This window comes from Gossypium hirsutum, chromosome A10 (genome assembly GCF_007990345.1).
Source record: "Gossypium hirsutum isolate 1008001.06 chromosome A10, Gossypium_hirsutum_v2.1, whole genome shotgun sequence".
Taxonomy (NCBI): domain Eukaryota; kingdom Viridiplantae; phylum Streptophyta; class Magnoliopsida; order Malvales; family Malvaceae; genus Gossypium; species Gossypium hirsutum.
The window spans coordinates 98,394,750-98,466,838 of record NC_053433.1 but is presented as its reverse complement, the minus strand read 5'-3'; the positions used below and the strand labels follow the sequence as shown (position 1 = coordinate 98,466,838).

Here is a 72,089-nt window from a genome sequence, read left to right as displayed (position 1 = left end):
TAAAAGTTACGAAAGTGAGTTAGTAAGGAAAGTATAATAATGTTGTGAGTGGTACAGGTACGCATTTGGTATGCATGAGTAATGAGCTCAAATTAGAAAATGTGACTTGAGTAGACAGTAATGAGTAAGTCAAGCTTATGTCTATCTTTGTGCTATGAGTATGATGACTACATGTGAAATTGTTGTTGTATAATTGAGTAGACAGTAATGAGTAATTCAGAAAATAATAACAAGATTCGTCTTAGGTTTCATTCCCCTTAGGTATTTAGGGGATTTAGTTCATAACTAAAAAGGAAAACATCTCAGAAGAATAACGAATACAAAACATAAAGAAAACCCAAAACTCCTGAAGGGAAATTGAGGAGAGATCTTCAGTCTTGATGGTGAATCTGGCTTCTAAGATAGATCAATCGGCTTCCTTGGAGTAATTTCTTACTCCCTATTCTGTGCCTCTCTTTTCTTCCTCCTCTAGGGTGTATTTATAGGCTTTGGAATGCCTAAGAGCCCTCAAAATTAGCCTTTTACGAATTGGACTCAACTTGGGCTCAGCAGGGACACGCCCGTGTAACACACCCGTGTGCGATTACTTCAGGCCGTGCTTGAGCCTACCAAATTGACACGGCCGTGTGGTTTGCCCGTGTGAGGAGGTCCAGGCCGTGTTGATTTCGTACTTTGGCCCATTTTCTCTGGTTTTGGCCTATTTTTCATTCCTTTCACTCTCCTGTGCTCTGTTAAGTATAAAACATGAAATTAAAGCATTAGAAGCATCAAATTCACCAATTCTAATAGGAAATCATCCATAAAATGCATTAAACATGGGGTAAAAATATGTATAAATTACGGTTTATCAAATACCCCCACACTTAAGCATTTGCTTGTCCTCAAGCAAAATTCTCAACTCATAATCAAAATAAATTCTTCTCAACTTATAATTTCTATCGATAATATCTCAAAATAATCCATAGGTAATCATACATTGAGAATTCAGCTAAAAGAACATAAAATTCAAACATTCCAGGTTGAGTATTTAATCATGCAAACATAGGTGTCTCCCATCATCTAAGTAATTACCTTTGATTCAGAATATCACAGAGTTTCGCATCCTCACTAAAGATTCACTCAAATCACTAGAGGTGTTTAAGGACAATAAATGAAGCACTCAATAGTCAATAATGAAAAGTCATTACCATAATCTTGCATGAAAATCAAATCTCCACCACTATAATTTAAGATGATACATCAATCAAAAGGTCTTTAGAAGGTTGTAATGAGGCTTAGTTAAGGGGTGTGGTCACAAGCTGAAAGAAAGGGTTAGAATCGAGATTGAGTTAAAAATTTACTTAACTATAAAAATATCTAGTCATCAATTGCGTACAATAGAGCTTTTCTCAAAATATGGAATTTGACTTCTTTAGCTCAGAAGATTACTACTATTAAGATGTATACATTTTTTTAAGAACAAGTTAAATACAAATTAGAATAAAACTTAGCTAAGCAACTATTTCAATTCCAATCTCGACAAAAAATGAGGATCAAATTAATTTAAGGGATTTCAACTATAATGGGTTAAGGGTTAATATTAAAGGTAATACAAGAAATGGGTTGTTAGGCTCAAGGGGGTTTACTAGGGGTTAATCGTGGAGGTAGGCTTTTCATGGCATGAGTGGGTTAATCCTAAGTGCCTTAATCATTTTGACATATCAAATCAAATAGTGTGGTCTCGACATGCATAATCAAGCAAGTTCTAGAATAACAGTTCAATACTGACGCACTCAAAGCAATAATAAAAGTGAGCATGAAAGAATTAATAGATGCTCAAAAGGCTCAAAAATCTCACAAAAATTATGGCTTTTTGATGTTTAAAACTTGTGAATTCCAAATCAAAGTAATACCTAAACTTTGGGGAAACAACCTAATATTTTAAATTCTTAAAAATCAACTTATCATGCTTGATTCTCTAATGTCTTGAGGTTTAAACAATCAATGTATAAATGCCTATGTTTTAATTCAAGATATATCAAAAAAAATCATAAATCAATCAAAATTTATCCTAAATATGATATGAAAGCTTTTCAAGAGAACAAGGTAGTCATTCAGGGATTTTTCTGATAATGAAATAAATACCCCCCACACTTAAGATGTACATTGCCCTCAATGTACAAAGATAGATATTAGAGTATAAAAATAAGATAGGGAGAGAAGTGAAACTTTCTGTATAAAGAATGGATGATATTCTTGGATTGGCGAGATCGAGTATTGGAAATAAAGCTGGAGGGCAAGCATGATTCTGAATGATAAAAGGAGAGTTAAGGGAATAATCTGATAGTAGTGATAAAGATAAGCCGTGTTTAAAAAAATGAATCTTAAAAACTTAATAAAAGAAAAATAAAATAAAATAAGATAAATAATCAAATTTTTCAAGTGGTACGGCCGATGCACACGCCCGTGTGGATCGTGTCCCGTCCGTGTTCATCGCAAATTGAGATGTCATCACATGGCCTTCTGGCACGCCCGTGTGTCTAGGCCATGTGGCTACATGATCGTGTCGCACGGCCGTGTCTAGCGCGGTACGCTTCTCCCACGGTCGTGTACCTTTGCGCACGCTCGTGTTATTTTGATCATGTCGTCCACGGGTGCTAGACACAGGCGTGTCGTATGCCCATGCTATTTTAACAGGTTCGACCACAGCCATGTCGCACGACCGTGGCATTTTATCGTAGCCCGTGTTTGGGAAAAATTTTTGTCCTGTTTTCACATGGCCCTAAGCACGCCCGTGCTCTTGGTCGTGTCCCTGTGGAAAACCTATATTCAAGCGCTATGTTAGTAAGTTAGATGCTGAAGACTAAATTTTAAAGAAGTTAATACAGTTAGTGCTTGGGTTGCCTCCCGAGAAGCGATTATTTATAGTCTAAGCTCGACTTACCTATCCGTTGAATGATCATGGTGGTTTGAGGAGTTTATACTCCTCATTCCTGCTATTAATCTCATCAAAATAAGGTTTTAAACGAGTATTGTTTACCTTAAAAGTGCCAAGCTTGGGATGATTCACCTCGACCGTACCGAATGGGAAAATCTGAGTACCGTAACAGAGATTTCTTCATTCGATGTGGTAGCGACAATGTGGGGATCTGTGGCATCTAATAAGACTCTATCTCTAACCTTAAGTTGATTTGAAAAGGGATTGAGCTTATTCTATCGTAGATTCGGTTTGTCAGGTGTTCTCGGTTTATGCGTCCGCCATTCATCTAGCTCTTCGATTTGTAACCTTCGATCTACATGAATGGGTCCTCTACTATTGCTTGAGAATCACTCATGTGCTTCCTTCAGACTCATTTCCTGCAAAGTAGGTTGTACCAACAATTTCTGATATGTTTCCAGAATTGCAAGCTTGAAGAGTGATTGTTTCATATCCCACACGGAGTGTGAGTGCACCTGTGCCAACATCAATAATTGCTTTAGTATTTGCTAAAAAGGGCCTTCCTAGAATTAAAGGAGTGTTGCTATCCTCCTCTATGTATAGAACAATGAAGTCAACGGGAAATATAAATTTATCGATTTTAACTAGCACATCTTCAATAATACCCCTAGGAAATCTTATAGTTTTATCTGCTAATTGAATGCTCATCCTAGTCTGTTTGGGTTTCCCGAGACCTAATTGTTTGAACATTTTGTAAGGTATGACGTTAATACTAGCCCCCAAATCAGCTAATGCATTATTAACATCTAAACTACCAATTAAGCAAGGAATTGTAAAACACCCTGGATCTTTAAGTTTGTTGGGTAGTTTATTCTGGAGAATAGCTGAGCAAACTGCGTTTAGCTCCACATGTGATGCCTCGTCCATCTTCCACATATTTGCTAAAAGCTTCTTTAAAAATTTCATTGTGTTTGGCATCTGTGATAGAGCTTCAATAACTGGTAAGTTAATATGTAATTTTTTTAAGAGTTTAAGGAATTTACCAAATTGTTCATCTGAGCGGTTTTTCCTTTCTACGTTGGGGTATGGCACACGAGGTTTATATTCGACATTCACCGATTTGTTTTTATTGTGATCTACCTCACCTTGACCTTTTCTTACCACAGTTTCTTGCTCGGTTCTGGCTCAGGCTCAACAAATCCTTCTTCATCTTGAACATTAATCGCGTTAAGCTGTTTCCTTGGGTTAGGTTCAATATTGCTTGGCATGGTCCCTTATGGTCGTTTGGAGATTAGTTTGGAAATCTGGCCTATTTGAGTTTCGAGCCCTTGGATCGACGCTTGTTGATTTTTAAGTGCTATCTCGGTGTTCTGGAAACGAGTTTCTGACACCGATATAAACTTTGAGAGCATCTCTTCAAGGTTCGGCTTCTTTTTCTATTGGTAGGGTGGTTGTTGGTAGCTTGGAGGTGGTTGTGGTCTTTGATTTCCTTGACTGCCCCACAGAAATTGGGTGGTTCATCCAACCTATATTGTAAGTGTTATTATATGGATTGTTTTGAGGTCGATGATTATTACCCATGTAATTTAATTACTCGTTATCGATGTTATGGCCATAAGGTTGGTATTTCGAATGGCTTGTTCCACCTCCACTTGCTTCGCACTGCATTACTGGGTGAACCTCTGAAGAACTAAGAAAACCATCAATCTTTTTATTTAGAAGTTCTACCTGGTTTGATAGCATAGTAATCAAATCGACATTATAAACGCCTGCTGTTTTAGTTGGTTTTGTCCTCATGACTTGCCACTAATAGTTATACAGTGACATCTCCTCTATAAACTCATAAGCATCTTCAGGTGTTTTATTTTTGATGGTTCCGCCAGCAGCTGCGTCAACCATTTGTCGAGTCGAAGGATTCAAGCCATTATGGAATGTTTGAACCTGAAGCCAAAACAGTAACCCATGGTGAGGGCACCTTCTCAGTAAGTCCTTGTATCTCTCTCATGCATCGTAAACAGTTTCTAAGTCCATCTGCACAAACAAAGAGATATCATTATGTAATTTGGCCGTTTTAGCCTGCGGGAAATATTTTAATAGAAATTTTTCAGTTATTTATTCCCAAGTAGTGATTGACCCTCGTGGTAATGAGTTCAACCACTGTTTAGTTTTGTTCCTCAACGAAAAAGGGAATAACCGAAGACGAATGGCATCATCAGAAACACCATTAATTTTAAATGTATCGCATAGTTCTAAGAAGTTGGCTAAATGAGCGTTGGGATCCTTATCCTGCAAACCATCAAACTGAACAAATTGTTGTATCATTTGAATAGTGTTACGTTTTAGTTCAAAAGTATTTGCAGCTACAGCAGGTCTAAGTATGCTCGATTCAGTTCCTGTTAAAGAAGGTTTAGCATAATCATACATAGTACGTGGAGCAGGACTTTGATTAACTGCAATTGCAGGAGGTAGCTGATTGTCTTGGTTTTCAGCCATCTCTGTGGTTGGGGTTTGAGTATCGTTCTCTTGCTCGTTCTCTATGTATCTTAAGCTTCGCCTTATTTCTCTTTAGTTTTTGCAAACTGTGCGATCGATTTCTTCGTCAAAAAGTAGTGGTCCTGAGGGGTTTCTTCTAGTCATAAACTATAAAAACCTACCAAGAGAAGGAAAAAATAAGTAATAAAATAAATTTAAATTGAAATTAAAATAAATGGCTAAAGTAATAAAATTTGAGTGTTCCTAATATCTTAGTTTCCCGACAACGGCGCCAAAAACTTGATCGTGTGATTTCGTGATAGGTTTTAAATATTTATAATTAATTGTTCTTGAAACTAACTATTATCATGATGTAGGCAAGTGTACTTATCGAACAGTAGTATAGTTTTAGCAAGATCGGATTGTCAAACCCAAGGGAACTAAAAGTACTAGTAATGACTGTCTTTTTATTATCTAGCCTAATAATAAAGAGGTTTTTGTTTTAACTAACTAATTATCTAAATTAAGAATTCACAGAGAATGGAATTGGGAAATTGATTTTGGGAAAATCGATTGAATTAAGACAATACCTAAGGAAAAATCCACCTAGACTGTACTTGTTATTCTAGCTCCGAATCAGACGATTTATTCATTTAACTTGTTCCGTAGAGATCCTAAGTTATGTTATTATCCCTATTCAAGACTAATAACGTCTAATCCCTAGATGGAATAATTGACACTTTTCTCTAATTAACACCCTAGGATTGCATTAACTCGATCTATGGATCCCCTTATTAGGTTTCACCCTAATCCGGCAAAATCTTGTCACCCTATGTCTAGGCGCGCAAACAACTCCGCTTAATTATGACAAATGTACTCTTAGACAGGGTCTATTCCTCCTCTGAATAAGAGCTTATCTTGAATCAGTATCCTGAGATATCAAAACAAGAATTAAGAACACATAATTAAGAACAAGTTAAATATTTATCATACGATTCAGAAAATAATAACAAGATTCGTCTTAGGTTTCATTCCCCCTAGGTATTTAGGGGTTTAGTTCATAACTAAATAAGAAAACATCTCAGAAGAATATAGAATACACAACATAAAGAAAACCCAAAACTCCTGAAGGGAAATTGAGGAGAGATCTTCAGTCTTGATGATGAGGTTCATGGACCAGAAAAAGAAGGAATTTTTAGAGCTGAAATAGGGTAATAAGACTATGACAGAGTGTGAGTGTGAGCTTGTGAAACTCAACAAGTATGCGCGGGAATGCGTATCCACTGAAGCTATCATGTGTAAGAGGTTCGAGAATGGCCTCAATGAGGATATCTGAGTGTTTGTGGGCATCTTAGAAATAAGAGAATTTGTGGTACTCGTTGAGAGAGCGTACAAGGCAGAGGAGCTGATAAAAGAGAGGAGAAAAGTGGCCACTGAGTCACGGGATTTGAAGAAAAGACAGATGGGGAAAGCACATCAGTCCTCATCTAAGAGATTGAAATAATTTACTACCCGATCGAATGTTTCAATGGGGTATTCGAGAAGAAACAAGATTCAACAGAATATGGCATCTAAAGCCCAGGCTACTTCAGTCGTTAGTATTGGTAGTGCTTGGCCAAATCGGCAGGAGTGTCCACAATGTGGGAGATGTCACTTAGGCGAATGCCAAGTAAACGAGAGGGGCTGTTTCAAGTGTGGGTCACTTGACCACTTTATTCGTAATTGTCCTGAGATGGATGAGAGAGGAAGAAAGCAAGATATGAAAGCAAGTAGTGCTCCCTTGAGAAGTAGCCCACAAAAGAACCCCGGGAATGGGACTAGTAGTAGAGGCGCGCCAAGAGGTACCACGGCGAGGTCTGAAGGTAGAGCGCCAGTGAGGACCAATGCTATACGTACCCGAGAAGAGGCAGAGTCTCTCAACGTGATCAAGGGTACCCTTTCTATCTATGATATAACTATTGTTGCTTTAATTGACCCGGGATCTACTTACTTTTACATTTGTATGGAATTAATACCTCGTATGAATATGTTAGTAGAGTCCACTAAGTTTGTAATAAAAGTGTCTAACCCGTTAGGCAAGCATGTGTTAGTAGACCAAGTATGTAGAAATTGTTCTTTGATGATTAGAGGCTATTATTTTCCAGCCAACTTGATGTTGTTGCCTTTTAATGAATTCGATGTAATTCTTGGGATGGATTGGCTGACCTCCCATGGTGTTGTAGTAGACTGAGGAAGAAAAGTAATTGAGTTAAGATGTGAAAATGGGGCTGTTCTTCGATTTGGACTAGATGAGCCAGAAAGCCTGCCTATGGTAATATCATCATTGACTACTGAGAAAAATTTGAAAAAGAAGTATGAGGCTTATAGAACTTTTGTGTTGAATACTCAAGAGTCAAAGTTGAGGATCGAATTAGTACCGGTAGTTTACGAGTTCACGGATGTGTTTCTAGAGGAGTTACCTGGATTACCTCCAATGAGAGAGGTTGAGTTTGAAATTGAATTGATTCCTGGTACGACACCTGTCTCAATCACTCCGTATAGGATGGCTCCAACGAAGCTGAAAGAGTTGAAAGCACAGTTGCAAGATCTGACAGACAAGGGCTTTGCGAGACCGAGTTATTCTCCGTGGGGTGCTCCGGTACTCTTTGTGAAGAAGAAAGATGGGTCGATGAGATTATGCATCGACTACAGGCAACTCAACAAAGTAACAGTAAAGAACAAATACCCTTTACCAAGGATCGATGATTTTTTTCATCAGTTGAAGGGAGCTATCATGTTTTCTAATATCGATCTGAGGTCTGGTTATTATCAGTTAAGGGTTAAAGAGCAAGATGTGCCGAAGACTGCATTTCGGACAAGATATGGGCATTATGAGTTTCTTGTCATGCTATTTGGTTTGACTTATGGATTTGATGAACTGCATATTCAGACCGTATCTAGATAAGTTTGTTGTCGTCTTTATCGATGACATACTGATCTATTTGCGTGATGAGAGAGAGCACGCAGAGCATCTAAGGGTTGTGTTGCAAACCTTAATAGGCAAACGATTATACGCCAAGTTCAGTAAGAGTAAATTTTGGCTTAAAGAGGTCGGGTTTCTAGGACATATTGTGTCGGGTTCCGAGTTGATCCAAATAAGATCTCCGTTATTGTGGAATGAAAACTATCGAGGAATGTAACAGAGATTCGAAGCTTTTTGGGTTTAGCCGGATACTATAGACGGTTTGTAAATGGATTTTCTATTATAGCTACCCCGATACTAGGCTGCTGGAAAAAGACGTCAAGTTTGAATGAACAGAAAAGTGTAAGTAAAGTTTTGAGAGATTAAAGGCTTTGTTAACGGAAGCTCCAGTGTTAGTGCAACCAGAGTCGGGCAAGGAGTTTGTGATTTATAGCGACGCCTCCTTAAATGGTTTGGGGTGTGTGCTCATGCAAGAAGGTAAGGTTATAGCTATGCCTCGAAATAGTTAAAACCATACGAGAGAAATCATCTAACCCATGATTTGGAACTAGCAGCTGTAGTATTCGTGCTGAAGATTTGGAGACACCATTTGTATAGAGAGAAATGTCGGGTATTCACCGACCATAAGAGCTTAAAGTACTTAATGACCCAAAAGAAGTTGAATTTGAGGCAACACCGATGGTTAGAACTGTTAAAGGATTATGAATTGATTATCGACTACCATCTGGGAAAGGCGAATGTAGTCGCCGACGCCTTGAGTAGGAAGTCGTTGTTTGCCTTGAGACCCTTGAACACTCAGTTAACTTTACCTAAAGATGGTTTGATCCTAGAAGAGTTGAAAACCAAACCAGCTATTCTTCAAGAAATCTGAGAAGCTCAGACAAGTGATGAGGAATTGCAAGCTAAGAAAATTCAGTGTAAGTCAGACATTGAATCAGATTTCCGCATCAATACCGATGGATGTTTAATGTTTAGAAACAGAGTTTGTGTACCCAAGGACAATGAACTTATTCAAAAGATCCTGAGTAAGGCAAATGGTGGTTGTTTATCCGTTCACCCGGGTAGTGCAAAAATGTACAACGACCTTAAGAAAATGTATTGGTGGTCGGGTATGAAAGGAGACATTTCAGAGTTTGTTTCCAAGTGCTTAGTGTGTCAGCAAGTAAAGACTGAACATCAAGTACCTTCGGGTTTACTTCAGCCTATTATGGTCCCAGAGTGGAAATGGAATCGTATCACTATGGACTTCGTGACCAGTTTGCCTATAACCCCAAAAAAGAAAGATGCAATATAGGTTATTGTCGATAGACTAACTACGTCGGCACATTTCGTACCCGTGCGTACCACTACTCCCTTAAGAAATTAGCCGACTTATATATTTTCGAGATTGTGAGGCTTCATGGAGTGCCATGGTCGATTGTGTCAGAAAGAGATTCGAGGTTTACCTCAAGGTTTTGGAAAAAGTTACAAAAGGCTTTGGGAACCAAGTTAAGTTTCAGCATGGCATTTCATCCGCAAACTGATGAACAGTCGAAAAGAGTGATATAGATCTTAAAAGACATGTTGAGATTTTATGTTCTCGAATTTCAAGGAAGTTGGGAAAAAATACTTGCCATTGGTCGAATTAGCCTACAACAACAGCTATCAGTCGAGTCTAAAAATGGCGCCTTATGAGGCCTTGTATGGGCGAAAATTTCGGACGCCCTTATACTGGACTGAGTTGAGAGAGAATCAGATTCACGAGGTCGATTTGGTGAAAGAGGCGGAGGAGAAAGTTAAAGTGAATCGTGACTGCCGGAAAGCCTCCTCGGATAGAAAAAAATCCTACTCGAATTTGAGGCGAAAAGAAATTAAGTTTGAAGTCGATGATAAAGTATTTTTGAAAGTTTCTCCGTGGAGGGCAAGTTGAGTCCTAGTTTCATAGGACCTTATGAGGTTATCGAAAGATTAGGACCTGTTGCTTATGTTTTGATTTGCCGCTGGAGTTAGAAAAGATTCACGATGTGTTTCATGTTTCCATGTTACACCGGTACAGATCGGACGCTTCACATGTAATTGCGCCAACTGAAGTTGAGATTCTTCCAGATATGACTTATGGCGAGGAGTCGATCAAGATTTTGGCTCGAGAGGTCAAACAATTGAGAAATAAGAATATCCCACTTGTGAAGGTTTTGTGGCATAGACATGGGGCCAAGGAAGCCACATGGGAACCCGGGGAGTCTTTGAGAGAGCAGTACCCGAATTTATTCGCAGGTAAGATTTTCAAGGAGAAAAATCCCTAAAGAGAGGAGAAATGTAACAGCCCGATTTAGGGCCTAGTCGAAACAGTGGTCTCGAGACCACAAATCTAAAATTGGGTAAATAATTTTTATTATTATGAGGTTATAGTATAATTACATTAGCGCATGAAAAATTTGATGAGTAGATTTTAATGTTGTGGGCCCGATTGCGAAAAAAGGACTAAATCGCATAAAAGGCAGAAGTTGCATTTTAGTACCCAAATGTGTCAAATAGATAGATAATTAAAATTGGGGGTCTTTAAAGGGCAATTAGACCCTATTATGATAGCTTGGTCAGCCTTGGTAGAGAGAAATGTTGAAAAGTCAATATTAGGTATGTTGATGACATAAGATGTACTAAAATAATGCCTAAGACTAGCTATCATCTTTTTCTTTCATTTTCTTTTCACTTCCCCCGATTTTTCCAGCCATTGTAAGGGTTTTCAACTTCAAGAAAATTTTAGCAACTCTAAGTCCTCACAAGTAAGTGATTTTCTCATTCTTTGTTGATGATTTTTGCATTTTTAAAACCCTTGAAACATGAGCTTCCAAATGAGGAGATTATATTGCAAAATGGTGGAAATTTTAGGGTTTTACCATGAGAGCATTTAGAGTGTTTTCTAAAATTTTATGGAAGAATATGAGTCCTAGTTATGTTATAAACAACTTTTGTGAAGGAGTTTTCATGGAAAACACCTAAAGGGGCTTTTATGCATAAGTTGTAAAATAGTTGATAAATATGTAAAATTGTGAGAATTTAAAGTTTCTATAAGAGTAAAAAGGGTTCAGCTAGGCTTCAGATGCAAATAAATTCGATAAAAATCGATTTCCGAGCATAGGGGCAAAATGTTCATTTTGCCAAGGTCTAGGGGCAAAATGGTCATTTTACCTAAGATTTATGATTGCCTAATTGTAATTAGTGACTAAATGAGTGCATTTTGCTATTATAGATCAAGATTTATCGAATCCGAACCTAGACTGGGGGAAAGCCAAACAAATCGACTAAACCGACTAGTCGAGTACATTTTGCAAACCGAGGTAAGTTGTATGTAAATAATACAACTACATTGTTAATGCATGTATTTGAATTGTCATTGAATTGATATAGTGTGAATTGCTAGATTGTGAACTGAGAATGCATATTAATAATTGAGATAGTAGAAAAATCCCATTGAAACTTTAGGAAACCAACCGGATATTCATGCCATAACATTCGGGTTATTTGTGTGTCAGCGTAAGACATGTCTGGGACATGCATCGGCCACATTATGAGAGCCAGTATAAGACCATGTTTGGGACATGGCATCGGCATTGAGACGAGTGCTAGTGTAAGACATGTCTAGGACATGTATCGGCCTTGATGATGATAGCCAATGTAAGACATGTCTGGGACATGCATTGGATAAGAGTTGTGCTAGTATAAGGCCATGTCTGAGACATGGCATCAGTATGTATATATACGAGAGCTAGTGTAAGACCATGTCTAGGATATGGCATCAGCCTCAATGACGATAGCCAGTGTAAGACCATGTCTGGGACATGGCATCGGTAACTTATCCCATGTTTGAGGTTTATAGAATATTCAGTAGTATTCCGAAAGGTTCAACTTTAAAAGTTACGAAAGTGAGTTAGTAAGAAAAGTATAATAATGTTGTGAGTGGTACAGGAACATATTTGGTATGCATGAGTAATGAGCTCAAAATAGAAATGTGACTTGAGTAGACGGTAATGAGTAAGTCAAGCTTATGCCTATCTTTGTGCTATGAGTATGATGACTAGAGGTGAAATTGTTGTATAATTATTTATATGCAACTTACTAAGCTTTTATGCTTACTCTCCCTTTCTTTTCATCTTCTTATAGTGCGGCCTAATTAGCTTAAGGATCACCGGAAGTCAGAGATATCAATCACACTATCAGTCATAAAACTCGGTATAGTTGGATTTTTATTTTTTATTATGGCATGTATAGGGTTAGACCTTATTATTTTGTGTATTTGAGAATTGGCTAAATGCGTTGGTCTAGAATAGATTTCACTCTTTACATTAAGCCTTGGATGAGGGCTTTCATTTTGAGTCTATAAAAGATGCATCTTCATGGTTAAATGAATGTCTATTATGCTTGTTTTGGTATTGGTTGGTATTGACATGAAAATAGGTACACTAGGGTGGCAATGAGGCTTGGTAGATAGCCTCATATTGTCCATGCAGGTAGACACACGGGCGTGTGTCTAGGCCGTGTGTGTTACACGGTCAGCCCCATGGGCGTGTGAGAAGGCCGTGTGTCCCCTGCACCTAGAAATCTCAAGTCAGAATGCATGGTAATTATCACACGGGTAGAGACACGGCCGTGTGTCTCAGCCGTGTGGAGGGCATAGCCTAGTACACGGGCCTGTAACGTGGTCGTGCGATGCTGACGTCAGAAATAGAATACCTAGGTTTTTGCACACGGACGTGTCGTGGCCTGTGAAAGGACACGAGCATGTGTCCAGGCTGTGTAAAGTCTGCACTTGTTTATGAAATTATGGAAATTAAATTGGCTACACGGGTGCAGGATATGGGCGTGTCCCTAGCACACGAGCATGTGCCCTATACCCACACGGCGTGTGGAGCCTTGAAGCATGAAATTTTCTAAGTTTTTCTTGAGCCCTCGGTTTGGTCCCGAAGCACCTCAATTGCATGTTTTGGGCCTCGTAAGCCCAAATAAGGGACAGATTGCATATGAAATGAAAAGTCTTAAGTTGATCAAAATTTTATGGCCCAATTTCCTAAAATATGTTGAGTTTAAGTCCGATAGCACCTCAAACCCTGTCCTGGCGTTGGATACGGGCGAGGGGTGTTACATTATGAGGCTCGAGAGTATGCTTTCCAATTAAGTGCCCTAATGGGTACTCCTGAATATGAATGTGCAGGTTGTTAAATTGTACACCTTGAGTGTACTGTTTGAATATCCATCGGAATTTCAATGACTCAACAGATAAAATACTTGACATGATATGAGGAGTATAAGACAAAATTAATGATGTCTTGAAAGAATATTGTATGGTGAGCTCATCTATGCTTACTTGATGCTTATGTGAACATTTATATAACTAACTTGTTTGATTGAGTGTATGTGTATAGGTAAATTTGCCTAATTGATGAAAAAGCATGTTATTGAATGTTTAATGTTAATAAATGTAAATTGGTAAGTTTTAATTCCTGTTATACGAACTTACTAAGTATGTAATGCTTATTTAGTTTTATGTTCCCTGTTTTATAGTGCTCGGAAGCTCGCGAAGGTTGGAGATCAGTTGGAGTATCATCACACTATCCACTAGCTTATTTTGGGTATATATAGTAAAAATCATTTTGATCTAATGACATGTATAGGATACTTGGCCATTAGTGGCTTGAAAATGATGTTTGTAACCTAGCCATTGGAATGGCTAGTAATGGTTTATTTTGGTATTATAAAGTAGGTTATTATGATAAACACACGTATTATGTTAAGTGTATGTGGTCAAATGATGTTAATGCCTAGGTTAAACCAAGGTAAGATTATAAACATATGTGTATGTTATGTTATACCATATTTAGATGTTAAAATTTGCTTGAATATAATGCTTGAATTGGTTGGTATTTAGATGTAAGTTTTGGTGCAGGATATTGTAAAATTTTGGATGAAAAATGTAGCTAGAAATGGCTTTATTTTGTCTATGCGGGCAAACACACGGGCGTATGTCTAGATCGTGTGTGACACACAGCTTGGTACATGGATGTGTAGTTAGACCGTGTGTCACCTGCATCTTAAATTCGAGAAATAGAATGCTCAGAATTGAGCACATGGGCAAAGACACGGGCGTGTGTCTCAACCGTGCATGCTACACGGCCTAGAACACAGGTGTGTGTCTCGGCCATGTGAACCCTGCACCTAATTTTTGAAAATTAAATTGATCACACTGCCTACTCACATGGACGTGTGGTTGGCCATGTGGCATAAATTAGAGAGTTACACGGGGTCGAACACGGCCTACAGCACGAGAGTGTCTTTAGGTCACACGGGCGTGTCCCTAAACCACACGGGCATGTGAGCCCTGCACCTAGAAAAATTTTAGAAAATTTTACGAAAAGTTCTTGGAGTTCCCGATTAAGCCTCGACTCGATTCTAATACTCGATTTAGGCCTCGAGGGTCCATTTAAGGGACATTATGAATAATTTCGATAAATGAATAGTAATTATCATGAATTATTTGTAAATTGTTCTGAATGTTCTGGTAATGCTCTGTAACCCTGTTTCGGTGACAGATACGGGTTAGTGGTGTTACATGATATGCGTACAACACATCTCCACTACATAACTTTGGATCTTCTTGTTGACTATTATACCACTCATTTCTGAATTGTCGAGCCAATAGGTATACCACTCCGTAAATCATAAAGCAAACTTTATACAATTCAACTATGAATAAAATGACCATTTCCAAACACATTATTAAAAGGGGTATGCATGAATTTCAATAGCCTTGCAAGGCATCATATGTTCTTGAATCATTCGGCCAATAAATTATACCCTCTGTCTCGTTACTTTATTTGCAACAAATGTCACCCATGGGGGTAACCTGCGGATAGTCTCGAGACACGGTCACCTATAACCTATCTCTTGACTGATGGGGACTATTGTATCCCTACCACAATTTGGATTCGGTTGGGGCCCTCACCTCTTGTGGACCCGATTGGGCCCTCATCATTCCTATAAATACCTCAAGATATCACTTAGTAAAGGGACTCCTCTCCACTCTCAAAAGTCTAATACACTAAGCATTCATTGTGAGTCCCTCTATTTTTCCAGCTCTCGACCCTAGAATGGGTGAACCGACCTTCCTTACCATTACCCCTCTCCTCCTTTATCTCCATTAATTATGTGTATCAATAAAATCTTTCTTGTAATAAATTAACAATTGCATTTAAATTAGTTGATTTATTTATTTATTTACTAGCATAGAGAAAAATTACTAATTCAAAAATCTAAATAAATTCATTAATATTTCGTATATAACTTTTATTAGTTTTGAGATGAATTAATATGACATAAATTCTATTTTAAAATATTAATTAACTTGGTTTTAGATAAAAATAATAAAATGACATATTTAGATAGTATACTTTTGTTAATTTTATAATTTTAAAGTTTTAAAGGGTATTGACAATTCTTACTTTTACAATAAATTTACATTTATGTTTATGAGTTAGGTGGGATTATGTTAAACTTAAATTTAACCCGAACAAATAATTTTTTTTTTATTGTTCATAAGTTGTAATTGATATCTTCAAATGTAATCCGAATCTAATCGCTTAACCAACTATCTTAAAAGGTAAATTTGAGAAAGTGCATGCTATGAGATTTTCAAGATTTTAAAAGACAATACTTACAAGCTCTGCTTTTAAAAGAAAGGAAAGAAAACAGGGTTACTAGCTAGAAGTAATATCTAAATCAACATTTAAATGGTAACAAAATCTAATGGAGGGGATAAACAAAGAACAATTGCATAATTGTTGACAAAAATATTGATATGAATAATGGAGGGGATAAAGAATGAATTGGAGTCCCCACTGAGGAACATGAGATGTTTGGGAGTTCTTAGCTCATATCCCCTATTAAATGTACTACAACCAATACTGAAGATGTTGAACCATCCATCATTTCAGATTGCTGTTGATGACTCCAAACTCTAAAATGACAAGGTCCGAACCAGGTGTACTATCATCCTATCTACAGTTAAAATTGTTTAACCTAGGGGTAAAATCAAAAACAAATTTCTTTTGAAATATTCGTGTTAGTTACTATTTTTTTATGCGTATCCAAAAATGAAGTTGGGGATATGATCTTGTAAGAGCCTTTCAAATACTTAAGAATTAAATAACTTGAACATATCCGTATTGAATGCATAATTGTAACAACACTTACACCGAAATTCGAGTAAAAAAGGTATTATTTTGGACCCTACAAAGCTGAAGCATCTTCTAGTATAAGACAACATCAGTCTTCTTGTTTTGTATACAAGAATTATTAGAGAAAAACTGTAGAAGCAGTTCCAGAGTCTACACTCCCTCGTGAAAACAATTTGGCAAAGGCACGGTACAGTTTTAACATTAAACACTGAATATATAATCCAATTATGAAACTTCCAAGAGTTTACTACATGGAAATAATATATGTATATACAATATAAAAGTTGAAACACTTCGCAACTAAGAAAACTTTTGGGATTATTGGTCGCCTACTTTTACATAATCTTCACTATGTTCAATACAATGATTGAATTCTGAAAGTTAAAAGCTATCGATAGAACCATAACTTAAAGAAAATGTAAAGAACAAATGCAGCAAAGGGAATCTAACCAGTAAGCATGGCCTGAGCTGAGTGTAGAAACTAATTAAGTGAAAGGTCATCCATATCAGCATATCTTGCTTTTCTTGTTAATTATTGCGTGTTTGACTAAGAAAAGGTTGATCCTTTGTTTTGCCATTGCCACATGTTGTCTAAAGGAAAATGATTAGACAAATTTTTAGTTGGAAGGTATACTTTAAGTTAGTGTTCATGTATTAAGTATTTTTCTTTTTTTTAAATAAAATAAAATGATAAATAAATCTTTTCGTCCATAAATTTTTCCATGTGAAAAAAATGAAGTAAACAGCCTACTAAATGCCACTTTTATCTGAGAAATGACATGAAGTAACAATTAATTATGCAAAAAGAAAAAAAAATGAAGTAACAATTAAAAGTCACATTCATCAAAGAGATTAGCATTCAATATACATACATGAATATATCTTTGTTCTTGTGATCTAACATTTTTCCCCTATCTTCGAACATGTATATTTACACATACAAATGGAGGGGGAAAAAAACCCTACCAATTATAGGTGGATGACTTACAAATTACAGAGCAGAAGGGACGTTAATGTTCATCTCTGCAGCTGCTCGGAAGTATTAGTGGTGGATGGTGCTGCCATCTTGCCATTTTCTGTTCCATTATTGACAGGCACAGGCAGTCCCCACTTCCTCTCCGTCTCCAAGGGTTCTATAACTTTAACCAAACCATCGGTCAATCCAAGGGCTAACTGATTGGCTTCCTGTGGGTGTGCTGTGACAACAAGCGGGTGTACAATTTGGCTGTTGCAGTAGAACATTGAAAGTGAAAGTAAGAACTCACATTCATGTTTCACGTTAACAGAAACCAAGGTGCTGATATCCAAGGCTTTTCAACGCAAAAACAAGACAAATGTAATTACATGGCAATATAAGTTGTAAAGCATTACCTATTTGACATTCCCGGAGAGATATAAGCAGATGGTGCAATACGACATCTGAGCTTCAAGCTATCAGCATCAAACACTCCAATGTTGCCATCAGGAAAAGTAGCATAAACTAGTTGGCTATTGCAAGAATATGCTGCGCTACATATAGGTGAAGAAAGTACTTCTTGGGGCATCCACTGCAATATGAAAGAACGTTAAAATTTTTTCACAGCATACTATATTCATTACCCAAGCTGTAGCGCTTTTTACCTGTTGAATGCATTCCATCTTGTTAGCATCATATACTGCAAGTTGAGTTTCATGGCATACTAACAAGCGAACTTGATCAGAGTGAAATTGCACACGAGTGGCACCCTGAGGGGTCCTTCCAGGTGGCAGTTGAAGGGCAACTGATTTCATCTTTTCCCAGTTCTCCATGTTCCAAAAGAAAAGCTGCAAAAGAAAGAAGCCAATAACACCATAATAAAGGACAAGAAGAACCACTGGTCATATCTAACTACCAACTCGAAGAAAAAGTACAAACAAGAAACAAAAAGCATTAAAATTGGTTAGGGCATAATGCAAGAGAATGAGAGAAGTTTTTTTTCCGGCAACAGAAATTAATTTCTCTGAGCAAGATAACATGGGTACCACTAAGGTATTTAGATGCCTTAAATCTCCTTTTTGAGTATCAGATATATTTCAACCTTCAAATTACTCTTATCATCTATGAAACCGAACAAAACAAGTACAGAAAGAAGTATATCTTATTCTTTTTTCACGTTTCCATTTGAAATAATTGTAGGTAAAAAGTACCACAACCAGACACAAAGAGGTTTGATGATAAAGAATACCTGAGCATCAGCACCAGAAGAAGCGAGAAGGTTAAGACTGGTGGAAAACGCTAGACCAGTGATTCGTTTTTGGTGACCTTTCAATTTTGTTTTGACCTACAGGAGAGAAGCACCTCTGTTCATATTGAATATCAAAACGGTACTGCTAGATGATAGATACAAATATATATTGAATCATCTACCTCATCCACCCTGACATTGTAAATATGGATGGCTGAGTCTTCCATTCCAATTGCTATAATGTTATTATCTTGAGGATGAAATGCCAAGAAGGTCGAAGCTGGAGGAGGTGGCATAAAAGTTGTCATCACCTGCAAATAATGCAATATCACATCAAGTAGAATATCACAAGGATGGAACCAAAGTTGGCAAGAAACTCCAATTTAATTCAAAATCTGGCATAAACATTATTATACCTTGAACGTCATCATATTAAACAAGGAAACCTTTCCACCACATGCAGACATTACATAGGAGTCATTCTTGGACAGCGCTATGCATGGAACTGCATCTTCAGAATTCTCTGGAACATCATTAGTCATATGAAGACCACTGTTTGGTTGCCAGAGTTGTGGAATAATGCTAGCAGTGGCCTACGGAAACAGAAAAGAATAAAATAAAATATTACGCAAGAAATTTTTTCTACGAATACCATATGCACAAAACAGTACATGAACCTTCATATAAAAATATGCATGTCTATTTCAATGAAGAAATATATGTCTTCAAAGCATAAATCACCTTGCCACTAGAGTTTTGTTCACTGCGACTCCATTTCCATAGTTTTTGAACCCCATTTGTATATAAAGCAAGAACCCCAACACCAGAATTTGTGTAAAGAAGTCTAGCAACCTTAATATACAGGAAAATTAATAATCATAAAAATATTAACTGAAGAAGATAGTTGTAAATGACAATGTGAGAGAGCAAAAAGTAAGTAATAAATTAAAACCTTGCTAGCAATCTCAGAGTTATCTGGCAAGGTGACTGTTCGACATTGAGTAGGATCAACAATCTCGGTTAGCTCCCAAGGTTTGGTTTTATCAGACACATCCTCCAAATTTCTTGGCTTTTCAATGCCTCTAATCATTGGTTCAACTCCATTCTACAAGAAATTGTAATTAGAATTAGATGCTAGTTTAAAATATTGTAAAATTGCATCCAAGACAAGCAAACTAAATTGCAGCAAGCAAAAGGTCTGAAAATCTCTTAAATTTATCTTAATAATATTTTATGTTCTTTAATGTGTGAAGCAATTGATACTTGTTAAGTGGTTATCTCACATCTATTAAGTCTTGAGTTTCTTGTAGTCTTATATTCAAGTTAGGCTCTCCACCTGTTACCAGTGGGTTTTAGGTTAGATTCTTAACATGATAATATTTGAATTTGTTTTAATCTCAGTGTGAATACATTTATGAATGAAAATCCTAACAAGTGGTATTAAAACTCCTTGTGAGGCTGTCCATGTGTATGCCCTTATTAAGCTACACAGTGTTAAGTGGTGTTACCCCACATCTATTGAGTATTGGCTTTCCTATGGTCTCATATTCAAGTTGGACCTCTTCACCTATTACCAGTTGTATTTAGGTTGGATGCTTAACAATACTCATTTGCTAACCAAAAAAGACCACCAGCAAAAAATAAGTGCATGTGCAACATACAAGAGTTGAAGTAGGCTTGGCAGGGCTGTCTACACGTTCGACCTTGCTAACAACAGGACCAATGCTTGTAAGCATAAAAGAACTAGATACCTAATCCATAATCAAGAAAAGAAACAAAGTTGTCAATGGAAGTTCAAGACATAAACAAATGCAAAGTGAGTTAGCATTAAGATGGAAGATAAAACCTTCATCTCAAGTGGTGTTCTAGATGCTTCATAAGATTGAGCCTCCATTGCCCTTAATGCTCTAAGACCATTGGCATTTGCAAGAACCTTGAATCCATTGTCTGCTGTGGTAACAACGAGCAAATTTCCTTCCTTGTTGAATCTCAGTCGTGGACGACTCTAAACCATCCCAAATCAAGATTATGAAATTGAAGTCAAAGTTAGATTCAAGATGCATAAAAAGGGAAGCTCAAATGAAAAATGATATGCTAACCGGAAGCCCCCCCTCAGCTTCTGTGCTGGTGAGAATATTTGTATTGTCCATATCCCAAAATTTAATTTGGCTATCATCACCAACAGCCAAAAAGCGATTCTTAGTTGTGTCAAACTGTACTACACCAGGAGAGTTCTTTTTAAAACCAGAAAACGCCCTCCTTATTTTTCCTTCACTTTCATTCCATTCAACCAAAAATGAATCCCCATCCTTACTTGTCCCGCAAGAGAATAATCTGAATTAGAGAGGGGACTGTTAATTAGTTGCTTCTCTTACATGGCTAAGGAGATATGTAGGATCACTTTAAGAAAGAAAGACCAACCATTGCAGATAATATTTTGATTTTTATTTACATACCTACTACCATCAGCACTATAGAGCATTCTGGTACACCATTGTCCAGGAGCATCATAGTCAACTCTTGAACCCATATTGTCATACAGCCAAGCCTTAATTTTTCCATCAATAGCAGTTGAAAATATAAACTGCAAGAATATGATAGAAGTTCATGCAATAGCTTAATGCACAAACAATTCTACAATTGAAGAGCATATTTATCAAGTTTGGAACTGTTGAAGCCTGGTTAATAAAATGTGAAACAGATCAAATACAAGACAAATTAGACAGATGCAAATAATTTTCTAAGACCTATAGAAGGGATATGATAAAAGATGCACTGGCACCACGGCATTCTAATATTGTGTAGAGTTGAAGTTCCAGCATCCAAAGTAACAAGAATAGTACAATTTATCATTTATTGTACAATTGTACACATTACTGTTATCTATGGCACAGATTTAGTAGTTGTACATATTTCTGAAACAAAAAGTTGTCTTATTTTCTTCTCAGAGATTAAAGTACACTCTGATTTCTCATGGTTACTTGAGAAACAGGTAATAGCCAATTGCTGCACATACTAATTACTTCTATATCTAAATATCAGCTTATCCACAATAAAGTACTTTCCCTTAAAGCATAAATTATCTTCCGGACTTCATTAAAGGAAATATCCTACCTGAATATTTTCCTTCTGGTGAGGACAAACAGAATAAACAGGTGACTCGTGGCCTTCAAAACTAAAAAGCTTGTTTCCAGCCAAATCCCACACCTACAACAGATGCTACTGAAACTGAGAACATATGAAGTTCAAAGAGAAAGAAAAAAAGAGCAGTCTATTTTATTTACTTTCCTCACCTTTATCAGCTTATCATCTCCACAAGTAACAACACAGAGTTTTTTGTTTGGATGAGAGAAAGCTATATCGTTTACACCACCCACATGGGCATCAATCTATCAGAAATCAGATAGATATCAGTTTGCTGTTACGAGTAATGCCTCCTTAAGCAAAGAATAAGAAAATGAATTAGAAACATGCCTCTAGGTGTGGACGAAGTTCATTGGACCCTTGATATGCATGCAAATGAACAAGATGTTTTGTAAATGCAATTCCTGCAACAAGAAATTTTCAATAAAGAAGCCCAAAACTGGACTCATTAAAGGAAAATCACTCTTACAGCACATACCAATCAAATTTCCATCTGGGGTCCAAGCTACACGGTTTACAGATATGGATGAATCTTTAACAATACTAGCCTGCAAGAGATATCCATTATAATCCTAACAGATGTATATTACCAAAATTCCAGCATTCAAGAAGTTGCAAGCAAAAGTATAAACCTCATCCTATTTCAATAACATTTTAAGAAGATGGGAAGGGGTGAGACAATTAAAAAAAATGCAACTCAGTTGATTGAATCGGGAGGACATGGTTCTTACTCCAATGTATAGTTTTGAAGAAGAGAGAAGTAATTTAAAAAGGAGATGGGCCAATTCTCCCGTAACAGAAACAATTTGAGTGCCTAAACTGTGAAGTAACAAGCATTTTTAGACGTAGGTGACCAGCTGGCCAAATAGTCAGATATTTTTATCTCAGTCAAATTAATTCTACTACTGTCAGTAATAACATGATTTTCTTGGGTCAAAGATGCAAGATCAACCTGAAGTAAAACTGAACAAGAAGCCATATCCCGTATCTTGAATGGTTTTGTCAGCAACCTCTCTCGCTTGCTAACTTCCCATAAGGAAATTTCACCATTGCTACAACCAACTATTATGAAAGACGCATAAAGCAAAGTAAGAAAATACAATCCACGGCAACAAAACCAAAGGAATTAATTTTGATTTAAAATACTCCAGGCAAGATGGTTTTGTAAAGTTTTCAACAATTTTACCAGTAAGTAGCGTATGATGAAAAGGATGGAAATCCATGCTTGTCACATTGGATCCCTGGTGAATGGTACAAGCAACAGACTTGGGTAGGTCATCAAGTGACCATGAAGCATGTTGAGGAGGAGCAGGATATGTGACCTGGACTTATTAAGGATCCAATTAATTGATATCATAAGTTAGAGCATAGTAGTAACCTATGTGGGAAGCATCTTATCAACAACAGATTTACCTCGTCAATAGATTGTGCAGACCGCAACCGTTTCATTAAGTGCTCATGATCAGTGCTCCCATACTCAACCATTCCAGGTGTATTTGATGGTGTTCTCGGATGTTTCAGAACTGAAACTGCGGTAAAATTCAAAATCAGATCAGGTAAGGAACTAATTATACAAGACCAAGATTTAAGACTAAACAGAATGACCCTCTTTAAATCAAACTTAAATCAATTTGAAGGAGTATACGACCAAAGCCCTGGAGTCTCTCAACTCCCTTTTCATCAAGATCATTCCCACAGTTTCACTAACAAGGAGACAAACGAAGAGGGCAGAAAGCACAAAGAATAGATATATGTCCCAGAAAAATTTACTCAAATGAATATAATATCTGAAGGAAATATATGAAAACTGAAAAGTATTGCTCCTTAAAGATGTTTATTCGACTACCATGATGAACCTGACAGCCAAAATGTCAACAACAATAAAAACATTAATGTTACCTTGATTTTGAGGAAAAGGCAAGGATGAAGCAGAAGCAGAAGCAACAGCGAGGGCAGATTGGACTGATGAGGAAGGATTGACATTTCCCATCCAGCCAGCTAAAGCAGTAGGATTAGGTGGAAAAGACTGCAATGCCATAACATGAGACAAAAAGCATTCTAAGTTCAGTACTAGATACATGCATCAGGAATATCCATGATTCAAGACTATAGTAAGCATTAGGATCATACATGTGCTCCTACTGGAGCATATGTTGAAGGTTTAGCAACTGCAGCAACTGGAAAAGTTACTGGAGTAGGTGCACGAGCTCCATTTGGGGGTGAACAACTGTGATCAGTGAACAAGGTTTTTATATCTGGATTAGGCTTAGGGTTCTTGCACAGCTGGTGTTGCCAGTTCAAACTGCAAATAAACAATCAGTCAGATTCAACATCATCCATACCATAAATACGACCAAATTTTCATGTAACGATGGGTAAAAATCACCTTTGATTAATTAGAGTTCGCAACCGTGATGCCTTCAAAGTAGGGAAAACAAGCTTTTCACGAAACAAGGGATTTGCTTCTATTAGTTTCTTAAGCTCAATCAGCATTATGCTCCGAGCCGATTTAGTATCACCATACTTTGATAACTGCTCATTTTCCCTACATTATATCACAAACAAAAAACTTAGGAAGTCTTAAACTGCCTATAATTTTATATCCAATACCAACCTTCAATCATTACCTAAAGTTCCCCAGTGTTAAAAGGTGGGTAATTTCCTTAAAAAGTTCTTCATTAAATGTGGAAAAAACCTTCAAATCCTTCACTAAAATCTCAACAGCTTTAGCTCTATCATTACTGAAACACAACAAAAAAAATGTCAAAACAATATATTATTATACGTAATTACAACAAACCCAATCTCATTGGCATTAACTAAGCAAAAAAAAAAACAAAGGGAAACAGAGATTACCGGTCCAAAGCTTCTAGATACTTCTGCTTTCTGATCTCAAAAAAAATCTTCATTGAATACCGGTTATCGTCGACTTTAGTGAACCCAGATAGGTATTTCTCAACTTCGTCCCATTCTCCGGCGAGAATTTTCTCTTCGAAGTATTTCATGTTGAAGAAGAACCCTGACTCTTGCTCTAATCTGTGAGCTCCACCACAAAAAACGACACAAAATCCAATTAAAAACGACAATACCAAACATATATACATATATATGAAAAATGAATTTAAGAGCTTACCTGTGAACGGTCTCTTTAAATTTTTCTTCTTCAAGGAACTGGAGAATCAAAAACACTAATTCTCTGCTGAGAGAAGACATTTCTTCCCAATTACTTTGAACAAAAAAAAAACTTAATCAATCGAGAAATTGAGAATTTAAATTAGGGGCTAAGGTTTTTGATTTTGACCAAAAGAAATATAAACAGAGCAAAAGCGAGAGAAATGAAGTCTGAGGATGAGTGAAAGGTAAATTGAAGAAGATGAAGAAGAGGTGGTTGAAAAGACGGCGTCTCTTGTAAGTTAGCGGCTGGTGGTGGTGTTTAAGGTGAGGAATCGGTCGTACTTTTGACAGATTTCTAGGGTTAGCGGTTCCAATTTCATGCTTAGCGTTCAACGAAAACAGTAAAAGAAAAAAAAGCTGCCAAACCAATAAGAAAAAGAAATTGAAAAAGCGAAAAAGATAACGAAGAGAGAGAAGTTGAGTTCTTTTAACTTTTTTCGATGCATTTTTTGCAGGGTATCTGCGATACACAACAACCTATCACTTGATAAGTAAGTCAACTTATCACTGGATTTGATAAGTTCAAATACTTATGACTATCCTGAAACGATTACGTGGGGTTAAACTGATTTTTAGCTATTGCTGTCTGCAAACGGGAGTTTGTAGAACTGGGTTAGGTGATTACGTGGATGAAACTTAATGGTTTGTTGGAAAAGTTATTGAGTGGGTTGTGATGTAGAAGTTGATAACTTTTGGATTTGCGTGGTTTCTAACGGAACTGAAAATGGGAAATTAAGTGGATTAAATAAAAGATACTAAAGTCCACCACATCCATCTGCCGTTCCACTGTCGGTTAAAGACTCACGTGTCACACTTTGACACTGCAGTCTGCTCGACAACTTAAATTGTGTCAGGTTCTATTTTTTTATTTATCTCCTCAGAAATTCTAGAATCGGAAGCTTCCAATAAATTAAACTAGGAAATTAAGACTTAAATATACCCTTGATGTCATAAGTTAATCGTGGTAAATTTGAAAACTTATTAAAATATTTTGTATAAAATTAATAAAATTTTAATTTATGATACAATAAAATTTAAATATTTATTTTTAATTTATTTGATTACTTCTAATACTATTCTTTTTCCTTTTCTTTATTATATATATTCATATGGTAATGTACTAAATTATAATATATAGGGAAAAAAATAATTTATGGTGTTTTAGGATAAATAGTGGAATTTGTTAAAATAGTACATGAGAAATGAACATAATTGTTGAAAATAATTGATAATATTTTTTTATTTAAATTTATTTGTCTAGTAAAATACTTAGGTGGTGCTATTAATTTTTTATTTTTTATTTTAAAAGAGTTGGTTGCCATTATTTATAACATCAATTCAATTAAAGAGTTTTATATATTGTGTCAACCCTTATTTAGAGCAGTGGTTGGAATTTCCATCAATAACTTAGATGATATGAGTTTTAGCCTTGACATCCTCTCTCCCAATATTGTATTGATAAAAATAAACTATATCTATATTATATTACCAAAAGAAACTATACCTATATTACAATAAACTATATATATTAGAGTATGTCACACTTATAATGAGAGTGTAAAAATTATATAAAATGTTGATTAAAAATTTATGTAATAATAAAAAAAGTTTAAAATGACAAAGTTGAATATTCATAATAAAGGTATCTTAGGTTCAAATATCTTTAATCATAATAATATCTTTAAAAATAGTTCTCATAATAATATAACTTACTTTGTACAATTAATCATTTTTAATCATTTTTCAATTAAATTAGTGTACAATTAATTTATAATACTAATTTAATTGGAAATTTAAATAATATAAATATATCTTTAACTTGAGAAAAGAAAATCGAAGTCCAACGAAACCTTAAACACTTGATATCAAGCACGTCATCAAGATTGTGAAAAATAAAATAAAATAAAATAAAATAAAGAACACACAAATTTTACGTGGAAACCCTTTCGAGAAAAATCCACGGGCAGAGGAGAAGAAAATTCACTATGTCGAAAAATTTGAATTCAAATACAAAAGGAATAGACTATGTCTATTTATAGGCTTGTAAAGCCATATTCTAGTAGGATTGAAACACTTTATCCTAATCAATATAAAATAGATGGAGTTTAATAAGGTTTAAAAAACCTTATTCTAAAATAAAATAAAAGAAGTCTAGTTCTATATAGATTTTACTTTTATTTTATTTTCCATCGTATTTTATTTAAATTAGAATTTAGGTCACTTAATTCTAACAATCTCCACCTTGACACAAATTCTCAATGAACAAGTTCTTCATCGCGAACTTTTAATGAACAAGTTCTCTACCTCTTCTATAAAACCCCTTAAGGGTTTAACTTCAACAATGAACACCAACCAAGTCTAAGCAATGCTCAAACTTGGTTATAGGAAGTGACTTAGTCATCATATCTGCAGGATTTTCATGAGTACTAATTTTGCCCACAACAATATCACCACGAGCAATAATATCACGAACAAAATGATACCAAACATCAATATGTTTTGCTCTCTCATGAAACATTTGATCTTTTGTAAGGAAGATGGCACTCTGACTGTCACAAAATATTGTACTGATTTGAAGGTCTTCATTGAGTTCACTAAATAGTCCCTTCAACCAAATAGCTTCTTTACAAGCCTCAGTAATCTCCATGTACTCAGCTTCAGTGGTAGACAAAGCGACTGTAGTTTGTAAAGTGGCTTTGCAACTAATTGCACAACCTCCGATTGTAAAGACGTAACCTGTGAGAGATCTTCTTCTAGAAAGGTCTCCAGCAAAATCAACATCAACATACCCTATGACTCCATCTTTAGTTCTTCCAACTGTAAGCAAACATCAGTAGTGCCTCGTAAGTATCTTAAAATCCACTGAACTGCTTTCCAATGTTCTTTACCGGGATTTTCCATGTATCTGCTAACTGCACTGCCTACATATGAAAAATCTGGACGTGAACAAACCATAGTATACATGAGAGATCCCACTGCACTAGAGTATGGAACATGTGACATGTACTCAATCTCACCATCTGATTGTGGAGACAAAGCCGATGAAAGTCTGAAATGGGCTGCTAAAGGTACAATTTACTTGCTTGCTTTTCTATCTCTGAGAATCTTCATACCAAGTATCTTCTTTGCTGGTCTTAAATCTTTCATCTCAAATTCTTCACTTGGTTGGGCTTTGACCATTCTTATCTCTTCTTTATCTTTTGCTGCTATCAACATGTCATCAACATAAAGAAGTAGATACATAAAAAAACCATCATTGTTTTTCTTAAAATAAACACAACTGTCTAAACTACTTCTTTTGAAATCATGAGAAGTCATAAAGGAATCAAACCTCTTGTACCACTGTCTTGGTGACTGTTTCAAACCGTAAAGGGACTTTCTCAGCAAGCAAACATAGTCCTCTTTTTCTGAGACTATAAAACCCTCTGGTTGTAACATGTAAATATCCTCCTCAAGTTCTCCATGCAGAAATGCAGTTTTTACATCTAACTGCTCAAGCTCCAAATCATGCATGGCCACAATACCAAGCAAAGCTCGAATCGAACTATGCTTAACAATTGGAGAGAACACATCTGTGAAGTCCACTCCTGGAATTTGACTGTAACCCTTTGCAACAAGCCTTGCTTTATATCTGGGTTCTTCAACTCATTGAGTCCCTTCTTTCTTTTTAAACACCCATTTACAATGAACAACCTTTTTACCTTTAGGAAGTTTCACAAGTTCCTATGTTCTGTTTTTTTGGAGTGATTCAATCTCTTCTTGCATAGCAAACATCCACTTTTCTGAGTCTTCACAGTTAACCACCTCAGAATAATTAGATGGCTCTAGATTTGCATCTATATCTTTAGCCACATTTAAAGCATAAGCAACTAGATCAGCCTCGGCATACTTCTTTGGAGGTTTAATTTCTCTTTTAATTTTGTTTTTGGCGATAGAGTATTGTTGTGAAGAAGCAACTCTATTCTCAATTTTTGTTTTGGCTTGAGGAGTTGACTCTGTATTAATCAAATGCTCTACCTGTTTTTTATTTTCTTTATTGGAAGAGTCTTTAAGAGATAAGTTAGGTAGCATAGCAGTTTCATCAAAAACAACATCTCTGCTAATCACAACTTTTCTATTTTCAGGACACCATAACTTTTATCCTTTTACACCAGCTTTATAACCAAGAAAAATGCATTTAATGGATCCCGGTTCTAATTTTTCATTATCAACATGAGCATACGCAGGACACCCAAAAATCTTTAAATCAGAATAATTAGTAGGATTACCAGAATATACCTCTTGTGGATTCTTTTTCTCAATGGCAACGGATGGAGATCGGTTGATCAAAAAACATGCAGTAGAGGCTGCTTCTGCCCAAAATGACTTCAGTAAGTTGGCATTTGACAACATACATCGAACCTTCTTCATGATCGTTCTATTCATTCGTTCTGCAACGCCATTTTGCTGTGGAGTATGACGAACTGTCAAGTGTCTCATGATCCCTTCTGACTTGCACAATCTATTAAACACATCAGAACAGAACTCTAAGTCATTGTCTGTGTGGAGGTATTTTATCTGTTTTTCCGTTTGTTTTTCAATCATAATTTTCCAAGACTTAAATATGGAAAACACATCGCTTTTCTGCTTCAGGAAGAACGCCCAAACTTTTCTGGAAAAATCATCAATAAAGGTTAGCATATAATTAGCTCCACCTCTCGAAGGCACTCTGGATGGCCTCCACAGATCAGAATGAATATACTCCAATATTCTCTTTGTGTTATGGATTCCTTTAGTGAATCGAACTCTCTTTTGCTTCCCAAAAACACAGTGCTCACAGAAATTCAGTTTACAAATTCCTTGCCCATCAAGAAGTCCTCTTTTGCTCAATTCTGCCATGCCATTCTCACTCATATGCCCTAGGCGCATATGCCAAAGTTTAGTAATATCATCATCTGACAAGGAAGAGGAAACGATAGCTGCATCACCAGTAATAGTAGAACCCTGCAAAACATATAACTTGGCAATCTTTCTCTGTCCTTTCATCACAACAAGGGACCCTTTGGAAATCTTTAAAACCCTACTTTCAACTGTATATCTGTACCCTTGTGAATCAAGAGTACTCAATAAAATTAAATTTCTTTTCAATTCTGGAACATGTCGTATGTCACTAAGTGTTCTGACAACTCCATCAAACATCTTAACTTTAATTGTTCCAACACCTACGATTTTACACGAAGCATTATTTCCCATCAAAACAACATCTTCAGACACTGTTTCGTAAGTTGTAAACCAATCCCGATTGGGACTCATGTGGAAGGTGCAGCCTGAATCAAGTATTTACTCCTCGCTTACTTTAGAATCATTGATAGAAGCAACTAAAAGTTCACCATCGTTGTAGTCTTCTACAACATCAGCTTCACCGAAATTTTCTGGTTGTTTTCCCTTTTGATTCGCAGCCTCTCTTTTAAGCTTATTTTGTAGCTTATAGCACTCAGATTTAATGTGCCCTTTCTTCTTGCAGAAGTTACAAGTTTTACCTCTGTTTGAAGACTTCGATCTACCCTTAGATTTACCACGAGGATTCCGTTCCTATGTCCTACCACGATCATCATCAGCATTCTGATCTTATCTCCCACGAATAATGAGACCCTCTCCCTGAGAGTCGGGTTTAACCACAAAATGCTTCATCTTATCATACAAGGTTAAAGAATCATAAACCTCATCAACTGTGAGAGATTCGCGGCTATATAAAATCGTGTCTCTAAAGGTTGAATAAGACGGGGGCAACGAACAAAGTAGAATCAACCCTAGATCTTCCTTATCATACTGAACCTCTATGGCCTCTGAGTTTGAGAGAATTTCTTTAAACACTGTTAAGTGTTCGTGTACAGACGCACCTTCCTCCAAACGATGAGCATAAAGACGCTGCTTCATATGCAACTTGCTTGTTAGAGTTTTCGACATACATATTTGTTCTAGCCTCTTCCATAATGCAGCGGCAGTCTTCTCTTTCATCACATCCTGCAAAATTTCGTTGGACAAATGCAGATGTAATTGTGTTAACGCCTTGCGATCCTTACGCTTCTTCTCTTCATCTGTTAATGTCGAAGGCATCTTATCTATCCCTAGCAGGGCATCCTCCAGATCCATCTGCGCAAGAACTGCTTGCATCTTAATCTACCACAATACAAATCTGGTGTTACGATCCAATAGCGGAATTTCATACTTCAAAGACGCCATTACTGTGATTAAGATGAACAACCCGAAAGCTAGGCTACCAATTTGTGAAAAATAAAATAAAATAAAAAAATAAAGAACACACAAATTTTACGGGAAAAAACCACGGGCAGAAGAGAAGAAAATTCACTATGTTGAAAATTTTGAATTCAAATACAAGAGGAATAGACTATGTCTATTTATAGGCTTGCAAAGCCATATTCTAGTAGGATTGAAACAGCTTATCCTAATCAATATAAAATAGATGGAGTTTAATAAGATTTAAAAAACCTTATTCTAAAATAAAATAACAGAAGTCTAGTTCTATATGGATTTTACTGTTATTTTATTTTCCATCGTATTTTATTTAAATAAGAATTTGGGTCACTTAATTCTAACAATCAATATCTATTTTTACTCCATGACTATTAGAAGCACCATAGAGTAAAACACTGGCATGTTTTTCATTATCTCTAAAATATTGATATTCATAAGTTACTTGCTAAAAGATTCACCTTCCTATTGAAACGATGAGCCCTAAGAGAAATAGGCAAAGGATAACTCCTTGAAATAGTTTTGTTACAAAATAAATGTTGATTTTTCCATATATTAATTTCAATGATTTTCTCTGCAACTTTTGTTTTAACCATAATAATCGGTATTATTTTAGTGTTAATGTATCGACTAGTTGTTACATCCTAAAAACTGGGTTAGAAGGAATGGGGTTAGTAAACCGAAAGAGTGGTCACATCCTGTTTTTTAGTTAAGATTGGAGAAAATTTTGTATAGTGATTAATTTGATTGGGTCTTGTGTTCAAATCATATCCCTTAAGTTTTATTGTTTTTATTCCTACACTTGACTAGGCACATGTAGGTTAATTCAAATTCTTACCAATCAGATAAGTGCTTAATATTTGGATATTAAGGGGTTTTGGTTAGGAAATTATTTTATTTTGCTTTGTTTTTTGTTTAAAAATAATCCTTAAGTTTCCCACTATCTCCACGTCCTCCTTTCTTCTTTTCTTTCCTGTAAACCTTCACAATTTTCCTTGTCTTTTTTGTTTTCTTCTTTTTGTTTTGAGGTTCGTCATGTTTCTGAGTTGTCAGCCTTTTTAGTCGTCTCTTGTTAAGTTTTTGGTCATTATTTTGTTGTAGTAACATAATTTTCTTCTTCAGTTGACGTGGAGTTAAGTGGACTTTTAATTGATTTTATTGTTGAGTTTGAATGTTCTTGTACTGATAAAGGAATATTGTGAGAAGTACAATGATCCTCCGATGAGTTTAGTTTTGTTAAATGTTGTTGCTCTTCTTCAAGGATAAGTGTTGGTATCTTTCAATTAAAGGTTGGTTTCGTTTGGTTTATAGAAACTGATAGTTTAGGTCGTATTAGTATATGTATTCATTAATTAGTTCAGTTTGGGTTTCGTGTGTAGATTTCGTAATTGCTGCTGTTAAGACAACGCATCGAAAGTATTTAGGTGTGTGTTTCTAACCCAAAACTACCACGTGTAATCTAAAAAATCTGGAAAAAAAAAGAAAAAATCAAAATTCTTCTACGTCATACGACCGTGTGGCAGACCGTGTGTCTGGCCGTGTAAGGGCATACAAGTGTGTGTGATTACACAGGCTAGTCACCTGGGCCATGTGAAACCACACGAGCGTGTGGCCTATTTTCCTTGAAATTTTCATTTAAGCTCAATTTAATCTGTAATTTGTAATTAGACCTTCTGTGGGGTTCGGTTTTCTTAAAAAAGACCCAAAGTGAGGTATATTTGTTGATACGTTCAGTAAGTGAGTTGCATGTATATTTTATGTGTCGATAATTTTTGAAAGCATGACTATTTTTGTAAAGTATGTATAACATTCGTATTTTGTTATCTGTTTTGATATGATATTTGATTCGACTATGTGATATGTACATATGTTACAATGATTTTACATAAGCATTGGAGTGGGTTTTGATGATAGAGGAAGTGTTTTCAGGCAGTTGATGATCGTGAAACTAACTAAAAATTTGACTTAAGGCAAGCGCACCTATCGAGCAGTAGTATAGTTATGGTGAGACCGGAAATATCGTATCCACGAGGATTAAAAGTACTAGTAATTACTATCTTTTTATTATCTAGCCTAAGAATTAAAGGCTATTTTTAAACTAAACTATTTTTCTAAGATTATGACAGAGATGAAAGTTGGAAAATACTTTAGAAAAACCAATGGAGAAGACAATACCCAAGAAAGAATCCACCTAGACTTCACTTATTACCTTTTACTTAGACAATTTATTCACTTGACTTATTCTGTAGAAATCCCTGATTTATGTTAATATCCCTTTCAAGACTAAAAACAACTAACTCTAGGTTGATTAATTGAAATCTCTTTCTAATTAAAACCCCTATTGTCGCATTAACTCGATTTATCAATTCCCTTATTAGATTTGACTCTAATCCGACAAATTTATGTCGTCCTATCTCTAGGATTGCATGTAACTCCGCTTAATTATGAATGATCTATTCTTAAACATGGACTTTTACTCCACTGAATAAGCATATCAGAAACCTAAATTAATATCTTGGAATATTAAAGCAATGATTAAAATTCACAATTAAGAATAAGAACAAATATTTATCATATAAATCAAAGAGTAATAAGATTCGTCTTAGGTTTCATCTCCCTTAGGTATTTAGGGAGTTTAGTTCATAATAATAATGGAAAACATCTCAAAATTTAGAAAATAACAAAACATAAAGAAACCCAAAGAACTTCTAGGAAATTGGATGGAAATCTTTAGTCTTGATGTAAATCCTATCTCCTAGGTGATTCCAATGGCTATTCTCGAATATTTTCTGCCTCCAACTCTCTGTCTCCCTTTTAATCCTCTTTTAGGATGTTTATATAGGCTTTAGAATGCTTCAAAACCATCAAAACTGGCCTTTTCCAAGTAGAACTAGACTTGGGCTCGACAGGGACACGGCCGTGTGCCCCGCCCGTGTGCAAGTGCTCAAGCCGTGTGTAATTCTGAATTGGTTTCTAGTCGACACGGCCATGACACATGGGCGTGTGGTCTACTCGTGTGCCTCATAGGGCATGTGGTTTACCCGTGTGGACGTGCCTAGGTCGTGCGAAACACTATTTTAAGCTCAATTTATCCCTTTTTGGCCTGTTTTTTTGTCCTTTTGCTATTCTAAGCTCTCCTGAATATAAACCATGAAATTAAAGGATTAGGAGCATCAAATTCACTAAAACAAAGGAAAAATCATTCATAAATATGCCAAGCATGGGGTAAAAATATGTATATATTACGGTTTATCAAATATCCCCACACTTAAGCATTTGCTTGTCCTCAAGCAAAATCCTCAATTTACAATTAAAATAAAATCTTTCAACTTATAATTCTCATTTATAATGTTTCAAAATAATCCACAAGCAGTCATACATTGAAAATTTAACTAAAAGAACATTAAAGTTTCAAATAGTCAAAGTTGAGCATTTTAATCATAGAATTATAGGCATCCCCCTTTATCTAAGTAATTATCTTTAATTCCAAATTGACAATGGTTGACATCCTCACTAGAGGTTCACTCAAATCACTCAATATGTTTAAGGTTCAATGGTTAAGCACTCATTAGTCAAATATGAAAAGTTATTACCATAGGCTTGCATGAAAATCAAATCTCCACCACTATAAATGAGATGATACACAAATCAAAAGGTCTTTGAAGGGTTGTAACAGGGCTTTGGGTTAAAGATGTGGACACAGGCTGAAAAAGACAGTTAGAATCGAGATTAAATTGATAAATTACCTAACTGGAAAAGTAACTAACATCAATTGAATAAACATGAACTTCTTCTCAGAATATGAAATTAAATACTTAAGATCAAAAATAAAGAATTACTACCAATATGTATGTATGTATGTATGTATGTATGTATGTATGTACGTATATATGTATGTATGTATGTATGTATATATGTATGTATGTATGTACGTATGTATGTATGTATGTATGTATGTATGTACGTACGTATGTATGTACGTATGTATGTACGTATGTATGTATGTATGTATGTACGTATGTACGTACGTACGTATGTATGTATGTATGTATGTATGTACGTATGTATGTATGTACATATGTATGTATGTATGTATGTACGTATGTATGTACGTATGTACGTACGTATGTATGTATGTACGTATGTATGTACGTATATACGTACGTATGTATGTACATACGTATGTATGTACGTATGTATGTATGTATGTATGTATGTATGTATGTATGTATGTATGTGTGTATGTATGTATGTATGTACGTACGTATGTACGTACATATGTACGTATATATGTACGTACGTATGTATGTATGTATGTATGTATATACGTATGTACGTATGTAGGTATGTACGTATGTATGTATGTATGTATGTATGTATGTATGTATGTATGTGTTTTTAAGAATAAGAACAAATATGAGAGAGAATTATACAATTCAAATGAAAGAACATAGTTAGGCAATTAATCAAATCAAATCTTGACAAAAAAGGAATCAATAATATAGGAAAAATTCTCAGCGAATCAAAGAGTATGATATAGGGGTTAAAATTTAGGGTAAATTTAAAAAAATAGTTTGTTAAGCTCAAAGGGGTTCACTAAGGGTTAATTATGAGGGTAGGCTTTTTATGGGGTAAATGGGTTAAAACTTAAGTGCCTTTATCATTTTAGTATATCAAATCAAAGGTGTGGTCTCGACATGTATAATCGATACAAGTTCTAGAATAACAAATCAATATTGACACACTCATAACCAATAAAATCAGCGAGTAAGAAAGATATATGCTCTAAAAGGCTCAAAATCTCACGAAAATTATGGGTATTTGATGTCAATCTTGTAAATTCAAAACTTCAAGATAATACCTCAATTCAGGGAAACAACCTAGCAATTTTACTTCTCAAAAATTTCAACTTATCATACTTGATTCTCCAATGTCTTAAAGTTTAAACAATCAATGCACAGTTACCTATGATTTAATTTAAAAACACATCAATAAAAATCATAAATCAATCAAAATTTTACTCTAATAATGATATGAGAAAATTATTTGAGAATAAGATAAAAATTTGCGGATTTCTGATAATCACATAAATAACCTCCCCACACTTAAGATGTACGTTGTCCTCAATGTATAAAAATAAATAATAAGAATATAAGTATAATATCAGAAGAGAGGGAGAGAAGCGAAACTGCCCTGAATATTTGGATGAGGTCCTTGCAGTAGCGAGGGCGAGAATTGTAGATAAGGTAAATGAAAGACACGATTCTGAGTTACTAATAAGAAAATAAACATCACTGTGGAAGAGAATTAAAGGATAAGTCAATAATAATCATAAAGATAAGTAGATTTTAAAATATAAAACATAAGTCTTCAAAAATAAATAAGAGACAAAATAAAATAAAAATAAAAATAATAGTAAAATATAGGGACTCAAAGGTCCTCATCATCAGATGCCTCGTGGTCGACGTTGCCAAAGGAGAGATGTGGAGGTGGTGGCAAATTTTTCGAAGAGTGGCATCGATGCTACGGAACTGCTCAAAGCACTGCTCCTCAAAGCGAGTAAATCGCTCTAACAAATCTGTCAAAGTGGCAGCAAGAGGTCGGTGATGCGGTGGTGGTGGGGTGGGTCCTCGTGAAGGGGAGGGACATCGTCAGTAATGTCCTCTGGCTCATCCTAGTCAGCAGGGTGGATAAGTTTGGACTGAGAGAAGTCGACTGCACGGCGCTGCTTTATCATCCTCATGTGGATCATGCTGGAAATTCCCTGAGGGGACATCTGGCCGACTAATGTGAGTGTCGATGACATCTCTAGAGTTTCGAAGAGGCCGAAGTGTCGAGTGAGGTGAGTTACGTAAGGGCGAAGGCAAATGAGGCCCTTCCTATGGCGATTCGTCTAGTGGAAAAAGGCGAGGGCGATAAAACATGTCAAGTCAAATACATGGCCAATCGCCATGCTCCACATGAAGTATGCGTCGATGGTGCTAACTACTCCAGTGCTCTCTCTCCTTCCAGTCAAAGTGTGAGCTAAGATGGCATGAATGTAGCATAGTGCTGGAGGGAGAGAAGTCACCTTCGAGCGACTTATGTCATAGGAAGCCGTGCTCACCGTAAGATCGGTCCAACAGCAAGATTGTGGATAGTGTATGTGACGGTGAAACTGTAAAAAATTCTCTGAAGCCATGAACTCCTCCGTGTAGAGGCCCAAAGCAGCTCCAAACTCAAGTACACTCATATGCCTGACAAGTCCACCAAGTCTAAAAACGATAGTACCAGCCTCGTCATGTGTATTCATCACATGCTGTAGGTGGAAAGTAGTGCAGAACTCCAATGTTAGCTCTGAATAGGTAGGCTCGATAATTGAAAAGAACCGATCCCAAAGGGTAATATCGAGATGGAAACGAACAAGGTGAGTAAGTTGGACCTGCTCCAAAGCGGCCTAGTCAATACATCGGGCCACTCCCAATGGTCGTACTCGTAGAAGCTAAAACAGGTCGTCCTGTTGGTTGGAGAAGAACCGAAGTAGCAGGTGACAGGCTTCAGTCGAGGTGCTCGAGCAGGTTGTGCCAGGACCCTTCTGCTTTTTCGAAGCGGGAACAACAATTTTCTTGCCTTGTGTGTTTGTCATTATAAGCCTACAAAATTAGAAGAAAGGATTAATAAGAAAAAAAATTCAGCATTGACATAGAATCCAAAGAATTCGTTATAGTAATCCATTCCTAAAACCATATATCCGAATATTAAAAAAGTGCAAAAATCAAAAGTGAAAAATCAAATGACAAAGGATCTAAAAGGACAATGCAACGAACATTAAAATATGAGTAATAAGTCAATATACTAAACGCATTAGCAAGAGACAAATATGACTAAAATAGTGAACTAAACATGTAGTATTAAGAATGAAATAAAAGGGAATAATAGTAGCAATAGAGTTAAAATAATAAGAAGAACTAACCTAAACTAGTATTCATCAATATAGAAATTAACAAAACCAAATCCAAATCAAAATAATAAGCAGAAATAAAAGAAAATAAACAAAAATAAATAAAGAACAAAATAGAAATAAAGTGAAAAATAAAATTTAAGAATAAAAATAAATGAAATAAAGAAAAGAAAAACAATGGTGGAATGGCTAACCGATGGGGTGTATGGTGGTCAAGGGTGGTAAACGGGGAGGGCACGGGCGTGGGTGCTAGGTCGTACGACGCGAAAGAGGGTGAGGTTCGGTCTGTTGGAAGGGGGAACACGGGTGGGGCCAGGCCGTGCGGCGCAAAGGAAGTTGAGGGTGAAAGGGAAAAAGAAAGGAAGGGGAAAGGGTGTGCGTGCAGGATAGGGGAAGGAGGGGGTTGAGGGTGAAGATAGGGTTAGTTTGGGTCTTGGACGAGCGGCGATGGCTGTCGGTGGGAGTGCTGGTGACAGTCGACTGCTAGGGTTGGGAGGCTTTGGGGAAGAAGAAGAAGAAAATAAAAATTAGGGTTTGGGGGGTTTAAAAGGGGCACAATTGTGTGAGACCCGTGTTAGGCCACACGATCGTGTCACACACCCGTGTGGCTCGATTTTAGCCCGTGTTTGTCGCGAAAGTTGAATGCCTAATCGTCATACAGCCTGGGGACACGCCCGTGTGTCCAGGCCGTATGGTGCACATGACCGCGTCGCACGGCCATGTGCCATGTCCTTCGCTTCTCCCACGCCCGTGTGGTGCTTCGCACGTCCGTGTGTCTGAACACACGGCCGCGTGCCTTGCCTGTATGGCTCCCTGACTTATTTAAAATTTGAAAATTTAGCTCCAGTTTTAACATGGCCTAGGACACGCCCGTGTGTCCAGGCTGTATTGATCGAATTCATGGCCGTGTGGCTCGATATTTGGGGAATTTTTAGCCCTGTTTCCACACGGCCAAGGATACATCCGTGTGTCCAGGCCATGTGGGCCACTGTACCTGCATAAAAATAGTAAAAATAGCTAAAATAACTAGTTAGTGGTGTTAAGTGCTCGGGTTGCCTCCTCAAAAATAGCTTAGAGTCTAAGCTTAACTTACCTCAATTTCGTGTGATTACGGCGGATCGCGGAGTCGAGACTCCTCTTTATCACTATCAATTCTATTATCCACATAAAGTTTAAGTCGAGTAATATTTACCTTAAAGGTGCCGAATTGAGAATGATTTACCTTGACTGTACCGTATAGGAAAATATTCAGTACCGTGAAGGAAGTCGCTCCGTTTGTATTAAGCTCTGAAGTAGCAATTCGGGGGTTCTGTTCATCTAAAAAAACTTTATCCCCAACCTTAAATTTTGTTGTTTCATCCTTACGCTTATCGAGGTGTCACTTCGATTCATCGTGTGCTTTTGGTTTCTCCTTGACATGTGTTCGCCATTCGTCTAGTTCGTCGATCTGAAGCCTTCGTTCTTCATGAGTCGCTCTATTTTTGTTGCGTGGATTAGAATGAGGCTCAATCACGTTCTTCCTAGGGGAGTCCTGCAAAGGAGTTTGAGTTGCAACATTATTCAAGTGAATAGAACTTAAACAATCGTCTCGATTACTAGATATTTTTGTAGAATCATGAGCTTGAAGCTTAATCGTGTCATCACCTACACGAAGTATCAATTCACCTGTGCTAACATCAATGATAGTTCTAGCAGTTGCTAAAAAGGGTCTTCCTAAAATTAAAGGCACATTACTATCCTCTTCCATGTCTAGAACAACAAAATCAATTGGGAATATAAATTTATCAATTTTAACAAGTAAGTCTTCAATAATATCCCTAGGAAATCTGATTGTTTTATTTGCCAATTGAATGCTCATCCTAGTTTGTTTGGGTTTCCCAAGACTGAGTTGTTTAAACATTTTATAGGGCATGACATTAATACTTGCCCCTAAATCAGCCAAAGCACTGTTAACGTTCAAACTACCAATTAAACAAGGGATCGTAAAACTCACTGGACCTTTCAACTTATTGGGTAGCTTATTCTATAGAATGGCTGAGTAAACTGCGTTTAATTCCACATGCGACGCATTATCCAACTTCCATTTATTTGCTAAAAGCTTCTTTAGAAATTTTACTACATTTGGCATCTGCGAAAGAGGTTTAATAAACGGTAAGTTAATATGTAATTTCTTTAATAATTTAATGAATTTACTGAATTGTTCGTCCGTTTGGTCTTTCCTTGTTGCACTGGGGTATGGCACACGAGGTTTATATTCTCTACTTACCGGTTTTTGCTCACTGTGGTCCACCTCATCCTTACCTTTACTTACCAAAATTCCTTGCCTAGGTTCTGGTTCAAGTTTAACTAACCCTTCTTCATTTCGAACAGTAATCGTATTAAGCTGCTCCATTGAGTTAGTTTCAATATTACTCGGCAAGATACCTTGTGGTCATTTCGAGCCCTTGAATCGACGCTTGTTGATTCTTAAGTGCTGTTTTGGTATTCTGAAAACAAGTTTCTGACACCGAGATGAATTTTGTGAGCATCTCTTCAAGGTTCAGTTTCTTCTCTTGTTGGTAAGGTGATTGTTGGAAACCTAGAGGATGTTGTGGTCTTTAATTTCCTTGCCTACCCCACGAGAAATTGGGATGGTTCCTCCAACCTGCATTATAAGTGTTACTGAATGGGTTATTTTGAGGTTTAGGATTATTATTACCCATATAGTGGACTTTTTCCTCCTCGGTGCTAGGATTGAAGGATGGATAATCTGTGTTGTGTACTCCTCCTCCACTTGAATCACACCTCATCACTGGATGTACCTGAGTAGAACCATACAAACCGTCAATCTTTTTATTTAAAAGTTCTACCTAGTTAGATAGCATAGTAACCGCGTCAAGGTTGAAAACACTAGCAGCTTTCGTCAGCTTCGCTCTCATGACTTGCCACTGATAGTTATTCAGTGACATCTCTTCAATAAATTTGTAAGCCTCTTCAGGTGTTTTATTGTTTAACGTTCCACCGACGGCTGTGTCGATAAGTTGCCTTGTTGAGGGGTTCACATCGTTGTAAAAAGTCTGAACCTGCAACCATAGAGGTAACCCATGGTGAGGAGAGCTTCTCAATAGGTCCTTGTATCTCCCCCTTGCATCATAAAGAGTTTCTAAATCCATCTGCACAAAAGAAGAGATATCATTCCTTAATTTAGCCGTTTTAGCCGGCGGAAAATATTTAAGTAAAAATTTTTCGGTCATTTGTTCCCAAATAGTGATTGACCCTCATGGTAACGAGTTTAACCACTGTTTACCTTTGTTCCTTAATGAGAATGGGAACATTCAAAGGCGAATGGCATCACTAGAAATGCCATTGATCTTAAAAGTGTCGCAGAATTCCAGAAAATTTGCTAAATGAGTGTTTGGATCCTCATCCTGCAAACCATCAAACTGAACAAACTGTTGTATCATTTGAATTGTGTTAGGGTCCAGTTAGCAACAACAGGCCTAACTATACTCGATTCAGTTCCTGTTAAAGTAAGTTTAGCTTAATCATACATAGTACGAGGAGCAGGATTCTGATTTACTGGGTTTGCAGCAACCACAGGAGGTAACGGATTATTTTGACTATCAGTCATCTCATCAGTTGTGGTTTGAATATCGTCCTCTTGCCCTTCCTCTATGTATCGTAGGCTTCGCCTTATTTCACTTCAGTTTCTGCGAGCTATGCTTTTGATCTCACTATCAAAAAGTAAAGGTCCTAACGGGTTTCTTCTAGTTATAAACTATGAAAACCAGCCAAAAGAAAATAAAAGAAAATTTAGTAATTTAAGCAAAATATAATTAAATTGCAATAAAAATAAAAAAAATGGCTAAAGTAATAAAAAATAAACTTTCCTAATATTTTAGTCCCCGGAAACGGTGCCAAAAACTTGACGATCGTGAAACTAACTAAAAATTCGACTTAAGGCAAGCGCACCTATCGAACAGTAGTATAGTTATGGTGAGACCGGAAATATCGTATCCATAAGGACTAAAAATACTAGTAATTACTATCTTTTTATTATCTAGCCTTAGAATTAAAGGGTTTTTTTAAACTAAACTAATTTTCTAAGATTATGACAAAGATAAAAGTTGGAAAATACTTTAGAAAAACCAATGGAGAAGACAATACCCAAGAAAGAATCCACCTAGACTTCACTTATTACCTTTGATTTAGACTATTTATTCACTTGACTTATTCCGTAGAAATCCCTAATTTATGTTAATATCCCTTTCGAGACTAAAAACAACTGACTCTAGGTTGATTAATTGAAATCTCTTTCTAATTAAAACCCCTATTGTCGCATTAACTCAATCTATGGATTCCCTTATTAAATTTGACTCTAATCCGGCAGATTTATGTCGTCCTATCTCTAAGATTGCATGCAACTCCGCTTAATTATGAATGATCTACTCTTAAACAGGGACTTTTCCTCCACTAAATAAGCACATCAAAAACCTGAATTAATATCCTGGAATATTAAAGCAAGGATTAAAATTCACAATTAAGAATAAGAGCAAATATTTATCATATAAATCAAAGAGTAATAAGATTCGTCTTAGGTTTCATCTCCCTTAGGTATTTAGGGAGTTTAGTTCATAATAATAATTAAAAACATCTCAAAGTTTAGAAAACAACAAAACATAAAGATACCCAAAGAACTTCTAGGAAATTGGATGGAAATCTTCAGTCTTGATGTAAATCCTGTCTCTGAGGTGATTCTGATGGCTATTCTCGAATATTTTCTGCCTCCAAATCTCTATCTCCCCTTTAATCCTCTTCTAGGGTGTTTATATAGGCTTTAGAATGCTTCAAAACCCTCAAAAGTGACATTTTTATAGTAGAACTAGACTTGGGCTCGACAGGGACACGGCCATGTGCCTCGCCCGTGTGTAAGTGCTCAAGCCGTGTGTAATTCTGAATTGGTTTCTAGTCGACATGGCCATGACATATGGGCGTGTGGTCTGCCCGTGTGCCTTACATGGGCATGTGGTCTACTCGTGTGCTTCACACGGGCGTGTGGTTTACCCGTGTGGATGTGCCTAGGCCGTGTGAAACACTGTTTTAAGCTCAATTTGTCCCTTTTTGGCCCGTTTCTTGCTCTTTTTGCTGTTCTAAGCTCTCCTGAGTATAAGCCATGAAATTAAAGGATTAGGAGCATCAAATTCACTAAAACCAATGAAAAATCATTCATAAATATGCCAATCATAGGGTAAAAATATGTATATATTACAGTTTATCAGTAGTATTACTTCAATTTTGGCGATTAATCCACATTATATGTTTAGCAACTCAACTGTATATTTAATAGTGGCATACCACCACTTTCTACTGTGATTGGATAAATGGACTCATGTAGCCTTAATTGGTGTGATTGGTTGGTTGGAGATGGTGTGTAGCGGATAGGTGTAACACTTCATACCTGTAACCCATGCTGGGGCGGGGTACGAGGCATTACCTATACTTGATCCCATGCATACAAACAATCTCAAGTCTCCGAGACTCGGTCCAAATTTAAAAATTTTCAATTTCTACTTTAAACTTCTTATTATGGGCCTACGAACCTCAAATTGACCGTTGAAAACTATTCGGGACCATTCCGAGTCTTTACACCAACCTTAAGAAATTTTTCCTTTAAAACAGGGCATATACCCGTATGGAAGGACAACAAGCCGGTGTGACCCTCTCGACATGGTCGTGCTGATGGTCCGTGTGGCTCACACTGCCTAAGCACCTAGGGACATGCCCGTGTCTAATACCCATGTGGAATTAATTTCTAATTCACACCTATATGGGTTTTCACACGGCCAGACACACGCCCGTGTCATTGGCCCATATCACTCACAAGGCCACGACACGCTCGTGCCCCAACCCGTATGCAAAAACATGGACATTCTGTTTCTAACGTCAGAATGCTCATAATGTCACACGGCCAAGGCACACGCCTGTGCGCTGGGCCGTGTCCTCCACACAGCTAAGACACACCACCGTGTCTCTACCTGTGTGTTTATTACCATGTATACTGACTTGAAAGTTTTACATGCAGGGGACACACGGCTGGACCACACGCCCATAGGGCAGACCGTGTGTCACACATGCCCGCATGCCTACCCATGTAGACAGTATAAGACAATTTACCATGCCTCATTGCCACCCTTACATATATAGTTTCATACAAATACCAACCAATACCGAGACAAGTATAACCCCTATAACTAAATCAGCCATAATAGACATTTATTCAACCATGAGAATGCATCTTTCATAAACTCAAAATGAATATTAACTATCATTTAAAGCTTAATACAAATTAAAAGGTTTCCAACCCAAGCCAACACATTTGGCCAATTCTCAAAGACACAAAATAATAAAGTCTAAGTCCTATACATGCCATATTCAAAAATAAAAATCCAACTATACTAAATGCTTCGATTGATACTGTGATCGATATCTTTGACTTCTAGAATCCTTGAGCTAGTCTGGCGGCACTGTAAGAAATGGAAAGGAAAGGGAGTAAGCATAAAAGCTTAGTAAGTTGCATATAAGTAAGTACATAACAATCACATTTTATCAGTGATCCACATGCTCATGATACCAAAGTAGGCATAAGCATAACTTACTCATTACCATCCAAACTAGTCACATATTGTTCAATGAGCTCATATCTCATACGTACCAATTAGGTACCTGTACCAGTCACAACACGGTTATATTTTCTTCATTAGCTTAAGAACTTAACATTCATTGTTGAACCATTTGGAACACTACCGGATATTCATTAAGCCTCAAACGTAGGTAAAGTGTCGATGCCATATCCCAGACATGGCCTTATACTGGTTCACATCTCAAGTCGATGCCATGTCTCAGACATGGTCTTACACTGACTACCATCTCTTACCCGATGCATGTCCTAGACATGTCTTACACTGGCTTACATCTCGAGGCCGATGCATATCCCAGACATGTCTTACACTAGCTCTCGTCTCAATGTCGACGCCATGTCCCAGACATGGTCTTACACTGGCTCTCATAATGTGGCTGATGCATGTCCCAGACATGTCTTACACTAGCCAAATAATAACTCATATGTCACGGTATAAATATCTGATTTATTTCCTAGGTTCAAACAGGAACTCTACTATCTCTATTATCATCATACCATCTCAATACCACGATCAAGCAAATCATGCTATATTAATTCAAATACAATTCAACAAATACATTAGTAATGTAGTTGTATGATTTACGTAAAACTTACCTCGGATTACAAAATATGGCGACTAGTTGGTTTAGTCAATTTGCTTGATTTTCCCCCGGTATAGGTTTGGATTTGGTTATTCTTTATCTAAAATAGAAAAATTCACTCATTTAATCACTAAATAAACTTAAGCAATTAAAAATTCACATCTTTGGTAAAATGACCATTTTGCCTCTAGACTTTGACACAATGTCCATTTTACCCCTATGCTCAAAAATCAATTTTTATCAAATTTCTTCGTATCTTAAGTCTATATGAACTCTTTTTACTCTTATACCAACCCCAAATTCTCTCTATCTCACAAATTTATCATTCATTTTACAACTTGTGCAAAATGGTCCCTTTATGTGTTTTCATGGTAACACCTTTCACAGAAGTTGTCAATTACTCAACTAAGACTCATATTCTTCCATAAAATTTTAGAAAACACCCTAAATTCTCTCTTGGCAAAACCCTAGAGCTTCAACCATTTTGCAAGATATACCCTCATTTGAAAGCTCATGCTTCAAGGGTCTCAAAAATACAAAAATCGTCAACAAAGGACATGGAAATCACTTACTTGTGAGTGCTTCAAGTTGCTGAAAATTTTGAAGTTCAAAACCCTCCTATGGCTGGTAAAAATCGGTGAAGAAGAAGAAAAATAAAAGGAATGTGGCCTTTGTTTTATTTAATTTAAAACTAGTTAAAATTGGTGACCAAACACCACCTAATTTTGACTTTCCCATCAAATTGTCTCCTATGGCTGACCACCCTAGTCTCTAAGGGTCTAATTGCTCTTTAAAGACCCCAAAATTTTATATTCTAGCTATTTGACACCTTTAGCTATCAATTTAGGACTTTTTCGTTTTATGCGATTTAGTCCTTTTTCACAATTGGGCCCACAAACGTTAAAATTAGCTCACCAAATATTTCATGCACTATTTTAACCATGCTATGACTCTATTTTAATAATAAAATACTTTCTATAACTTTGGATTTGTGGTTTCGAGACCACTATTCTGACTAGCCCCAAAATCGGACTATTACGTTTCTCCCCCTTAGGGATTATCGTCCCCGAAAATCTTACCAGTGAATAAGTTCGGGTACTAATCTCTCATAGTCTCCTCGGGTTCCCATGTGGCTTCCTCGACTCCATGTCTATGCTACAAAACTTTCACAAGTGCTATACTCTTATTTCTCAACTATTTGACTTCCCGAGCTAAAATCTTGACTGGCTCTTTACCATAAGTCATGTCTGGATGAATCTCAACCTCTGACGATGAAATCACATGCGAAAGGTCTAATCTATATCGACATAGCATGGACACATGAAACACGTCATGAATCTTCTCTAACTCTGGTGGTAAAGTCAATCGATAGGCAACCGGTACTACTCTCTCGATAGCCTCATAAGGCCCTATAAAACAAAGACTCAACTTGCCTTTTCTACCAAATCTGAGGACTTTCCTCCACAAGGACACTTTCAAAAATACCCTATCACTGACTTGAAATTCAATTTCCTTTCGTTTCAAATCCGCGTAGGACTTCTATCTATCCGAGGCGGCCTTCAAGCAGTCACGAATTACTTTAACTTTTTCTTCAGTCTCTCTGACTAAATCGACCCCGTGAACCTGACTGTCTCTGTGCTCAGTCCAATATAAGGGTGTTTGACACTTTCACCCATACAAAGCCTCATAAGGCGTCATTTTTAGACTCGTTTGATAACTGTTATTATAGGCGAATTCAACCAATGGTAGATAACTTTTCCCAACTACCTTAGAACTCAAGGACGCAACACCACAACATGTCCTTTAATATCTGAATTACTCTCTCTGACTGACCGTCGGTTTGCAGATGGAAAGCTGTGCTAAAACTCAACTTTTTCCCAATGCCTCTTGTAACTTTTTCCAAAACCTCGAGGTAAATCTCGGGTCTCTGTCTAAAACAATCGATATGGGCACCCCCTGCAGTCTCATGATCTCGGAAACGTACAAGTCAGCTAATCTCTCAAGTGAGTAATCGGTACGCACAGGTATGAAGTGTGCCGACTATGTTAGCCTATCCAAAATAACCCAAATAGCATCCTTTTTCTTCGGGGTCAATGGTAAACCCGTCACACAATCCATAGTGATCCGATCCCACTTCCACTCGGGGATCGTAATAGGCTGAAGTAGACCCAAAGGTACTTGGTGTTCAGTCTTCACTTGCTGACACACTAGGCACTTAGATACAAACTCTAAAATGTCTCTTTTCATACCCGACCACCAAAACATTTTCTTCAGGTCATTGTACATTTTCACACTACCTGGGTGGACAGACAAACGACCACTATGTGCCTCTCTCAAAATCTTCTGAATAAACTCATTGTCCACAAACTCTGTCTTTAAACATTATTGCAATTTCTCATCACCTTTTTGAGCTTCACGGATCTCTTGAAGAAACGTCGATCCAGTTCCCAACTCTGCTAGAATCGAACCATCACCAGACAAAGCCATATTGGCATTCATTGCTCTCAGCACAAATAATGATTTTCTACTCAACGCATCGGCAATAACGTTCGCTTTTCCCGAGTGGTAGTCGATAATCAACTCGTAATCCTTTATCAGCTCTAACCATCGGTGTTGCCGAAAATTCAATTCCTTTTGAGTCATCAAATATTTTAAGCTCTTATGGTCAGTGAATACCCGACATTTCTCGCCATATAAATGGTGTCTCCAAATTTTCAACGCGAATACGATGGCTGCCAACTCTAAATCATTTGTCGGGAATTTTTCTCATGCGGTTTCAGTTGCCTCGAAGCGTAAGTTATAACCTTACCTTCTTGCATAAACACACACCCCAAACCATTCAAGGAGGCGTCGCTATATACCACAAACTCCTTGCCCGAATCCGGTTACACTAACACTGGGGCTTCAGCCAACAAAGCCTTTAATTTCTCAAAACTTTGTTGGTACTTTGTTGTCCATTCAAACTTGACATCCTTTTGCAGCAGCCTTGTCATCAGCGTAGCTATCATAGAGAATTCGTTTACAAACCATCAATAATATCTGACTAAACCCAAAAAGCTTCAAACTCCAGTTAAATTCCTCGACGGTTTCCACGCAACAATAACTGAGATCTTGCTTGGGTCAACTCTGATCCTATCACCCGACACAATGTGCCCTAAAAATATGTCCTCTTTAAGCCTAAATTCATTCTTACTGAACTTGGTGTAAAGCTGCTTTTCTCTCAAAGTCTGTAACATAGTTCTCAAATGCTCCACGTGTTCATTCTCCTCTCACGAGTAAATTAGTATGTCATCAATAAAAACCACCACAAACTTGTCCAAATACGGCCGAAAAATGCGGTTCATCAAATCCATAAGCACCGTCAGGGCATCAGTCGAACCAAAAGGCATGACGAAGAACTCATAATGCCCGTATCTTTTTCGAAAAGCAGTTTTCAGTACATCTTATTCTTTAACTCTTAACTGATAATAACCAGACCTCAAGTCTATCTTGGGGAACATCGTGGCTTCCTTCAACTGATTGAATAAATCATCTATCATTGGAAAAGGATACTTGTTCTTCACAGTAGCTCATTGAATTGTCTATAGTCTATACATAACCTCATCGACCCGTCTTTCTTTTTCACAAACAACACTGGGGCACCCCACGGTGAATAACTAGGTTTCGTAAAACCTTTATCTGTTAACTCTTGCAGCAGCACTTTCAACTCTTTCAAGTTTGTCGAGGCCATTCTATACGGAGCAATAGAAATCGGTGTCATATTGGGAACTAACTCAATTCTGAATTCTACCTCCTTCACCGGAGACAATCCGGGTAATTCTTCCGGAAACACGTCTGTAAATTCATAAACCACTGGTACCGATTCAATCTTCAATTCAGACACTTGAGTATTCAAACATAAGCTAGATAAGCCTCATATTCTTTCCTCAAATATTTTTCAGTAGTCAAAGACGATATTACTACGGCAGATTATCTGACTCATTTGGTCCAACTTTAAGAACATGTCCGTCTTCACATTTCAACTCAATAATCTTTTTCTCGTAGTCCACTACAACACTATGAACAGTCAACCAATCCATTCCAAGGATTACATCAAACTCATTACACGGAAGTAACATCAAGTTAGCCGAAAAACAATGACCTCTAATTGTTAAAGGGCAATTTTTACATACTTGGTCCACTAGTACGTGTCTGCCTATAGGATTGGAAACTTTTATTACAAACTCTGTGGACTCTACTAGCATACTCATACAGGGTATCAAATCCATACAAATATAAGAGTAAGTATATCCCGGGTCAATTAAAGCAACAACAGGTATTTCATGGATATAAAAGGTACCTGTGATCACGTTGGGAGACTCTGACACTTCTCGAGCTCGAATAGCATAAGTCCTTGCAGGCACTCTACCCTCAGATCTTACCACAGCATCTCTTGGAGTGCCTCTACTGCTAGCCCACTTTTCGGGGTTCTTTTGTGAACTACGCCTCAAGGGAGCACTACTTGCTTTCACATCTTATTGTCTCTCTCTCTCATCCAACTCGGGATAATCACGGATGAAGTGTTTCAATGATCCACACTTGAAACAGCCCATTTTATTCCCTCGGCACTCACCAAAATGACACCTACCACATTACAAGCATTCTGGCCTATTTGACCGAGTGCTACCAACACTTGCGACCGAAGTGGTTTAGGCTTTAGAAGTTGTGTTCTGTCGGTTCTTGTTCCTATTCGAATACCCCACCGAAACACTTGATCGAGTAGCGAACTCTCTCAATCTTTTAGATGAGGACTGATGTGATTTCCCTATCTGTCTCCTCTTTGAATCCCGTGACTCAAAAGTTGCTTTCCTCTTTTCTTTAATCAACTCTTCGGCCTTACAGGCTCTTTTAACAAGTGCTACAAATTCTCGCAACTCTAAAATGCCGAAAAACACTCGGATATCTTCATTGAGGCCTTCCTCAAACCTCTTACATGATAAACCATAACTTATACATATTTTTATCCCATGCTTAAAACATTTATCGATGGTTTATCCTTAGATTTGGTGAATTCGATGCTCCTAATTCTTTAATTTCATGTTTTATACTTAGGTGAGCATAGGAGAGTAAAAAAAGTGAGAAACGGGCCAAAAATAGAGAAAATGGACCCACATGGGAAATCAACACGGCCTGGACTTACTCACACGGGTAAGCCACATGGCTGTGTCCATTTGCCAAGATTGAAGTACGACTTACACGGGTAGACCACACGCCCGTGCCTATTTAACAACCTTGACCTCGGGCTGGAGCAATCGCACACGGGCGTGTCACACAGGTATGTCCTTGACGGGCCCAAGTATAGTCCTATTCAGAAAAGGCCACTTTTGAGGGCTTTTAGGCATTCTAAAGTTTATTTAAACACCTAAGGAGGCAATTAGAATGGAGACACGAAGTAGGAGGCAAGGAATTACTCAAGGGAAGCCGATTAATCCATCTCAGAAGCCGAATTCATCATCAAGACTGAAGATCTCCCTTCAGTTTCCATTCAGGGATTTTGGTCTTCTTTATGTTTTGTATTCATTATTCTTCTGAGATGTTTTCTTTTATAATTATGAACTAAACCCCTTAAATACCTAAGAGGAATGAAGCCTAAGACGGATCTTGTTATTATTATCTGAATTGTATTATAAATATTTGACTTGTTCTTAATTATGTGTTCTTAATTCTTGTCTTAATATTCCAGGATATTGATTCAAGTTAATGCGCTTATTCAGAGGAGCAAAAGTCCCTGTTTAAGGGTAAAATTGTCATAATTAAGCGGAGTTGATTGCACGCCTAGAGATAGGGTGACAAGATTTTGCCGGATTAGGGTGAAACCTAATAAGGGGATCCATAGATCGAGTTAATGCAATACTAAGGCGTTAATTAGAAAGTGATTTCAATTAATAAACCTAGGGTTAGACGTTATTAGTCTCGAGAGAGATAATAATATAACTTAGGGATTTCTATGGATTAAGTCAAATGAATAAATCCTCTGATTCAAAGTCAAATAACAAGTGAAGTATAAGTGGATTTTTCCTTGGGTATTGTCTTAATCAATCGATTTTTCCCAAAAGCTTTTCCCCAATTTCTCTTTGTGCACTCTTAGTTTAGTTAATTAGTTTAGATAAACAAATCCCTTAATTTTTAGGCTAGATAACAAAAAGAAAGTAATTACAAGTACTCTTGGTTCCTTTGGGTGCGACAATCCGGTCTTGCTAAAGCTATACTACTGTTCGATAGGTACACTTGTCTTCATCGTGATAATAGTTAGTTTCAAGAACGATTAATTATAAATTTTTAAAACCTGTCATGAATATCACGTATCAAGTTTTTGGCGCCGTTACCGGGGAACTAAGATATTAGGAACACTCGATTTTTATTACTTTAACCATTTTACTTTATTTGCAATTTAAATTTTTTATTTTCCTTCCTATTTTTTTCTTTTATTCACTCCTGGCAGGTTTTTATAGTGTATGACTAGAAGAAACCTGTGGGGACCATTACTGTTTGATAGTGAGATAGATCGCACAGTTCACAAAAATCAAAGAGAAATAAGCCAAAGCTTAAGATACACAGAGAAAGAGCAAGAAGACGATACTTCAACCACAACCGAAGAGATGGCTGAAAACTAGGAAAATCCACTACCTCCTGCGATTGTCGCTGGTCCAGTAAATCAGAATCCTTCTTCGCGTACTATGTATGATTATGCTAAACCTTCTTTAACAGGAACTGAATCGAACATAGTTAGGTCTGCTGTTGCTGCAAATAATTTTGAACTGAAACCTAACACCATTCAAATGATACAGCAATTTCTTCAGTTTGATGGTTTGTAGGATGAGGATCCAGAAAAACCACTTGGCAAATTTTCTAGAGTTTTGCGATACAATTAAAATCAATGGCGTTTCTAATGATGTCATTCGCCTTCAGTTATTCTCTTTTTCATTGAGGAACAAAGCTAAACAGTGGTTGAACTCGTTACCACGAGGGTCAATCACTACTTGGGAACAAATGACCAAAAATTTTTTATTAAAATAAAACAGTCAAATTACATAATGATATCTCCTCTTTTGTGCAGACGGATTTAGAAACACTTTACGATGCATGGGAGAGATACAAAGACCTTTTGAGAAGGTGCCCTGACCTTGGGTTACCACTCTGGCTACAGGTTCAAATGTTTCACAATGGCCTGAATCCTTCGACTAGACAGATGATTGATACAGCTGCTAGAGGAACTATCAATAATAAGATACCTGAAGATGCTTATGAATTCATAGAAGAGATGTCACTGAATAATTATCAGTGGCAAGTCATGAGGATAAAGCCGATGAAAGCAACCGACATTTTTAACGTCGATTCTGTCACCATGCTCTCTAACCAGGTAGAACTTTTGAATAGAAAAATTGACGGTTTGCTTGGTTCTTTACAGGTTCACCCAGTAATGCAGTGCGAAGCAAGTGGAGGTGGATCAAGTAATTCAAAATATCCACCCTACGGCCACAACATGGAGAACGAGCAGTTAAATTACATGGGTAATAATCCTCGATCTCAAAATAATCCTTATAGTAACACTTACAATGTAGGTTGGAGGAACCACCCAAATTTTTCATGGGGAGGCCAAGGAAATCAGAGACCACCACCCCCTCTAGGCCTTCAACAACCACCGTACCAGCAGGAAAAGAAGCCAAACCTTGAGGAGATGCCAACAAAATTTATCTCAATGTTAGAAACTTGTTTTCAGAATACTGAGATAGCACTTAAGAACCAACAAGCGTCCATCCAAGGGCTCGAAACTCAAATAGGCCAGCTCGCTAAATTGATATCTGAATGCCTACAAGGTAGCCTGCCGAGTAACGCTGAATCTAACCCAATGGAGCAGCTCAATGTAATTACCATTCAAGATATGGAAGGGTTAGTTGCACCTGAACCAGAACGGAGACAAGAAACTGTGGTAAGTAAAGGTAAAGGTGAGGTGGACCACAATGACCAAAAACAGGTAAGTAAAGAGTACAAACCACATGTACCATACCCAAATGCGACAAGGAAAGACCACTCAAACGAACAATTCGGTAAATTCCTTAAACTTTTAGAAAAATTACATATTAACTTACTGTTTATTGAAGCTCTTTCGCAGATGCCTAACGCAGTCAAATTTTTAAAGGAGCTTTTAGCAAATAAGCGGAAGTTAGATGAGGCGTCACATATGGAGTTAAATGCAGTTTGCTCAGCCATACTACAGAATAAGCTGGCCAACAAATTGAAGGATCCAAGGAGTTTTATGATTCATTGTTGAATTAGTAGCTTAGATGTTAATAATGCTTTGGTTGATTTAGGGGCTAGTATCAATGTCATGCCTTATAAAATGTTTAATCAACTAGGACTTAGGAAACCCAAACAAACTAGGATAAGCATTCAATTGGCCGATAAAACTATCAAATTTCCTAGGGGTATTATTGAAGACGTACTCATTAAAATTGACAAATTTATATTCCCAGTTGATTTCATTGCTCTAGATATAGAAGAGGATAGTAACGTGCCTTTAATTTTAGGAAGGCCCTTTTTAGCAACTGCCAAAACTAAATTGATGTTGGTACAAGTAAACTCACACTTCGTGTAGGAGACGAAACAATCACCCTTCAAGCTCGTAATTCGAATAACACATCGAAAATTGAAAGTTTTTGTATACTATTAAAACTGACCATGTGGTGCAACCTACTTTGCAGGAAATAGGTTCAGAGAACACACCTGAGCCATGTTCGAGTAACGACAAAGGACCTATCTATGAAGAACGAAGGCTACAAATCGAGGAACTAGATGAATGGCGGACACATAAACTGAGGACACATGATAAACCAAAACCACGCCATGACGAGCTCGATATCTTACCAAATCAATTTAAGGTTGGAGACAAAGTACTACTAGATGCAGCAGACCCTCGTATTGCCACTTCTGAACCTAACGAAACGATCCCTCTTACGATACTCAGTATTTTCCCATATGGTACAGTCGAGGTAATTCATCCTAAATTCGGTACTTTTAAGGTAAATAGTACTCATCTTAAACCTTATGTTGATAAAATTGATAGCAGGGATGAGGAGTGCAAACTCCTCGCACCAACAAGAGTTTAGACTATAAATAAGCGCTTCTCAGGAGGCAACCTGAGCACTAAAGATGTTAACTTCTTTAAAATTTTACTTTTTGACATTTAATTACTAACTGAGTCATTGAAACATAGGTTTTCTAATCCACACGGGTGTGCCTTAGGTAGTGCTCACACCACGGGAGGAGACACGGCCGTGCGCTACAACCGTGTGAAAATAAGGTGAAATTTTTCCGTAACACGGGATGCAATAAGTTGCCACAGCCGTGCGACGTGGCCGTGGGCGAGTCTGTCAAACCAACACGGGCGTGCGACACGCCCGTGCCAATCAACCGTGCTCAAGATTGATAAAATACCACGGGTGTGGAGATCCATACACGGACGTGGGAGAAGTGAACTAAGTTTTACACGACCGTACAACACGGTCGTGTACACCCACATGCCCAAGGAACACGGGCGTGGGCCGAATGCCAAACGCGCCCAAATTTAAAAAATTGAGAAACACACGGGCAAAAATTAGGGCACATGGGCGTGCCCTGCGGCCGGTGCCCCAAAATCTATGTATACCCCTCACTATTCATCACCCCCTTCCCCAAAATGCCTAACCCTAGCCGCTACAACTTTACACGCCTTACCTGCCATGCCCATGCGCCAACCACAGCACCACCTTCAACGACCCAAAGCTCCTCCTTCTTGCGTTTGTTCACTTTTTTCCCTCTATTCTCTCCATTCTTTTACTTATTTCATGATATTTTTTTTTATTTTGAGTAATTAATCATAGTTATAATGATAGAATACTTATGCTCTTTGTTAAGAAATTTTCCATGTTAGTCAATACATTTTGCTACATTTATTCATTTTTCTTGTTTCCATAGATTTCATGCTTACCCATACCATATTTCATACGTATTAAACCTAAATACATTCATTCACTAGATATTTTCATAGTCCTATTCATAGTAATGACTTAATATATCTGATTGGGTTTTTTTTAGCATAGTTGTTCTTTAGTACATGACTTCTATGAAGTATCTCTATTTGTTTTCCCATGCATATTTTTCCATGCTATTGTTGGAGAGTAATTCTATTTTTATTTCGTTTTGCCATTGTAGGTATACTATGTCAACCTCACGTGGCAAGAAGACCGCCGTCCCCGCTTCAAAGAAAAGGAAAGGAGCAACGTCATCCTCAGATCCTACCACTAAGATCTATCACCTTTTCTTCCAGTTTCCCTTGGGATCTCAGGAGGAACTATTTCAGATATTACAAGCCCGACCCCTAGGTGTGGGCCGCTGTATTTACTGGGCCACACTTGAACAAATATAAATTTCTGATGCGGTCTGAGCCCTCCTGACGACTGAACTGTAGGGGCTCTTCTTTGAGATCATCGAGCTGACGTACCTCGAGCTCACAATGGAACTCTGCTCAACCTTCCATCTTCAAGTCGTCATGACAAACTTCGACGATCCTGGAACAGTTCAGTTCCGCCTTGGTGGCCTAGTGCACCAGTTGAGCGTACCGGAGTTTGGAATTGCACTACGGCTATACACGGAGGAGTTCATAGATGATAATGAACTTGACACCCACCATCGCCACATCCACTACTCTCCCTCAAAGTACTGGAAGGACCTCGTCCCTACCTCGGCCACCTATGATCCTAGTTGCTCTAAGGCATCAGCCCTCGCCCCATCCCTACGATACCTACACGCTATCTTGGCCCACACTCTGATAGGACGACGAGAGACCACCAGCATCGTCAACACTCACGATGCCTATTTCTTGTGGAGCATGGTGAACGGGCTCATTTTCGACCTTGCCTATTTCATTGCCCTCGCCATCCACCATCAGATGGAGTGGCATAGGAGAGGAGTCATCTCTATCGGACCCTATGTGACTCGATTGGCTCAGCACTTTGGGCTCTTCAACACAGTAGCACAATCATCCTCTCTCACTCTTATTGGCCAGCTGTCCCCACAGATCATCTCAAGCATGCTACATATGAAGATAATCGAGAAACGACGTGGAACCTACCCTCCTCAGTACCGCCTCGTCCACTCCACAGAGGAGGAGGACCCAGAGGACATTACTGATGATGTCCCTCCACGTTATGAGGACCCACCGTCTCAGCCACCATCGATCCATCGTCTAGTTCATGCGGTGACTTCATACTCTGACATCTCTGAGCACCTTCCTCGACTTGAGCAGCAGTGTTTTTAGCATTTTGATCATATTAATGCTACGTTTCATCAGATTTGTCAGCACCTTCACATCTCATCGCCGCCACCACCTCGCGAACCATCCGACGATGACGATGTTTAAAGACTTTTCATTTTTTATTTTTATTTCCATTTTTATCTTTATTTATCTTCTTTAAGTAATTTTTATTTTATTTTCCTTTAATATTATTTTAATTTTAGGTTCTATAATTTTTATTGAATAATTTATAGTTACGGCTATTTCATTACGAGTAATTATGCTTCCTTATATTTCCTAAAGAGTTCTTGATTTTAGCACAATTATAAAGAACACCAAAGCTCATCATCACTTAGGAACTAAAAACTCCACTGGAAAAGGTTCTCCATGACTGCCATGTCCTGCTCAACCACGACCATAGCTACTACCAGATATAATATTCTTTTGGCGCAGGACTTATGAGCTAATGAACCTTTACCACCACCGGAGTATCCTCCTCCAATCTTATCATTGACTTGGCCGATTATTCTCCATAACTCCAATTCAATGAGTCCATTCATCATTCAGGAAGTTTCACTTCTCTCCCTATCTTATGATCTTATATCTATATCGTCATGAATCTAACTTTGTACATTGAGGACAATGTACATATTAAGTGTGGGGGGTTATTTATTTCATTATCAGAAAAATCCCTGAATTTTGTCTTATTCTCATGTGATCTTCTCATACCACTATGAGAATAAATTTTGATTAAGTTATTATTTTTATTGATATGTCTTGAATTAAAACATAGGCATTTATGCATTGATCGTTTAAACTTTAAGACATTAGGGAATCAAACAAGATAGTTGATTTTTGAGAATTAAAAATTTTTGCGTTGGTTCCCCTAGTTTAGATATTATCTTGAGTTGAAATTCACAAGTTTAAACATCAAAAAAACATAATTTTTGTGAGATCTTGAGCCTTTAGAGCATATGTTATTTCTTTCATGCTCACTTTTATTATGAGTGTGTTAGTATTGATTTGTTATTCTAGAACTTGCTTGATTATGCATGTCAAGACCACACCATTTGATTTGATATGTTTAGATGATAAAGGCAGTTAGGTTTAACCCACTCACTCCATAAAAGCCTACCTTCATAATTAACCCTTAGTGAACCCCTTTGAGCCTAACAAGCCATTAATTGATTTACCCTCAATATTAACCCATAACCCATTATTATTGAAATCCCCTAATTTGATCCATATTTTTGTCGTGATTTGATTTGAATTAATTGCTTAGCTATGTTTTATTCTTCGTTGTAATAATTAAGTTATATGTCATTTGACTTGTTCTTAAAAAAAATACTTACATACATATTAGTAGTAATTCATCATTTTTGAGCCTGAGTGTTAATTCCATATTCTTAGAAGAAGCTCATTTGTATTCAACTGATAATTAGTTATTTTTCTAGTTAGGTGATTTTTTTTCAATTCAATCTCGATTCTAACATTTTCTTTCAGCTTGTAACCACACCCCCTAACCAAAGCCACGTTACAACCCTCTAAAGACCTTTTTGATTGATGTCTCATCTCAATATATAGTGGTGGAGATTTGATTTTAATGCAAGCCTATGGAATAACTTTTCATATTGACTAATGAGTGCTTTATTTGATGTCCTTAAACACCTCGAGTGATTTGAGTGAATCTTTAGTGAGGAGGTTAAACTCTGTGATATTTTGATCAAAAGTGATACTTAGATGAGGGGGACATATATGTTTTTGTGATAAAATGCTCAAGTTGGAATGTTTGAAACTTTGATGTACTTTTAGTTAAATTTTCAATATATGATTACTTATGGATTATTTTGAGATATTATTGATAGGGATTATAAATTGAGAAGAATTTATTTTTATTATGAGTTGAGGATTTTTCCTAAGGACAAGCAAACGCTTAAGTGTGGGGGTATTGATAAACCATAATTTATACATATTTTTATTCCATGCTTAGCACATTTATGGATGGTTTCTCCTTAGATTTGGTGAATTCGATACTCCTAATTCTTTAATTTCATGTTTACAAACTGTCTATAATATCCGACTAAACTTAAAAAGCTTCAAACTTCAGTTACATTCCTTGACGTTTTCCACTCAACAACGGCAGAGATCTTGCTTAGGTCAACTTTGATCCTATCACCCGACACAATATGCCCTAAAAATTTGACCTCTTTAAGCCTAAATCACTCTTAATGAACTTGGCGTAAAGCTGTTTATCTCTCAAAGCCTGTAACATAGTTCTCAATTGCTCCACGTGTTCATTCTCCTCTCACGAGTAAATTAGTATGTCATCAATAAAAAGCACCACAAACTTGTCCAAATAAGGCCAAAAAATGCGGTTCATCAAATCCATAAATACCGTCGGGGCATTAGTCAAACCAAAGGGTATGACGAGGAACTCATAATGCCCGTATCTTGTCCAAAAAGTAATTTTCGGTACATCTTACTCTTTAACTCTCAACTAATAATAACCAGACCTCAAGTCTATCTTGGAGAACACCGTGGCTCCCTTCAACTGATTGAATAAATTATCTATCCTTGGAAAAGGATACTTGTTCTTCACAGTTACCTTATTGAATTGTCTATAGTCTATACATAACCTCATCAACCCGTCTTTCTTTTTCACAAACAACACTAGTGCACCCTACGGTCAATAACTAGGTCTCGCAAAACCTTTACCTGTTAACTTTTGCAGCAGTGCTTTCAACTCTTTCAAGCCTGTCGAGGCCATTCTATACGGAGCAATAGAAATGGATGTCATACCAGGGACTAACTCAATTCTGAATTATATCTCCTTCACCGGAGGCAATCCGGGTAATTATTCTGGAAACACGTTTGTAAACTCATAAAACACTGGTACCGATTCAATCTTCAATTCAAACACTTGAGTATTCAAACATAAGCTAGATAAGCCTCGTATCCTTTCCTCAAATATTTTTTGGTAGTCAAAGACGATATTACTACAGGCAGATTATCTGACTCATCTGGTCCAACTCGAAGAGCATTCCCGTCTTCACATTTCAACTCAATTTTCTTTTTCCCGTGGTCCACTACAATACTATGAGAAGTTAACCAATCCATTTCAAAGATTACATCAAACTCATTAAACGGCAGTAACATCATGCTAGCCGGAAAACAATTACCTCTAATTGTCAAAAGGCAATTTCTACATACTTGGTCCACTAGTACATGTCTGCCTATAGGATTGGAAAATTTTATTAAAAACTCTGTGAACTCTACTAACATACTCATACGGGGTATCAAATCCATACAAATATAAGAGTGAGTAGATCCCGGGTCAATTAAAGCAACAACATGTATTTCATGGATATAAAAGGTACCTGTGATCACGTTGGGAGACTCTGCCACTTCTCGAGCTCGAATAGCATAAATCCTTGCAGGTGCTCTACCTTCGGATCTTACCGCAGCATCTCTTGGCGTACCTCTACTGCTAGCCCCACTTTCGGGGTTCTTTTGTGAACTACACTTCAAGGGAGCACTACTTGCTTTCACATCTTGTTTTCTCTCTTTCATCTAACTCGGGACAATTGCGGATGAAGTGTTCCAATGATCCGCACTTGGAACAGCCCCTTTTATTCTCTCAGCACTCGCCAAAATGACGCCTACCACATTGCGAGCATCCTGGCCTATTTGGCCCAGTGCTACCAACACTTGCGACCGAAGTGGTTTGGGCTTTAGAAGTTGTGTTCTACCGGTTCTTGTTCCTATTCGAATACCCCATCGAAACACTTGATCGGGTAGTAAACTCTTTCAATCTTTTAGATGGGGATTTATGTGATTTCCCCATCTGTCTCCTCTTTGAATCCCGTGACTCAAAAGCCGCTTTCCTCCTTTCTTTAATCAACTTTTCAGCCTTACAAGCTCTTTTAACAAGTGCTACAAATTCCCGCAGCTCTAAGATGCCGACAAACACTCGGATATCTTCATTGAGGCCGTCCTCAAACATTTTACATGATAAACCGTAATTTATACATATTTTTATCCCATGCTTAGCATATTTATGGATGGTTTCTCCAAAGATTTGGTGAATTTGATGCTCCTAATTCTTTAATTTCATGTTTTATAGTTAGGTGAGCATAGGAAAGTAAAAAAAGCGAGAAACGAGCCTAAAATGGAAAAAATTGACCCACATGGGAAATCAACACGGCCTGGACTTCCTCACACGGGTAAGCCACACGGTCGTGTCTATTTGGCAAGATCAAAGCACGACTTACAGGGGTAGACTACACGTCTGTGCCTATTTAACAGCCTTGACCACGAACGTGTCACACGGGTGTGTCCCTGACGAGCCCAAGTATAGTCCTATTCGGAAAATGCCACTTTTGAGGGCTCTTAGGCATTCTAAAGTCTATTTAAACACCTGATGAGACACTTAGAACGGAGACGTGGAGTAAGAGGTAAGGAATTACTCAAGGGAAGCCGATTGATCCATCTCAGAAGCTAGATTCATCATCAAGACTGAAGATCTCCCTTCAATTTCCATTCAGGGGTTTTGAGTTTTCTTTTTGTTTTGTATTCATTATTCTTCTGATATGTTTTCTTTTATAATTATGAACTAAACCCCCTAAATACCTAAAGGGAATGAAACCTAAGACGGACTTTGTTATTATTATCTGAATTGTATGATAAATATTTGACTTGTTCTTAATTATGTGTTCTTAATTCTTGTCTTAATATTCCAGGATATTGATTCAAGTTAATGCGCTTATTCAGAGGAGCAGAAGTCCCTGTCTAAGAGTAAATTTGTCATAATTAAGCAAAGTTGATTGCACGCCTAGAGATAGGGTGACAAGATTTTACCGGATTAGGGTGAAACCTAATAAGGGGATCCATAGATCGAGTTAATGCAGTACTAAGGCATTAATTTGAAAGAGACTTCAATTAATCAACCTACGGTTAGATGTTATTAGTCTCGAGAGAGATAATATTATAACTTAGGGATTTCTACGGATCAAGTCAAATGAATAAATCGTCTGATTCAGAGTCAAATAACAAGTGAGGTCTACGTGGATTTTTCCTTGGGTATTATCTTAATCAATTGAGTTTTCCCAAAAGCTTTTCCCTAATTTCTCTCTATGCACTCATAGTTTAGTTAATTAGTTTAGATAAACAATTCCCTTAATTTTTAGGCTAGATAATAAAAAGAAAGTAATTACTAGTACTCTTGGTTCCTTTGGGTTCGACAATCCGGTCTTGCTAAAGCTATACTACTGTTCGATAGGTACACTTGCCTTCATCGTGATAATAGTTAGTTTCAAGAACGGTTGATTATAAATTTTTAAAACCGGTCACGAATATCACGTATCATTACACACAGTGGCTTCTGTCAATACGCACTCTCGCGCATATTTGCTAAGCCTCACAAACTCACGTACATATTTCGTCACTAACATTCGGCCTTACTTTAGGTTTAGGAATTCCTTCCTCTTTTGGTCTATGAATATTTAGCTAATATACTCATTCTGGAATTCCTCCTGGAAGAATTCCCACGTGATCCTCTCTCTCGGTACGATGGACACGAGAGTGTTCCACAACTGATAAGCCGAATCTCATAGAAGCGACACTGCGCATTTCACGCACTCTTCAGGTGTGCATGATAGTTCATCAAAAACCCTAATGGTATTTTCTAGCCAAAACTCTGCTCTCTTCGGGTTATCATCTATGCTAGCCCAAAATTTCTCAGCCCTTTGTTTTCAGATCTTGTCTACCGGAGGCATCTCCCTTCTAAACATGTCCGAGCCTTGTGGAGCTGCCGAGGCATATTGAAAAATCGGAGGAGATGGGGGAGTTGGAGTGTTTGAATTCGTACGAACAAACTCCGTGTACCAAGCGTCCATCATTCGGACGTAGGCTTCTCTAGCCCGTCCACCTTGGCCCATAGTTATGGGCTCACTTTCTACTGGCACAGTCCCTTCGGTAGGAACTAGCGCGTTATTTTGCATGTCATCCGCCGTGGCTCTATCAGGATCCATTTACTATATAAAAACATAATTTATAATCGTCAGAAATCGTCACACTATCAATATAAAGTTATAGCACGTACAGGTAGACTCGTACTCTTGCTAGGTTAGTCCTAAAATCGACTAAAACATAGCTCTGATACCACTAAATGTAACACCCCATACCCGTAACCCATGCCAGGGCGGGGTACGAAGCATTACCTATACTTGATCTCATTCATATAAACAATCTCAAGTCACCGAGACTCGGTCCAAATTTAAAAATTTTTCTATTTCTACTTTAAACTTCTTATTATGGGCCTATGAGCCTCAAATCGACCGTTGAAAACTATTTGGGACCATTACGGGTCATTACACCAACCTTAAGAAATTTTGCCTTTAAAACAGGGCACACGCCCGTGTGACCCTCTCGACATGGTCGTGTTGATGCTCCATGTAGCTCACACGGCCTAAGCACCTAGATACACGCCCGTGTCCAATACCCATGTAGAATTACTTTCTAATTCACACCTACAGGGGTTTTCACACGGCCAAACACACGCCCATGTCATTGGCCCGTGTCACTCACACGGCCACGACACGCCCGAGTCCTAGCCCGTGTGAAAAAACATAGATATTCTGCTTTTGACGTCATCATGCTCATAATGTCGCACGGCCAAGGCACACGCCCGTGTGCTGGGCCGTGTCCTCCACACAGATGAGACACACAGTTGTGTCTCTGCCCATATATTTATTATCATGCATACTGACTTGAAATTTTTACGTGCAGGGGACACACGGCCAGACCACACGCCCATAGGGTAGACCGTATGTCACACACGGCCTAGACACACGCCCGTGTGCCTACCCGTGTGGACAGTATAAGGCTATTTACCAAGCCTCATTGCCACCCATACATATATAGTTCCATACAAATACTAACCAATATCGAGATAAATATAACCCCTATAACTAAATCAGCCATAATAGACATTCATTCAACCATGAGAATGCATCTTTCATAAACTCAAAATGAATATTAACTATCATTCAAAGCTTAATAAAAATTAAAGGGTTTCCAACCCAAGCCAACACATTTGGCCAATTCTTAAAGACACAAAATAATAAAGTCTAAGTCCTATACATGCCATATTCAAAAATATAAATCCAACTATACCGAATGCTTCGGTTGATAGTGTGATCGATATCTCTGACTTCTGGAATTCTTGAGCTAGTCAAGATGCACTATAAGGAAATGGAAAGGAAAGGGAGAAAGCATAAAAGCTTATAAGTAAGTACACAACAATAACATTTTATCAATGATCCACATGCTCATGATACCAAAGTAGGCATAAGCATAACTTACTCATTACCATCCATACTAGTCACATATCGTTCAATGAGCTCATATCTCATACGCACCAATTAGGTACCTGTACCACTCACAACACGGCTATATTTTCCTCATTAGCTTAAGAACTTAACATTCACCGTTGAACCATTTAGAACACTACCGGATATTCATTAAGCCTCAAACGTGGGTAAAGTGCCGATGTCATGTCCCAGACATGGCCTTACACTGGCTCACATTTCAAGCCGATGTCATGGCCCAGACATGGTCTTACACTGACTATCATTTGGTAGCCGATGCATGTCCCAGGCATGTCTTACACTGGCTTACGTCTCGAGGCCGATGCATGTCCCAGACATGCCTTACACTAGCTCTCGTCTCAATGCCGATACCATGTCCCAGACATGGTCTTACACTGGCTCTCATAACGTGGCTGATGCATGTCTTAGACATGTCTTACACTAGCCAAATAATAACCCATATGTCACGGTATGAATATTTGATTTATTTCCTAAGTTCAAACAAGAACTCTACTATCTCTATTATCATCATACCATCTCAATACCACGATCAAGCAAATCATGCTACATTAATTCAAATACAATTCAACACATATATTAGTAATGTAATTGTATCATTTACGTACAACTTACCTCGGATTACAAAATGTGGCAACTAGTTGGTTTAGCCAATTTGCTTGGTTTTCCCTCGGTCTAGGTTTGGATTTGGCAATTCTTGATCTAAAATAGAAAAATGCACTCATTTAATCACTAAATAAACTTAAGGAATTAAAAATTCACATCTTCTGTAAAATGACCATTTTGCCCCTAAACTTTGACATAATGTCCATTTTACCCCTATGCTCAAAAATTAATTTTTATCAAATTTCGTATCTTAAGCCTATCTGAACTCTTTTTACTTTTATAGCAACCCCAAATTCTCTCTATCTCACACAGTTATCATTCATTTTACAACTTGTGCAAAATGGTCCCTTTCTGTGTTTTCATGGTAACACCTTTTACAAAAGTTGTCTATTACACAAACTGAGACTCATATTATTCCATAAAATTTTAGAAAACACCCTAAATGCTCTCATGGAAAAACCCTAGACCTTCAACCATTTTGCAAGATATACCCATCATTTGAAAGCTCATGCTTCAAGGGTCTCAAAAATACAAAAATCATCAACAAAGGACATGGAAATCACTTACTTGTGAGTGCTTCAAGTTGCTGAAAATTTTGGAGTTCAAAACCCTCCTATGGCTGGTAAAAATCAGTGAAGAAGAAGAAAAATAAAAAGAATGTGGCCTTTGTTTTATTTAATTTAAAACTAGTCAATATTGGTGACCAAACACTACCTAATTTTGACTTTCCCATCAAATTGTCTATTATGGCCGACCACCCTAGTCTCTAAGGGCCTAATTGCTCTTTAAAGACCCCAAAATTTTATACTCTAGCTATTTGACACCTTTAGCTATCAATTTAGGACTTTTTCATTTTATGTTATTTAGTCAGTTTTCGCAATTCGGCTCACAAACGTTAAAATTAGCTCACCAAATTTTTCATGCACTATTTTAACCATGCTATGACTCTATTTTAATAATAAAATACTTTCTCTGGCTTCAGATTTATGGTTTCGAGACCACTATTCTAACTAGCCCCAAAATCGAGCTATTACAATAGGGGTAGGATTTGCTCTGATCTGATATCACATTTTGATTTAATATATGTATATGTTTCTGAAATTGCGGCACTTTGATTTGATATATGCTTTTAGATATATGACATTCTGATATGTTATTTGCATACTTGAATATTGTAAGTGAAACTATGCTTTAATATTTTCAATTGTGCATGTTGTAGTAAGAAAATTTTGTATGTGGGTTAAGTCACACACTAAGCTTTTAGCTTACTCATTTATTAATATGTTTTAGGTAATCTTCTAACTTAGGATCGGATGGCATGCAAGAGCTCGGATTGTTTTCTTAGTTAATTAAAATATGGTGATTTTCTTAAATATATATTTTGAACTTTTGGGATAGTAAACTTTTTTTGGTTTTTATTAAATTGTCGATAATTGATACTTTTCGAACGTGATATTGTAAAATCACACAAGTTAACAAAATGGATTTTGGTTTTAAAAATTAAAACTCTAAAAATTTTCCACTGCAAAATTAAGTAATTGCTTAAATGATTTTCTGTAAGCAAATAAATAACTTTAAACGAATATTTTCCATATTTATATTTTCTAAACACTTACTGAAATTAGAAGTTTTCAAATGAGAACAAGTTAAGAGTTATTTTGTAAAATAAATAAGACTTGTGCAAAATTTCCAAAATAACAAGTATTTTGCTAAAAATATTATTTTCGAAATTTTCGGTTTCTAAAGTTAGGATTTAACTTCTAGGGTTTTTAAATAAACTAATGTAACTTCTCCAAATTCGGCCATAACATCTAGGTCAGGTTTGGGGTGTTACACTAGTACAGATTATTTTGGTCTTTAATCAGGTCCAAATTTCAAATGTGTTTTTAATGTTTCGACTAATATTGAATTGTATAATTGTGTATCAATTCGTATCATTTAGTATAAAATTTTAATATTTTAAACTATTTTTTTAATATTTTATCTTAATTATTTTTATTTTTTTATAATTACATTTAATAATAAAATATAATCATTTAATTAAGATATTGAGTAATAAATTCATTATTTGTGTTTTGCATATAAATATATTTATATTATATAATTGATGTATATTGACATGTAAATATAATATAAGTTAGTATTTGGTACACTGATAATATATTTTTTTATTTCACAAGCAGTATTAAAAAATTGTCAATTACTCCTTTTTAAATATTTTATTGTACTCCTATTAGACACTTGTCAACCCCTAACCTTACTTGTAGAATCTAAAAATTTCACTGACAGTGTACTAAATATTTTCCTATATAATACATATGAAAAATAGTTTAAAAATATCAATAAGCCCAAAACCATACATTGAAACACACCATTACAAGTACTACTACCTTAGTTTTAATACCATATTTTTCCAACATTTGTTTCATTCACAAGAATTGTGCACATCTCCCAGTTGCAATTTAGTCAACTTCGATAATTAATAGTGAGATTGAACTTTATTTTTATTATACCATGAGATTAAGTTTTTACTCAAATAAATATAAGCACCTAATGTAACACCCTATACCCGTAACTCACGCCGGGGCGGGGTACAAGGCATTAACTATCTTGATCTCATGCATACAACCAATCTCAAGTCACTGAGAATCAGTCCAAATTAAAAACTTTTTCTATTTCTACTTTAAACTTCTTATTATGGGCCTAAAAGCCCCAAATCGATCATTGAAAACTATTCAAAACCATTCCGGGTCCTTAAACCAACAATAAGAAATTTTCCTTTAAAACAAGACACACGCCCGTGTGGAAGGGTAACACGCCCGTGTGACCATTTCATCATGGTCGTGCTGATGGCCTGTATAACTCACACGGCCTAAGCACCCTCGGACACGCCCGTGTCCCACACCCGTGTAGAATTAAGTCTAATTCACACCAACAGGGGTTTTCACACAGTGAGACACAAGCCCGTGTCAATGGCACGTGTCCCTCACACGGCCACGACACGCCCGTGTCCTAGCCCGTGTGCAAAAACATGGACATTCTATTTCTGACGTGAGCATGCTCAAGATGTCACAAGGCCAAGGGACACACCCGTGTGCTAGGTCGTGTCCTTCACACGGCAGAGACACACGGCCGTGTCTCTGCCCGTGTGTTTACTACCATGCATAATGACTTGAAATTTTTACGTGCAGGCGACACACGGCCGAACTACACACCAATGGGGTAGACCGTGTGTGACACAACGCCAAACTACAAGCCCATGAGGCAGATTATGTGTGACACACGGCTGAACTACACGCCCATGGGGCAAACCGTGTATCACACACGATCAAACTACACGCCCATGGGGCAGACGTGTGTCACACACGGGTGAACTACATGCCCATGGGGCAGACCGTGTGTCACACACGGCATAGACACACGCCCTTGTGTCTACTCGTGTGGACAATATAATGCTATTTACCAAGCCTCATTGCCACCCTTACATACCTAGTTTCATACGATTGTCAGCCAATACCAAAACAAACACAATTCATATAACCAATTCAGTTACATTAGACATTCATTCGACCATGGAAATGTATTTTTCAAAAACTCAAAATGAGTGTTAACCATCGTTCAAGGCTTAATACAAAATAAGGGTTTCCAACCCAAACCAACACATTGGGCCAATCCTCAATGACACAAAATAATAAAGTATAAGTCATTTACATGCCATAATCAAAAATATAAATCCAACTATACCGAATGTTTCGGTTGATAGTGTGATCGATATCTCTGACTTTCGGTGATCCTGAAGCTAAGTAGGCGGCACTGTAAGGAAATGGAAAGGAAAGGGAGTAAGCATAAAAGCTTAGTAAGTTGCATATAAGTAAATATACAACAACAATATATCAATAAACAACATGCTCATAATACCAAGGTAGGTATAAGTATAACTTACTCATTACCATCCATACAAATCACAAGTTATATATATATATAGCTCATATCTCAGACGTACAAATTAGGTACCTGTACCATTCACAACAGGGTTATACTTTTCTTATTAACGTAAGAACATAACTTTCACCGTTGAACCAATCCGAATACTACCGGATATTCATTAAGCTTCAAATGTGGGTATGGTGCCAATGCTATGTCCTAGACACTGTCTTACACTGGCTCACATCTCAAGTCAGTGTCATGTCCCAGACATGGTCTTACACTGACTCACATCTCAAGTCGATGCCATGTCCCAAACATTGCCTTACACTGACTATCATTTCATAGCCGATGCATCTCCCAGACATGTCTTACACTGGCTTACGTCTTGAGGCCGATGCATGTCCCAGACATGTCTTACACTAGCTTTCATCTCAATGTCGATGCCATGTCCCAGGCATGGTCTTATACTGGCTCTTATAATGTGGCCGATGCATGTCCTGGACATGTCTTACACTAGCTCACACAAGTGACCCAACTGTTATGGCATGAATATCTAATTTACTTTCTAAGGTTCCAACAGGAGTCTTATTATCTTAATTACAATATTCATTCTCAGTTCCACAATCACGCAATTTATGCTTTCTCGATTTAATAATAATTTAAACACATATGGCAATAATATACGTACCTGACTAGTCAGTTTAGTCGATTTGCTTGGCTTTTCCCCAGTTTAGGTTTGAATTTGGAAATTCTTGATCTAAAATAGCAAAATGCACTTATTTAATCACTAAATAAAATTAAGAAATTAAAAATTCACATCTTCGGTAAAATGACCATTTTGCCCCTAAACTTTGGCAAAATAACCTTTTACCCCTATGCTCAAAAATTGATTTTTATTTAATTCATTCGCATCTTAAGCTTAGCTGAACTCTTTTTACTCTAATAGCAACCCCAAATTCTCTCTATTTCACACATTTGTCACTTATTTTACAACTTGTGCTAAATAGTCTCTTTTGGTGTTTTCATGGTAAATCTTTCACAAAAGTTGTCTATTACCCAACGAAGACTCATATTCTTCCATAAAATTTTAGAAAACACCCTAAATTCTCTCATGGAAAAACCCTAGACCTTCAACCATTTTGCAAGATAGTCCTCTCATTTGAAAGTTCATGCTTCAAGGGTCTCAAAAATGCAAAAATCATCAACAAAGGGTAAGGAAATCACTTACTTGTGAGTGCTTCAAGTTGCTGAAAATTTTTAAGCTCTCAAACCCCCTTCCATGGCTAATTTTCGTTGGAGAAAAGAGACGAGTAAGGGATGATATCATCCTTCTTTATTTTATTTCTATTTTAGTCAAAATTGGTCACCTAACCCAACAAGTTTTTAAAATTTTGACCACATATGTCTCCGATTGTAACACCCCGAACCCGAGACCGACACCGGAGTCGAACACGAGGTGTTAACAGACTTTAAACCCCTTATAAAAAAATATTTCCCAGACACTGCCAATCTGCGTACTAGTCGCTTTAAAAATCATATCTTGAGTTTCACAACTCGAAAATCAGTTTCGTGATTTTTCCCTGAAAGTAGACTCATATTCCCATCTACATATTTTTTTCTAGAATTTTTGGTCAGGCCAATTAGTACAGTTTATTAGTCAAAGTCTCCCATGTTACAGGGATCGACTACACTGACCTTTGCGCAATACGACTTGGATATCTCCCTGCACAGAGCTTCAATACTGATGCCGTTTGTTTCTATAGAAACTAGACTCAGAGAGGAATCTATACATATATGGAATGACTTCTAATTATCTTTGGTTAATTTATAATGAATTTCCAAAGTCGGAACAGGGAATCCAGAAACCGTTCTGGCCCTGTCTCACGAGAACCTGAATATCTCTTAACATACTGTCCGTATGATTGTTTCGTTACCTTCCTATGAAAATAGATTCATCAAGGTTCGTTTACATAATTTATTCACTATTTAATTCCATTCCTACTATTTTTAGTGATTTTCAAAATCTACATCACTGCTGCTGTCAGCATCTGCCTTTAAGGTAGACTTTACCTATTTCATGGTTTCCATGATTCAACTAGCCCTTTTTGCATAAATAGCACAATTTATGATAGTGATTAACCATTCCCATGGCCAATCCTTGTCAAGCATATCCACACCAAATGATTATAACATTATACTCAAACACATATAAGCCATTTTCGCATGGCTATCCAAAATTATACAAGTCCAAAGGGTCCATGACCCACAACAAACGGGTAGTCCTATACATGCCATTTCGAAGTTCAACCAAAATTGTACCAAAAGGGGGGGCTTTGATAGTGTGGGCGACTTTGACTTCAAGATCCCGAGTCCGATAGCTGGAGAACCAAATCTATAAAACAGAGGAGCAATGAAACGGAGTAAGCAATTTATGCTTAGTAAGTTTTGAGCAAGGAATTCCAGCACAACAAAAGTATAGCATTCATATAGCTAAACGGATAATTTCATATGCACAAATTTTCGATATCATACTTGCTTCACATTACCAACCCTTATGTACATACACAAAAGATCAACTTAGCCAAAGGCCGGTAGCTCGTTTATCAACTGAGCGAATACTTATTTGTAAGGGCTCAACTAAATTCAAGCACATACGAAACATACCTCAATGTTGGGATGTTTCTAGAGTATTAACTGAAATTTTTACAGCAAGATCATTCATTCCCAAATCACGTACCTTCGGAATTTAACCGGATATAGCTCCTCGTTCAAATGCCTTCGGGACATAGCCCGGTTATAGTAACTCGCACAAATGCCTTCGGGACTTAACCCGGATTTAGTAACTCGCACAAATGCCTTCGGGCTTAGCCCGGAATTAGTATCTCGTACAAATGCCTTCGGGCTTAGCCCGGAATTAGTATCTCGCACAAATGCCTTCGGATCTTAGTCCAGATATGGTCACTTAGCACAAAGCCTTCGGGACTTAGCCCGGACATCATTCAAATAACCATGCACATTTAACAATAAATCATGGCACATTCGTATTTCATTTTCGTTAGCAAAACTCAAACACAAGACACTTATCATTCTTGTAATTTCGGCTCAATAGCCACACACAAAGAGCATGATTTTGATTTGCTTAAAACATGATCTAATCAAATCTTAATTTAAGCTCTCTTACTCAAGAACTTACCTCGGATGTTGTCGAACGATTCCGATGGCTATTCAACCACTTTTTCCTTCCCTTTATCGGATTTAGTTCCCCTTTGCTCTTGAGCTTGATTAAACAAATAAATTGATTTAATCATTTGAGCATCGAAAAGAGGAA

General features: G+C 37.2%; 1 protein-coding gene and 2 non-coding genes across 4 annotated transcripts; 2 read left to right on the top strand and 1 right to left on the bottom strand.

The window, feature by feature from the left end:
* Positions 1 to 4,874: 4,874 nt before the first annotated feature.
* LOC121209134 (small nucleolar RNA R71) lies at positions 4,875 to 4,980 on the top strand. Its single transcript, XR_005904251.1, has one exon. It is a non-coding gene; the product is annotated as a small nucleolar RNA R71 (small nucleolar RNA).
* Positions 4,981 to 17,374: 12,394 nt separating this feature from the next.
* On the bottom strand, positions 17,375 to 25,481 carry LOC107896646 (topless-related protein 2). 2 transcript variants are annotated; one of them, XM_016821859.2, is made up of 25 exons: positions 25,040 to 25,480; positions 24,763 to 24,942; positions 24,534 to 24,647; positions 24,293 to 24,451; positions 24,037 to 24,208; positions 23,806 to 23,932; positions 23,320 to 23,435; positions 23,093 to 23,228; positions 22,859 to 22,968; positions 22,385 to 22,454; positions 22,237 to 22,310; positions 22,056 to 22,151; positions 21,877 to 21,969; positions 21,219 to 21,346; positions 20,862 to 21,096; positions 20,609 to 20,767; positions 20,424 to 20,513; positions 19,715 to 19,867; positions 19,504 to 19,614; positions 19,179 to 19,355; positions 18,945 to 19,073; positions 18,763 to 18,858; positions 18,179 to 18,361; positions 17,930 to 18,105; positions 17,375 to 17,783 (listed from the first exon to the last, which is right to left on the bottom strand). In XM_016821859.2, the coding sequence occupies exons 1-25, from the start codon at positions 25,117 to 25,119 to the stop codon at positions 17,576 to 17,578; spliced, it is 3,372 nt and encodes a 1,123-aa protein (XP_016677348.1). In that variant the 5' UTR covers positions 25,120 to 25,480; the 3' UTR covers positions 17,375 to 17,575. The 2 variants fall into 2 exon arrangements, with proteins under 2 accessions (XP_016677348.1, XP_016677351.1); XM_016821862.1 differs by lacking the exon at positions 20,424 to 20,513 and having other exon boundaries at positions 25,040 to 25,481.
* A 15,869-nt stretch (positions 25,482 to 41,350) lies between these two features.
* On the top strand, positions 41,351 to 41,457 carry LOC121209195 (small nucleolar RNA R71). The gene has a single exon (XR_005904312.1). It is a non-coding gene; the product is annotated as a small nucleolar RNA R71 (small nucleolar RNA).
* Positions 41,458 to 72,089: the final 30,632 nt, after the last annotated feature.

Coding starts and splice junctions, on each gene's coding strand:
- LOC107896646 (XM_016821859.2), bottom strand. CDS start 25,119: ATGTCTTCTCTCAGCAGAGAATTAGTGTTTTTGATTCTCCAGTTCCTT. Junction 24,943..25,039: donor TTTAAAGAGACCGTTCACAG/GTAAGCTCTTAA, acceptor TGGAGCTCACAG/ATTAGAGCAAGAGTCAGGGT. Junction 20,768..20,861: donor AAGCTGAGGGGGGGCTTCCG/GTTAGCATATCA, acceptor GGGATGGTTTAG/AGTCGTCCACGACTGAGATT.